The 70,000-nt window shown below is 36.2% G+C and overlaps 5 protein-coding genes across 8 annotated transcripts in view; 3 read left to right on the top strand and 2 right to left on the bottom strand.

Annotated features, from left to right (window-relative positions):
• Syn1 (Syntrophin-like 1) overlaps nucleotides 1-5,364 on the top strand; it is a 22,453-nt gene extending 17,089 nt beyond the window's left edge. Inside the window, exons 6-9 of one of the 2 annotated variants that reach the window (XM_027377949.2) lie at nucleotides 850-977; nucleotides 1,459-1,652; nucleotides 1,967-2,157; nucleotides 3,015-5,364. In XM_027377949.2, the coding sequence (XP_027233750.1) occupies nucleotides 850-977; nucleotides 1,459-1,652; nucleotides 1,967-2,157; nucleotides 3,015-3,104 (603 nt within the window). In that variant the 3' untranslated portion in view covers nucleotides 3,105-5,364. The remainder of the gene's footprint in view (nucleotides 1-849; nucleotides 978-1,458; nucleotides 1,653-1,966; nucleotides 2,158-3,014) is intronic. The other variant, XM_027377950.2, reaches the window with a different exon arrangement.
• Nucleotides 5,365-19,279: 13,915 nt separating this feature from the next.
• On the bottom strand, nucleotides 19,280-28,536 carry Sms (spermine synthase). The gene is made up of 10 exons (XM_027377948.2): nucleotides 28,398-28,536; nucleotides 27,777-27,852; nucleotides 27,573-27,640; nucleotides 26,974-27,126; nucleotides 24,891-25,002; nucleotides 24,600-24,722; nucleotides 23,597-23,751; nucleotides 21,335-21,424; nucleotides 20,070-20,264; nucleotides 19,280-19,944 (listed from the first exon to the last, which is right to left on the bottom strand). Exons 2-10 carry the CDS (start codon nucleotides 27,835-27,837, stop codon nucleotides 19,792-19,794), a joined length of 1,110 nt encoding a protein of 369 aa, XP_027233749.2. The 5' UTR covers nucleotides 27,838-27,852; nucleotides 28,398-28,536; the 3' UTR covers nucleotides 19,280-19,791.
• Nucleotides 28,537-31,814: 3,278 nt separating this feature from the next.
• LOC113825153 (protein POLR1D) lies at nucleotides 31,815-42,330 on the top strand. The gene is made up of 5 exons (XM_027377951.2): nucleotides 31,815-31,936; nucleotides 38,491-38,621; nucleotides 38,866-39,621; nucleotides 40,016-40,197; nucleotides 40,728-42,330. Exons 1-3 carry the CDS (start codon nucleotides 31,815-31,817, stop codon nucleotides 39,267-39,269), a joined length of 657 nt encoding a protein of 218 aa, XP_027233752.2. The 3' UTR covers nucleotides 39,270-39,621; nucleotides 40,016-40,197; nucleotides 40,728-42,330.
• LOC113825172 (uncharacterized) lies at nucleotides 33,101-34,641 on the top strand. Its single transcript, XM_027377981.2, has one exon. The coding sequence runs from the start codon at nucleotides 33,169-33,171 to the stop codon at nucleotides 34,567-34,569; it is 1,401 nt and encodes a 466-aa protein (XP_027233782.2). The 5' UTR covers nucleotides 33,101-33,168; the 3' UTR covers nucleotides 34,570-34,641.
• A 4,802-nt stretch (nucleotides 42,331-47,132) lies between the features above and the next one.
• Nucleotides 47,133-70,000, bottom strand: part of Art4 (arginine methyltransferase 4) — a 24,532-nt gene continuing 1,664 nt past the window's right edge. Inside the window, exons 2-13 of one of the 3 annotated variants that reach the window (XM_070116054.1) lie at nucleotides 67,152-67,274; nucleotides 66,849-66,952; nucleotides 66,619-66,657; nucleotides 66,297-66,473; nucleotides 65,747-66,015; nucleotides 65,447-65,619; nucleotides 65,088-65,227; nucleotides 64,809-64,891; nucleotides 63,613-63,800; nucleotides 55,816-55,896; nucleotides 50,187-50,317; nucleotides 47,133-49,936 (exon numbers count right to left, since the gene is read on the bottom strand). In XM_070116054.1, coding sequence (XP_069972155.1) covers nucleotides 49,757-49,936; nucleotides 50,187-50,317; nucleotides 55,816-55,896; nucleotides 63,613-63,800; nucleotides 64,809-64,891; nucleotides 65,088-65,227; nucleotides 65,447-65,619; nucleotides 65,747-66,015; nucleotides 66,297-66,473; nucleotides 66,619-66,657; nucleotides 66,849-66,952; nucleotides 67,152-67,274 — 1,688 coding nt within the window. In that variant the 3' untranslated portion in view covers nucleotides 47,133-49,756. Of the gene's footprint in view, nucleotides 49,937-50,186; nucleotides 50,318-53,562; nucleotides 54,132-55,815; nucleotides 55,897-63,612; nucleotides 63,801-64,808; nucleotides 64,892-65,087; nucleotides 65,228-65,446; nucleotides 65,620-65,746; nucleotides 66,016-66,296; nucleotides 66,474-66,618; nucleotides 66,658-66,848; nucleotides 66,953-67,151; nucleotides 67,275-70,000 lie in introns of those variants that run through there. The other 2 variants (XM_070116055.1, XM_070116056.1) reach the window with 2 other exon arrangements.

Below are 70,000 nucleotides of genomic sequence, written 5' to 3'. Positions count from 1 at the left end.
ATGGTAGAAGAGTGATACTCTCTGGTTCCAGATTGTCTTTATCCTATAGTAAGCCATGTTTGCTTGGAGTTGTCTTTTGTTATTAACAATATTGTGATCAAACAATTTATTTTGTTTTGTCTGTGTCCTTGCCTTTTAGTCCCTGTCTCTCAGCACCCCCCCCCTTCTCTCTCTCTCTCTCTCTCTCTCTCTCTCTCTCTCTCTCTCTCTCTCTCTCTCTCTCTCTCTCTCTCTCTCTCTCTCTCTCTCTCTCTCTCTCTCTCTCTCTCTCTCTCTCTCTCTCTCTCTCTCCCTCTCTCCCTCTCTCCCTCTCTCCCTCTCTCCCTCTCTCCCTCTCTCCCTCTCTCCCTCTCTCTCCTCCCTCTCTCTCTCTCTCTCTCTCTCTCTCTCTCTCTCTCTCTCTCTCTCTCTCTCTCTCTCTCTCTCTCTCTCTCTCTCTCTCTCTCTCTCTCTCTCTCTCTCTCTCTCTCTCTCTCTCACCTCTCCCTCCTCTCCCTCCTCTCCTCTCCCTCCCCTCCCCCCCCCTTTCTCTCTCCCTTTCTCTCTCTCCCTTTCTCCCTCTCCCTTTCTCTCTCCCTTTCTCTCTCCCTTTCTCCCTCTCCCTTTCTCTCTCCCTTTCTCCCTCTCCCTTTCTCTCTCCCTTTCTCTCTCTCTTTCTCCCTCTCCCTTTCTCTCTCTCTTTCTCTTACCTCTCTCTCTCTCTCTCCCTCTCTCTCTCTCTCTCTCTCTCTCTCTCTCTCTCTCTCTCTCTCTCTCTCTCTCTCTCTCTCTCTCTCTCTCTCTTTTCTCTTCTCTTCTCTTCTCTCTCTCTCTCGCAAAGCTTCTCTGACATGAAATTCTCATTTCCAGGGCAAAGAGGAGTGGGAACCTCAGTTCTGTGCTGTCACAGACCACGATATGATCCTCTTTCAGGAAGTTCCCTGGACAAAAGAAGCTTGGGCAAACCCCCTTGTTTTTTACCCGCTTCTCGCAACTAGGTGATATGTCGTTTCTTTTTCTACCTTTTTTTTATAATGTATTATTGTTTGTTCTTTTAAAATAATGTTCCTTATATGAAAAGGATAGAAGAGAAATTTGATTATGGGATATGTTAGCACTGTCTGTTATTATTTTTCATCCTCTTGATTTTACTCTTGGTGTGAATTGTACAAGCTTTTGTTCAGTTCATGTAATTGGAAAAACATTCAGAAATTAATTATGCATATATTTCCTGCTCAATCTGCTTATAAATGATTTATAAACAACCTTATGGAGATGATAGAACTAATAATTAGAAATAATGAAGCAAGCAGTTGTTTTAAGATAAAGGCCAGAAGTAACAGAAATAAAGAATATAGAAATTGATTATAGAATACTTTTGTTGCTATGGTTTGTGTTCTGTCTTATATGAAACCTTTTGATCAGTGATGTTTAAACAAGGCTTGAACTTGTTCCTCATTGCATTGCACACCAATCCAGAATTGTCAACTCGACACATAAAGGATCTCTGGGAGGCAGTGAGCCCATCACGATGACTATGCGGTGTGGCACCCAGGAGGGCGTGTGCACAAGTGTCTTTCGGCATGATACGCAGCGCGACCTGGCCACTTGGGTTAAGGTGCTAGTCCAGGGAGCACACAATGCTGTGCAAAGACAGAAGGAAGTTGCTTGCTGTAAGTAGCCTTAGTCAGTATTTCATAGTCTCTCTTTATTAAGGGTATATAAAAGGACATGCTGTTGCTTTGATTTTCGAGAAGTTCAGTATTTTAAAGATATTTTCTTGTTTGCGAAAAATCATCCTGATCTTGATAATCCTAACAGAGGAAACATTAGACCTTCGACTTAATCTGGAGGCATAGCATAACATTACCATTATTGAATGAAGTACCAGCACTTAATATGGCTTAAGATCATACTCCTTCCATTGTACTTCACCTTTCAATTATCACCTTAGTATAACAAAATTGAGGGCTACACATCTGCTCAGATTGTGAGTGGAGGGGAGTCGAAGCCAAGCTAGTCCTACATCATGAGGACGGCTTCACGCTGCTCTCAACCCATGATGCAGCAGGTGGGCGAGGACGTGTTCTATGGACGCAGCCCTTCCACAAACTAGTCATGAGCTCAGACGATGGAGCGAGACTCATCTGGTTGCGCTTTGACGGGGACATGGAAGTTGTAAGTATCTTGGAGTATACAGAAAAGAAAGAATGTGACATCTTCAGTGCTAGTAGCTCTTTATGAATGCCTTACAGTATTGCTAATTTCAAAGATGAATATTGTGATTTAGTAATGAGGTTGAAGTCATTTCACACATTTTTATACATTACCCTCCTGTGAAGGATTATGATTGCAGGAATTCTATTTTTTGTCCTAATATATGAGTAGATATGGATACCGGTTTCCCACACATGAATTTTTTCAACATTTTTGTTTATGTGAAGTGACAGTAGTAAAAAGTGATGATATGCTATTGATGATGATGATGGCTATTTGTTGAGACATATTGTTAGTATTTTTTTTTCTTTTCTTTTCTTTTCTTTTCTCTTTTCTTAATCCAATAACAGTGGATAGATAAGTTGTGTAAATATGGCCATAGATAGGTGTTCATTAGTGTGCTGCTCCATGTCTGAGCAGTTAGCCAGCTGGCAGTATCATGTGCAAGGTCTCATCCTGGCAATCAGAATATAGACTCATGACATGAGGAGGCATCAACTATTGTTTGTGGTTATTCACCAAGACATGATATGACAACATCTGTCACCCCTGGGTTAATCAAAATCATAGACATCAGGGAAGATTTATTTGTTTATATTCTGAGAAAACATAACAAGTTAGCAAGTAAAGAAGCCTAGACTAAACTTTTTCTGCGATCTCGCTTTTAAGCACGAATCCTTCATTAGTGTACATGTGATGTAGTTAAGACACCAAGTATGTTACAGGAGGCTTGAGATCAGTATATTTGAAAAGTGTAGACAGTGTGAACTGAACTACTTTATTGTTCAAAGAATTTGATGGTATTTTACCACTTCCAGGAGCTGGACCTAAAAACCAACCCCAAGCCATTCGTGTTCATCCTGCACACCTTCCTGTCAGCCAAGGTTCACCAACAGTCCCTCTCCTGACGTAAGCTGGACCAAAAGACCTGGACACGACCATCAGTCACAGGGCCATCTGATGCTAGTAGCAAAGCTGAAGCCCTTGACCAATCCAATCCTCCCCAACCAAACACGAGAAGCTTGTCAAGCCAAGCTGGGGCAACCCAAGCCAGCACAAGTCAAGCAAGTGCAAGCAAAGGAGGGAAAGCCCCCCCTTCCTCTTCACCAGGAAGACCATCCGCCCAGATTGAGCCCGGAGCAGCTGCCGCCCTCCAGCCCGAGCCACGGTCACAGCTGAAAACTTCCAAGGGCCAGGCTGACCTCAAGAGTGTTGCCGCAGCCAAAGGAACTAAAATCAACTGGTGCGCAAGTTAAGAATGGTCAATGCCTAGTAATCCAATTTTATTTTAAGGTTGGCCATTTATTCAAAGGTAAAAGAGGTAAAAGTTTAGTAAAAGTGATTTTATTAATGAGAGTGCTAAGACCAAGAATATTACATTATCCCCAAGACGAAAGATGCCGTGAAGGGGCGAACCTTCTACTCCTTTCCTCGTTTCTCATTCTTTGATCAAAGTGAATACTGAAAATAAGAAACTAAGTCATGAGTCTTGGAATAGGAAATGAGAGATTAAACAGCCTCCATGTGGTTTATTTTTTGTTTCATAGTATAAGGATTAGTGAACTAGTTTCTTTTCTTTCCCTTCTTTCTTTCTTTCTTTTTTATATGTAAATGTTATGCACTGTTCTGTATATACACACTTGTAATATAGAGACATGTTCACATTTAGTTACATCAGACTCACACATATAAATGAATTATTATTTACATAGTTGTTAGATGAAAAGTATATAGGATTATTTTTGTGTGTTAAGGGCTGGTTAGCACAATGGGGTTCATATGTCACGTTGATTCTAGTGGACCGCAGACGTCGAAGACGCAGCGATACAGACCTTCCTCTCACCCGTTCAGTCCCTTCTTCTTGTTATTGATAGCTCAACTCAGGATCATGAACCTGTTGGGGAAGTTGTTGGTCCCTAATCCTCCTCCTTCCTCTTCCCTCCCCCTTTACCAATCTTTTTTTTACATTTCTCTTGACTCTCAATACTGCTTGTGGTTTTTGCCATTCCTTCCTCCCACCCACCAACCCAAATTGTTCCCTAGCAGAAGTTTATTTCGAGCACAAAGAGATATTCCTAGCATGAGTTAGCTATTGCAGCAAGTCTAGGGGTCACATATCCCGGAGGAGCGAAGGTACAAAATATTTCTTGGTGCCTGGAAGAAAAAGACTTTTTTTTTTTTTTTTTTTTTTTTTTTTTTTTCCATGCATGTGGCATTTACAGCTGTGTTATGGTATATATGAGCTGCATGTGGCATGCTTTTGTTTATGCTTTAGATGGGAAGCATATTTATAGACAATTGTTGACTATGCTTCTGTTGTTATTGGAATATGTATATTGCTGTGCATTAATGTTTATTAATATTGGGATTTCCCCCCCCCCCTTTTTTTTCATTTTGTCTTTTTAATTTATTTCTATAGTGCTGGAAATCTGGTTAAAAAGTCTACAGCAGCAATGTTGTGGAAGTTTACTGGTAAAAATCTTTGTAGATAAGGAAAGGGGACTGTAGACATCACCACAAACACAATGCTGCCTAACCCCTCCGGCACATTAACTTTTCTTTTTCATGTACACACTTGCTCGAGACCCACATACAGTCATTCCCTCTCTCTCTCTCCCTCTTTTTTTGTTTTTTCTCTCTTTCTTTTTCTTTCTTTCTTTATTTGTTATTGTCTTCCTCTCTTCTTTGTTGTCTCTTCTTCTTTCTTCTTTGTTGTCTCTTCCTCTTTCTTTGTTTTTCTCTTCCACTTTTTTTTAACCTTCCTCATTCTCTTTTCCTCTCTTTCTCTTATTCATTCACTCTTTGTTTTCCTCTTTTCTTTTTTTCTGCCTCAGTCAAGTTCATACACAGACACAAATTATTATTCTAGCTGTTTTTTTATTTTTAGATTTTTATCAAAATAATGAAAAAGAAAAAGAAAAAGAGGAAGACACTTCAATCTTACTTCTTAAAAAAAAAAAAAAAAAAAATGCTTTTTCAAAAGGGAGATTCATATTGTTTTCTAATACAATCAAAATGCTGTTGTTGAGAGCCTTGCCTATTTGTTTTCTGCAATGGAAACTGTATGCATACATAGTTGTTATTTGTATTTTGGGATCAAGCGATGTTTTCAGTATTGTACTTTGCATTATAAACTGAAGATGATTTCCGAATTGTGATGTTGGAAAAGATGGGGAGTTATTTTTGTGTGCGTGTGTGGAATTTATTTCTTGGTTGAACTGATATATATGAAGTATATGGCGTCATATCAAGTAAACCAAACTAAAAGCTGTATTTTGAGGTGGTAAAAAGCAAACAAAACTAAGCAAAAAAATAGGGCTACTGTTTTTACCTGTTCTCATAATAGCCCTTTTTTATAATGTTATATGGAATGTTCTCTAATAACTGTGTGAGTCTGCTCTGTGTTTGTTTCTTATCTCCAGTGTATTATGTTGTAAAAATTATCTTTTTTTTTTATCTCCTTTTTTTCCTAGCGTGATTATTTTTAGCTTTTGAGTTAACTTTACTAACATTGTCTTCACATTGGGTAAGCTGTTAATGTTAGAATTGTAAAGGAGGACACAGGACGTCCTTGCATTGTATGGGCATTGTACTTGAGCCCATGTCAAAAGTTCACAGTCTAAGCTTCAGGATGTTCCACGTAGAGCTAGACTTTTTCGTCCAAGTATACCACTTGTTGATCAGACAGAATTCTTGTTGCTTATGGTGTGTTTGGAAATCCTTTTCAGCTCAGAATGATAAAGTTGATAAGCAGGTCTAATTAACTTGTGCTTTTGGGCCATTCCTTTGTCAGAATCAACTGGCAAGGTGTCATAATGCAATAGGATTTTCAGGTTATGTAAGCTTTTTGTGGGTCATTGTAACTAAATTTATTTTTATCATATTTTATTATGATTTTTTTCAGCTCTTTTGTTTCATAACTGCTGAAATATATTATATATTAATTGAAGAAATTTTTGATATCAATATGCAGTATTATACTATTATTTCATTATGTTTATAAGATCATACAATGGCTGAGGACCTGTTGTAGCCATAATGTATCAGATATACATCTGTTTCCACTGTCATAGGTGTTTACAGTTAATTGTTCTTGCCCTTTCAAGCTTTAAAGCATAATGCAGCCACACCCAAATTTAATGTCGAGTTGAGTCCTGGATGGCAGTAGGAAAGGAACAGGCACTTGCTTTGGGAGAGCTGGGCTGCTTGTGAGAATTCTTCTTTGTTTTGTTTGTTATTGTTTTCTGGTTTGAATTTTTGAAAAGTTGTACTGATGTAATTCTAGGGTATGGTTATATTTCTGTTATATTTTGGTAATTGTTGTTGGTTTGTGGGTGCTATAGCTAGCTCCATAACCAGAGTTAATTGTAGTCTTTTTTTTCTTTCTTTCTTCTCATCTTATTTTTAGAATAATCATTTCTGGGTATTGCAGCTTCGAAAGGAATCCTCCAAATTATTTTTTTAATCTGGTCAGGAGTGATTGGAAATGCACTTTGCTCAATGTGATAACAAAGGTATTAGTAAGAACTTGTCAGCATAATTTATGGTAGGAAGTTAATGTTAGAAAAAATATATATTTAGCATGTGCTGGAAGGGTCATTCTTTTTTCCCTCTTTTCTTTTTTTTCATTTCTTTATTCTCTCTTTTTTTTTACTTCTTCACAGTGGCAGAGAAAGCAAAGATTTTGCAATGGGAGTTCTTAACTCATAAGCTTTGATGTGATTTTAATGTGAATTGTTTTGATTCATAAGTAATAGCATGTTGGCTTCTCATCATGCTTATCTAAATGACAAGAGAGCATTTTTCACTCATAAGAGCAACAGTTAAAGAGCTTAGACTATTTCTCTCAAAAGGCTTAAAGCTTGCCAGTTTAGTCTGCTGTGTACGGTTGGCTTATACATTTGCATACCTTAATGACAGCCTCTCCAAGACTTCCAAAATGTTGCATATCATATGGCAGGGTTGTGAATTATCCCAGTCTCCCAAAAGTGTCTCAAAAATTGGCGAAAATGTTTGGGATTTGCAATTTTTACTTTTGTTTAAATTTGGCATTTAACGGATTACCTGTGTGCATTTCCCTTTTGTAAAGGGAACAAAAACTATTTGGGAGGAAGAATTTAGTCATTGACTTTAAAAGAGCAAAAATTTATGTAATGTAATACAGAAAGTTCAGCTTTTATAGAATCAGTAAGAATCAAATTTTACAACTAAATACTCTTAGCTGTTACAGGAAAGCAACAGATGACAAACAAGAAACAAGATATAAAGATCCCAAAATCTTTCTGTTTTAAGCATTGAGCAGTTGTCAGTTTTATATTCATTGATCAATCAGTAATTGAATTTTTCAAGAACTGGCAAGTACATGTCACTTCTTCACCCTTTATTTCTCTCTTTTTTTTCTCTCTACTCTTTTTGTATCTCTTTCATCTTGCTACTATTATTGCAGAAAAAAACTACTTTTCCTTCAGCAGGCCTCCTTATTGTGTTAATATTAGCGTATGTATTTGTGTCCTAAAAAGGATATCTGAATGTGTATTTCATGAAATAATGCAATCTTTTTTTTTTAGCCAATTTTGATGAAGGTCTTTTGTCCATTATAAAGAAAAGGAAAAATTATCTGTCCTAGATGGGTGCTATATAGGGAGGGTATCGGTTCCTTAACTTAACAACTAACCACTAACTTCCTTTAAAATGATTTTTGTTAGTGCCCATTTCTTCTTTTGAACACTTAGCTATGGTGTCTCCTTACATATTCTTTTCTTTTTGTTTGTCTCCTTGTTCCTGGAAGTAGAAGGGCACTGTAGTCAGTCTGTGTGATTATAGATCTGGGGAACATACCTGGTGGACTGAATGAATCAAAAGGCCATGTTCAGGTAGTATTTATTTATTTTTTCTTGTTGAAATTTATTTATATGAATACCTACAACTTTGTCCCACCACTGCTTGAGTTTAGAACATGTGAATAATCATGGGCATTTGAACTTTTGTTTTTCTCCTTGATTTTGAATCTATTCATTGAGAATGTATCAATACTAGAGATCTGATTGTTTGAAATGCAGCATAATGATTGAAGAATGATCATGTTGGACTTTTCCACATTCGCAGTAATGTATGCTCGAGAAAGCTGTAGAATCTCGGAGAATAACACTAGGGTTCAGGCTCTCTGTCACTGTTATACTGCATGGTAACTTGGGTCGCTAGGAGGAACTGCTTTGATTGATCTTGCATCCTGCAGGATACAGCATGTCATTTGTTACAGATTTCAGCTTTCTTGGAAAGTGTTGCAATAACAGCATCTTCTAATGTCTCTGGAGGTGTTTATAAAGCATGATAATTTACATAATAATGAGAACTGTATGGGAGGTATGTGTAATCTTGGCATCTTTTTGAGTTATGTCAGGCATTCATATGCTCCATATGTCTATCTTTATTGACTCAATCAAGATTTCTAAAAGTCAAGACTCCTTTTTTATCAAGATGTCAGGTTACTGAAGGTATTAACATAATAAGAAAAGACAAAATTTTCAGTAAAGTCTGGTGAGGATGGATGTAGATTAGTTGGCGCCACTCTATGCTTGGACGATTGTCCAGCTCTCTGTCAGGCTTGCGAGATGTCCTGGCAATCAGGACATGGACTTGTAGCAAGATGAGGCCTTACCCAGCATCTGGTAATATTTGCAACTTATCACCAATGGATTATCTTCAGAATAAACTATGCCTAGATAATAAGCATTCCAAATTTTAATGGTACGACTAGCTGTCCAGACCCCTAATTAACCAGATGCCGTTAAGGCTAATTGCTACTCTCTAAGCTGGCTGTCAAGACTTTGGATATCAGGACTGGTCGCTAGCATCCAAGGGAGCTGGTTTCATTTCGTACCTCAGATTTCCCTAAGCCTTAACTATCATCTTACCTAATGATCATGTGGAACCTTACTTCTAATCCTCATGGTAACTTTCCAGCCTAATCTCTTTTCACATTAGGCTATTTATAACACTGCCAATATTCACCTTTCTGCGTATATTCACACACAAAAGTCTATAATTTTGTACCGGTAAGCCAGTTACGAGATGTCATGATTTTTTAGTCTATGTCTTCTATTCACAGACATTCGTAGGGCAATTTAGATTCATATGAACTTTTACAATAATCTAATGGTTGATTTGATGTTTTGTCAGTTTCTGTAAATTTGACATATCACAGTAAAATAGAACTTTGAGTCTTGTTTAGAATTGTATGGTTAAAAATTTTATCTTTCAGTAGACTGCAAGAGAAAATAAGGAATAGATTTGCAAGCTTGCAAATTTCAAACATCCATCATCGGTGAAATTATAACAATGATTGCAGATTTTTCCTATGATGATTATCTAGTTAAAAAAAAAAAAAAGTCATTCACTCTCAAGCTAACAAACAAAATTCTATCTTGGATCCCCATACATCAATTCCTGACAAATTCTCCTTCAGGCCAATTTCTTGGGCTAAAGTGCCTGTACATTCCACTTCCTATTAAAGAGTTTTACTTGATGTGGAGTTAGTCCTTGGTCCCTCGGAGACTTAGCATAGGGTGAAGGATAAGATGCCTTGGATTGATGCCAGCTCTGAGAATGCATCAATAATTGGGGTCATTTGTAAGATTAGATTGCCTCTACTTCCACATAGCTTTACTACAGGTGTGTACCTTTTTGCGCAGGATCCCTGTTGTTAGCTTTAAAGAAAGTATGGAACTCTCCTTCTAACCCCTTCCCCCCTTGTATCCATTTTTTAATTGTAGTGAGTAATAGTGTAAATATTTTATTCTCGTGACAGTGACAAGCACAATCCCGACCTGAGAGGGAAATGTTGCTCTACAAATTTTGAGAGAGAAACCAAAAGGAATGAATTATGTGAATGATGTTGAAGCTTTTCATAGATCTAGGAGTATCTGTTGTGTATATTTCATTGTAAATGCTAAGACTTGAAGCATCAGACTGGCATACTTTACATTAGTGCACTGAACCAGTGCAAATCTGTAAACATTGTAATGCCTGCGTTTTACAGATATATTGTAAATCATTAATCAGCTGACTATATAGGCTTTCATTGTAATTTAAAGACATTCAGAGAAGTTATCTAGTCTTTTTCATTTTCTTTCTTTCTTTATTCATATTTTCCCCAGTCATGAAGTAAGAGTTTTCTGTACTTCAATCATCCAGTGAAACTGGGAGAAATATCTTCCTAAGCATATATTATTGTACTGGCATAGGCTTCTCTTTTTTATTTTTATTATTCTTGTTCTTGTTCACATCTTTCCTGTAAATACAAAGTGGCTAGTATTATAACATTGCACATAATTTGCTTTCACTAGCACCCAAAAAATGATTTGTATTTTTTATTAATGTTGAGATTTCCAGCAGCTGGAATTGTTTTGGCTTTAACAAGCACCTTAGTAAGATGTATAGTGTTACATGTCTAATGTGAAGACCAAGATACTAGCATGGATGGTGTGGATGCTGTCGTGTATTGTTGTGTATGTGTTGATTCACAATTTTTGCGGGCACTTGCTCGTACATTGGGGGGGAATTGTTTGAGCACTGCAGTGTAGTTTTGAGCACCTCTGTGTTGGTTGTGTGCACTAGCTGGCAGTCTAGGGGGTTAGCTTTAAGGAGAAAAAGAAAAAAGAAAAAGTAATAGAAGAAAGAAAGAAAGAAAAAAAAGGAGAGTTTGATTTCATTTTCATTACGTGTCAGTTGTCATAGCTCACTTGTCCTGGAGGATCAGTGCCTTTCTATTGTATGTAGATGCATGTCTTCTGCATTAACCAGGCGGTGCTGGGTTGCAGACTGGCAGAGCTTATGATGTCGGCATTGTCAACACTGATGCTTTAGGCCTTTTGAGGGACAAGGAGCTGAGGCAGTATTGGCACGATGAACTCTCTTTCTTTCTTTCTTTCTTTGTCTTTCTCTTTTTTCCTCCTCCTTCCTCTAAGCCTCCTAGGTGTTCTTTGTATTGTCTGCACCTTTGCTGTTATGAGATGTAACTTTACTGCTTTTTCATTTAATTATTCTTCAATGTCTTTTAAGAATGCAGTTGAGAGTCATCATCATGATGCAGTTGAATAGTTTCTGTAGTGTTAACAGAATTGGAATCCAGTCATGAGGCTTTCCTTTTGGTTCAGAGCTCAGCATTATGGATCAAAAGGTTTGTACGTAAATTAAGGCGGCAGGTCCGAGTTTGTGGGAATCTAGAAGAGGATATTTTTGTTGATGATAGCATGCTAGGCAGATGCATTGAAGATTTGCTAAAAAGACAATCATGTGATGTCAAGGAATCCTGTTTTTTTTTTCTTCTTCATTGAAAAGCATATTGCTGGCAAAAAAGATAAAAATAAAAAAAGAAACAGGTCCATTATTTCCTTGAGACAAAAGTTATAACAGATGCCAGAGATCAGTGTCTGTTAAACATCTTGCATTGAATATCAAAATGATTACTCAGTTGTTGAACTGCAGAAAATATTAAACTAGACTATGCTTGTTATCAAGGATTAGAATTTTATATTTTGCTTACCCAAGTTATAAAAGATTGTGATACAAGTTATACTGCAATTAGCTTGGTATTGAAGATATAGCAAGGAGTAGTAGTGTGACGGGAGCTTCCATGAGCATTTTCCACTTACAAACATGTTAAGATTTTTTTTTCCTGTCCTTCTTTGAAGTGAAATGGATAATGCAGGACCACAGTTGTTACGATAAGATTTATTGACTTTGGATTAATCTTAGTCTAACTTTAGTGGTTCTCTTGTGAAATTCATAGCTTGTCCCCACAACAGTAAATCTTGTAGGTGACCAAACTTATTATTGTGAGGGACATAGAAATAACCGGTTTTCATTCAGTAGTGGATTAGATGAAAGATTTGGGATACTGAGAGACAGAGTAAGAGGATTTACTATGTACTATTAAGAGAGTGGGAGGCATATTGTCATGCTCTTTTCAACATATGTTTTATTGCTCCTGCTTCAGGTTGCTTTCATGGAGGACCGTAAAAGTTGACTGAAAGGCTGATTTCATTTCACTCGTATGAATCTTGCTGTTTCCTCTTTGACTGTAAAGGGATGTGTGCTTGCATGTAAGTCAGTTTGCACTACACTTCTCATCACTAAAGAGATTTACTTCATGTCGAGCCTATATAATCTTGGCTGAGAAGTTTGATGCATCACAGAGGCAGAGAGAAGTAATATTCTATGCACTTTTGAACATCCAGGTTATCAAAGTTGGTAAATACCATCTGGATTTTGAGACATTGAAATTATCCTTCACGTATGAGTACATATGCTGAAAATTACCAATTACCTCAATTACTTGGGAAGAGGTCTTAGAACTATTTTCAGTGTCTAGTGGCACTCGCCCCGAAATATAATGGCAAAAGCATGGGGAACACCGAAAAGGATTTTTTTATATGGGCTTGTAAGTGGAAGGCAGTTTTATAGCCTCAAAGAACCAGAGGTACTTCCCAAATCTTCAGGTATTAATCCTTTTCTTCATTTTCTTTATATTATGTATGTAAATTTTCTTGCAGTTTCATTGTTTTTTTCAGAGAATTGTCCATTTTATGTGCCCCTGGGTCTTTGTGATTGCTTAACATCTGTGATGAATTACATTTTGAAAAACTCAAATCTGTCTTAACATGTAGAGAGAAATTTGACAAGAAGTTGATTGAAATGAAGTGAATGATATGTCACATCATAAATACATAATGTGTATTTATACCAGTATATGCTGTTAATTTATTGCTCTGCAAAATGGATAAATAAGTGTGTGTGTGTGTGTATATATATATATGTTTTTATATATATGTATATATATATATTATATATATATATACATATATACACATATTTATATATGTGTTTTTATATATATGTATATATATATATATATATATATATATATATATATATATATATATATATATATATATATATATATATACATATATATATACATATATATATATACATATATATATATATATATATATATATATATACATATATATATATATATATATATATATATATATATATATATATATATATATATATATATATAAATATATATATACATATATATATATATATATATATATACATATATATACACATATATATACATATATATATATACATATATATATACATATATATATATATATACATATATAAATATATATATATGTATAAATACATATATATTTATACATATATATATATAGACACACATAATGCAAAAATATACATATACGTGTGTGTGTGGGGGGGGGGGGGTGCAAGCATGCGTTCATATACATACATATGTGTTTATATATATATATATATATATATATATATATATATATATATATATATATATATATATATATATATATATATATATTATATACATACATATATATATATGTATTATATATACTTATTTATATATGTATATGTATATGTATATTCATAAATATATACATATACATATATACATGTACATATATACATATATACATATACATATATACATATATATATATATATATATATATATATATATATATATATATATATATATATGTGTGTGTGTGTGTGTGTGTGTGTATGTATATGTATGTAGAAAAGCGATGAATGAGAATGGATATCTTCACAATATAATAGATGTATCTGACCGGTTTCTGTTACTTCTTCATCAGAAATACATATATTTCTGATGAAGACGTAATCGAAACCGGTCAAATACATCTCTTGTATTGTGAAGATATCCATTCTCATTCATACCTTTTCTATATTTGTCAACATGGATACCTTTCATATATATATATATATATATATATATATATATATATATATATATATATATATATATATATATATATATATATATATATATATATAAATAATGTATGTATGTATATATATGTGTGTGTGTCTGTGTCTGTGTCTGTGTGAAGATTATCATAATGAATTGAGACCAACACTTGGAACTTAGAGGAATTTGAGTTTGAGCAATATTTCTTTACATCATTGTGGATGAAAATTTTCAGCACTAAAGAAGATGACATTTGTAAGATAAGTAGGAAATTTCCATCTGTAAGCATAATAAGAGTGAGGCTGTGTAACCAGGTTAATACCATTTTCATTATATTTTAATACAATTACTTTACATCAGACTAAGTGTACTGATACATGTTATCTTAAATGCAGTATAGTGACAGATTTAACAATATTAACAATTCCTGAGATTAACAAGGTAGTTATGATATAGATAATTGTAACACAGTAACAATTAATGTCAGACAATGGGCATAAAAAAAAACTTTTTTGTAAATAACTTGTCCAGTTATGATGAACTTGTAGGTGGCATTATAGAATCATAGCTTAATAATTTGAAATTTTTATGCCACTCTCCCATTCTAGCAACGTGATGATAGACGGAAGAATATTTGAAGAGTCTTCATCAGCAACAGCAAGACACAGGTCCTTTTTATCATGCCTAGTCTTAGTTGTCACTTTCACATCACTGGCTCGTTTTCCTCAATGATGATACCGCATCGCAGCTCCCGCTGGGCTAAATAACTTCCCTGGGGTTGTGTGTGTATGTTTGTCAGGAGAAGGTTTTCTTTGCGTATGCCCTCCAGTGAATGTAGTTTTAAGTGATGTGTTGTTAAGGAAGACTTCATCTCACCTCACTAACAGAACTTGGAGGCAGGGCTGTTTTTATATTCCCTTTTTTTTCGTGTGTGTGTTTGTTTCCGATTCCTTTATCTTTGTTGTGATGCCACTTGCTGAGTGAACAGTGAAGGGGTATCTGCCACAGATGTGACTGTTCCTTCTTTAGCATTACTATCTTATGTGCATATTGCAACAACTGTAAACTGCATAAGAGTCATATTGTTCTCTTCTCAATTTGGTAATCACACTCTTTTCTTTGCATCTCCATTCTGTCTATTGGTTTTCTTTTTTTTTTACTCAAGAAGTATTTCAGAATTGCTTAGAACACTTTTTTTTCCTTTAATAAATATTCATTAAGTATATCTTTGCTTTTTCCCTCTCTCTTCTCTTATTTAACTAACTGCATTCTGTACTCAGATGAAAAATTGTGTTTCTTCCATTCAGTTTTCCCTAAGATACCTTAAAAGTATCCATTTTGTATTTTGCAAAAGTAGTCATTTCTTCTCTTTGATTTATTGATAAATATAAGATTATTTAAATTTTTCACATTTTTTAAATATTATTAAATTATTGTTACGATTGCTACTTTATTTGTTATTTCATTTGCGCTAACTGGATAGGTAGTTGCTTCGACGCATTCATCCTGCCTAGCTAGTCATCTTTGTTTAATGCTTTTTCCTCTCTTTATCTGTTACCGTGTTCTCTCACTCTCTCCGCCTCTCAGTGTTAGGGTTTTTGTCCCCCTCTGCCTCAGCGGGAATGAGAAAGTCCTCACATTCTGTCCTAGGGATCTCTGCTGGGATCTCAGATCATATTGGTTAAGCAAAGGATCAGGAAAGAGAATTCAGAGTCTTGCTTTATTATTATTGTTATATATTTTGATTGAGATAAATGTAATTTTTTTTTTCCTTTTATCATGTATTGCTTATTCACCTTTCTCTGTGTTGGTGTATGTAACAGCTTTGGAAGGACATTACACTTTTGAACTGTAGTGTGCTTGTGGGTGGGTGCTGTTCGTGATTGTTATTTTGAGAGAGACGACTACAAACGTGTTTATTCTAGGTTTTGAACTCTTCTGGAAGAAATTTTATTACCACCAGGATTATCATTATTATTATTATTAATATTGTTATCATTATGTTTCATATGTATGATATCAGTATAAGGGAATGTGTAATGTGGAATTATGAAGATATACTAATTTCTTAATATTTTGTGACATATCATTGGGTCTTTGGTTACATTAACCTTTGCTAGGATTAAGAAGGCTCCTGTGTGTGGTTTGAAAATGCAGCTTTTGGTAAAAACTACAAACTGCAGCTAAAAAAAACTTCAGCTTATGGTCAAAACCTGCTTGCAGTAAATCTGCAGATCTCTGCTTTTGTTAAAAGGATTGTAAACATTTGAAATAATATATCAGTAACAGTGCAGCTTCATGTTCAAAATTGCTAAAAGATATATATATGCCTGAATCTGAATTATATTGTAAAAACAAACAAAAAATAAAGCTTTGTCAAGATTTAATATCATAAAGGTGATGTACAGAATAAAGAAATATTATATATCTAAAACTGAGAGAATCTATTAGGACAGCAATGTCTGGACCTTGTATGTAAGACTGATTTAAAGGTCAATATTTGAGATAAAGGACACTATTTTCTCTTAAAGCAATGTTTTATTTATACTCCTAAGAAATGAAAATTGATTGAATTGATTGAATGAATATTTAAACTTTAAGGAAAATGAGTTGACTAATAATAAAACAAGGAAGATAAACAAAATATATATATATATTTTTTTTACTAGTTTCCAGAATCAATGTTAAGGATCCTAAAAGTTCCATGAAAAATTACCCAGCACATCATTTCACACTGAACAAACAGTTCTGGTGAGAAATTCTGCCTTGTCACACATATTTGAACATATGCTCACAAAAGAGACATGAAAAAGGATGTAGACAAAGTATGTAGATGCTACAATACAAGCAGCACCTTATATGCAAAGACGGAATGAAACTACCACAGTAAGAAAGGAAGATACTGTGATGGTTAGAGTTCACCTTCATTTCACTTCTAACACTGGATGATAAACATGAAATGGGTGTTTCTTACTGCTGTTGTGTTTTATTTCCTACAAAGAAGTCTACATTTTAATTTATGATTTTATTTTACTTTGTGTTAGCTTGTATATATGATGCAACTGTTTCTTCTTTTATACATACATACACACTTGCCTGTGTATCTGTATTAATGGTGATATTACAGGCACCAGTAATGGTATACTCTAATACACATTGGTGAGCATGTGATTGATATTATGTTTGAAGTTGCCGGAGATGGAGAAAGAATAGATAGACAGACAGAGAGACTAAAGCGTATATGGTAAATTCTAATATGGTAATCATGATGTTTGATTTCAAATGTTGATTTTACAGCATTATTTAAGTATGATACCTGGCAATTCTTCACAGTGCATACAAATTATGTAAATATATTTTCACCTTTCATAAAAAAGTTAACTAGTTCTGTTTGAAAATTAAAACAATTATTTGAATTGAAATTTACTCAAACACTTTAAAATAGGACAAGAACTGAAAGGTTTGTGTGTGGGCATGCATTATCAAGAGCAAAAAACACGGATTAGAGTAAAATACCTGCAAATCTAATCATGCTTTTGAATTAAACCGAACTTTAGTTCAGATAAATAACAAACAAAAATATTATCTCCTGAGAAGTTAGATTTTGTTTTCTATTTTTTCAATATAATAATTATTGCTGACTTTCTCTTGTAATGTGTTCTGCATTATCTCATCCCTTAGGTGCTACTATCATGTACATAAACCTATGGTGTAACAACATGCGAGTTGGTTCTAGATTCAGAATGTTCACGTAAGTACTTTCTAGTATTCAGAATCATATTGCTGTCTATGATGTTTTAAGCTATTTTGAGTACTTTAAGTAATCCAAATTATATAAAAATTGGCTGGCAGTGGTTAATAGTCTGGAGCTCATTCTGGCCAGCTGTGTGCTGTGTGGCGTAGCGGTAACGTGCTGGTCTAGCAATCTTGCAGACCTGTTTTCTATCCTGTGCGCTACCAGTGAATGGTAACCCCGACTATTCCTTGCATACAGGGGAAGATTTGGAAGCAAAATAAAACAGACAGTATGTCACAGCAAAGAATATCCATTGTAACAAATGGAATTAAAAATAAAAATCTTTAAAAATCAGATAAGTCTGGAAGAATACAAGATACATTACAGTAGGGAAGATAAGAAGCTGTGATACTTTTCAATATAGTCTACTGATGATACAACAAACTGCACCTAAAGCATTACTTACTTGCAAGGCAATATACACTTCTTTCGTATTTTAGATGTGTATTTTTAAATGTTGAGATTTATACACGACTCACTCTTGTTCCTCTGCATACTCTCTCACTAGCAATGTACACACCAGGGCAGTGGGGATTTCTCTGCTTATGATTTTTACTACTACTTTAGGCTACTTCTTTTTTTAATGAATTATATCATCATTTACTCCTCTAGGATGCCAGTCTCTCGGCTCTGATTTAGGAATTGTGTCCTGCTGTCACAAAGGTCACAGTCTGTTCAATTTGCCTGTGGCCCTAACTAGTGGCACTCTTGGGTTGCGAGTTACATGTCATAAGTATTCTGGCTTGTAGAGTGAATGGTTTCCCTTCTGTATTGATGCACAGGTAATGTGTCCCTGTAAGTTTCCTTTAGTTACTTCTACCTCATCTAGTATGGCAATATACCATGTTCAGTGTAGAGATTTCCTAATACTGTATAATGAGGAGATATCAGCCCTATCTAGAAACAGGTTAGTAGGCCTTGTGTCTCATTATCTACTGGAGATTTTGTGCATAGTGTTGACCTTGCTTAACTTAGGGCAGGCCTCATCTCTTTAGCCAGTTTCTCTGAGCTGGTCTTTTATATTTCATATTTCCTAATCATTACTTTGTAATGAGCTACTTGTTTTGAGGAGATACTTACTGTACATTGTTTTAAATGACTTTTCCTTGTACCATTTCCTCTTAACCTGAGCTCTGCCAACTTTTATCACCTTTAGAATTGATATTTTGCCCTGCTTAATGTCAGAAGAGTGGAAATGAAAGGGGAAGGAGTGCCTGGTGACTGAGTGGTGCCAGGATTTCCTTTACTTTATGTCTTCCATGGTTCTTCACTGCAAGTACAACTGTTATGACTTGTCAACTCAATTGAGATTCCCAGTTATATTCATAGATTTTACCTCATGACCATAATTTCCATAAGTCTCATGAACAGAAACATTGGAAATGCTTAATTCTAACCCATTAATAAAAAAACTTGCATCTTCAAAGCAAGCCTTTTGAAGGAGATCAAATAGATAACAAAAGTCCTGATTTCCGTTTTTATTAGGAAAATCATATTCTAGGCTAGATCAAATACAACAAAAAGGTAGACTCATGTAATTGTATTACTCGAGATGTAAAACAACCATCCAGTGTCTTTGGAATACTACTGATGAATATCAATGGGTGATCAGTTTCAATAGTTAATCTAGTAATGATAATTATGGTTTAAAAAGACTAATCACATTGCTTTGCAATAAACTGGCCTTGTAACAACTGTTTTACGAATATCATTGTACACAAAAAGTAATAAAATGCGGTTTCTAAAAATATCTAATGCATAAATTGAATAGCATTTGGTGAAAAAACAGGTCTAAAAAATATTAGGTAAAAATCTATTTAGTTGTACTGAATTCAGATGTTCAACAATATATAAGCAGCTTATAATATATAGACAGATTTAGTTATGTATATACTTCATCTTGGGAGAGCTGCAACACGATACTTCATTTTGTAAAGCCGTAACAAAATCAAGCCTAAGGAATGTGTGTCCTGCCCTACGCTGCCTTGCGGGTGGCTTGGTAGAAGCACCAGTACTCCATGAAGGATGGCACGTAATGGCTTGTACGTGTCAGAGTCACTGGGATGTCTTGGGCTTCGAACTGCTCCTCGAACATTTTCAGAGCACTTGAACACTGGATTCCAATAGCCTGAAAATTGTTGGTAAATGTGATGATCACAAGGCTGATGTTCTATTATAATACATCTAAATAAAATCATAATTCATAAATAAAAACAAAATGAAGAAACAACAATAAAGGAAGAGCACACTAACATGTGTCATATATTTCCCAGTGCCTGGCCTGACACACTGAATCCCCAGACCAAGAATGGTGCGCAGGAAGTCCCATAGCTGCCCTCGGGGGGTGGGAGAGATGGGCACATCTGTGAGGTCTCCAAACACATAGTCAAACTGTTTCCCTTCCTTTATGTAGTCCTTCATGTATTTAATGGCATCTCCAACAATAATCTGGAAAGGATGAAGAGGTGTGCATTATTCTAGTATGATGTAAAAAGTATGCTTTAAAAATAGACATCAATTATTCAAATTTTTACTGGTCATCAAATGTACCTTGGAAACACTAGACTATACTGTTCTGGTTCCATGTACTTATAAAGCAAAGGCATTATCAGGAAACACTGGATAAAAACAGTCTAATTTTCAAATGTTCTGAATGGAAACACTGTATATAATGTATAAAAGAATTTTTGTTTCATCTTGATCTATTGAAAACAAACTTTTTCTTGTTCTCTACATAAGCACCAGCACCTTAACCCACTCACGCCGAGTACATTTTGTAGCCAATATAAAAAACTCCGGGCGGCTACAAAAATCGGCGGGCAGAGCTTCCCCGGAGTCTGTCCACCCGCCTGGCCGCGCGCTGCTGCTGCATCGGAGCGCAGCCCTGATACAGCGTCACACTGGCGGGACGCCCGGCAATGTTTATTTTTTCCGGTGTCTCATATATGTGACACCCAGCACGATTGGGTTAATTTTCATTTAAATTTCATGGACCGTATTTTCTTTCAGTTTTTAATTCACAGCAACATATTCTTTTGCCATACCCAGACATGAGAGAGGTACATTAAACTTTCATTTTGTCCTGAACTGCATAAAATTATGCACTATGCATGATTACAGTCTTGATACAGTACACATTACACCCTGCTCCTGGCTTCATGGCTTCTGGCAAGTGAAATTTCAAAATAGATGTGTGTGGTGGTACAAAAAGCATGATTCACATGGCATAACAAATTGCATAATAATGATCCAGGGTAAATCGATATTACAATGTTGTGTGTATAAAAATGGCTTACACTTCAAGTGTAAGATATATTGACTAAACAGTACTTAACAATGATACATGAAAAAAGAAAATAAAGAAAAGAAACGGAAAGTAGAAGGAAAAAAAGGAAGACTTGATAACTCAAAACCAGTCAACCTAAAAGGGAGGGTAGTTTTATAGTATAATAATACTACAAAAATCAAAAATAATAATAATAATGATAGAAAAAAAAAAAAAAAAAACATGCTCTCACCTTATAGTTCTCTCCATCATAGTTGTCCATGCAGGTGCCACATACTGACTTCATGTGCTTGCGACAAGCTTTCATCACAACGTCATCAATCTGCAATCAGGAAGAATATCATCATAAAAAGCATCAAAAGCAACCAAAAACACACCAAACTCACACACACTCACACACTCAGACACACACACACACACTCTCTCACACACACACACACACACACACACACACACACACACACACACACACACACACACACACACACACACACACACATACACACACACACACACACACTCACACACACACACACACACACACACACACACACACACACACACACACACACACACACACACACACACACACACACACACACACACACACACACACACACACACACACACACACACACACACTCTCTCTCTCTCTCTCTTACACATACACAAACATACACACACACACTCACACACACACACACACACACACACACGCACACGCACACGCACACGCACACGCACACACACACACTCTCTCTCTCTCTCTCTCTTACACAAACACACACGCACTCCACACACACACACACACACGCACACGCACACGCACACGCACACGCACACGCACACACACACGCACACACACTCTCTCTCTCTCTCACACATACACACACACACACACACACACGCACACACACACACACACACACTCTCTCTCTTACACACACACACACACACACAGACAGACACACACACACACACACACACACACACACACACACACACACTCTCTCTCTCTCTCTTACACATACACAAACATACACACACACACTCACACACACACACACACACACACACACACACACACACACACACACACACACACACACACACACACACACACACACACACACACACTCTCTCTCTCTCTCTCTCTCTTACACATAAACATACACACACACACACACACACACACACACACACACACACACACACACACACACACACACACACACGCACACACACACACACACACACGCACACACACACACACTCACTCACTCACTCACTCACACTCACACTCACACTCACACTCACACTCACACTCACACTCACACTCACACTCACACTCACACTCACACTCACACTCACACTCACACTCACACTCACACTCACACTCTCTCGCTCACACACACTCACACTCGCTCACACACACACTCACACTCTCTCGCACACACAGACTCACACTCTCTCGCACACACACACTCACACTCTCTCGCACACACACACTCACACTCTCTCGCACACACACACTCACACTCTCTCGCACACACACACTCACACTCTCTCGCACACACACACTCACACTCTCTCGCACACACACTCACACTCTCTCGCACACACACACTCACACTCTCTCGCACACACACACTCACACTCTCTCGCACACACACACTCACACTCTCTTGCACACACACACTCACACTCTCTCGCACACACACACTCACACTCTCTCGCACACACACACTCACACACTGACACACACACTCACACTCTCTCGCACACACACACTCACACACTGACACACACACTCACTCACTCTCACTCTCTCTCTCACCCCTGCTATTACCATAAGTTCAGTGTCATCACCTCACTCATATTTTCTATCCATACCTATTCCCAAAACCCTTCCCTCATTGGCATGGTAATCAGGACAACATACCCAGCCAAAAGAACCACCATGTATGCTTTCAAACTTACTAAGCTCTACGACTGTGCCATGATCACTATATTCTGGGAATACTGAGTAGCAAATCAAATTGTATTATAGTACCATATCAACTTTAATCCTCATTGCACATAAAAATATTTGTCAATCTGTATTCAGCCAGTGTTCTATTGCCACTAATGGTCCAAAATTTCATTGTATTTGGGCAAGTCCACAAATATTTACTGTGTATTACTCCATTTTATATTTACAGTATGTACTATCTCTGGATTAACTTCTCATAAAAGTATAAATTTATGAATCATCAAGTTCTGTTGATTTTCACCTTAATAATTCCTTTCCTTTTATCTCCCTTGCCCTTCCCATCCCTCTCTTCCTTCTTTGCTCCCGTATCAATCTCCTCCGTGAAAAATCAATAAGACTTTCTTCCTCAATCTCCCCTCTCACTCTCTCTTCCTCTCCTTCACTGTTTATTTCCCAAAATCCATTCCTCCATCCTCTTAACCTCATCCTTCTCCACACCAAGCAAAACTTTGAAGTTCTCACGTCAATCATGGTGACGAATTTGGGCTTCTCCTTCAGCAGCTCCCACAGAAGGGCCCCGTCACCACCTCCAAGGATCAGTATTTCCTTCCCTGCAAAGTCCTCCTTGTCCTTGTTCATGAGACCATGGGTGTATGGTAAGTCCTGTTCTGCAAGGTCTGTTTGAATGATAAAAGTTTTGATCACAAATAAGTACATGTGGTATTTTCAAAAGGGGTTATTTCTTTTATCCAAAGAGCCTGATGGGATGAGATAGTGGAAAATATTTTAAGTGTTAGTGTTTTAGCCCACTTGTGAGCATGCCATAACGAACCCCAAAATGGGGCACATGCGGAGTCATCTACTCTAAGGAAAATTAGAAGCTTAAGAAACATAAAATTATCCGGCTCTCATTGCTCTTGGCGGCAGCATAAAGAACTGTTCAGATGATGAAGCTAAAAACACATTGTAAGGCTACTTTTTGAGGAGCTGTTCCACCTTAATGACCGTAGCTAGAGCCTAACAAATGCACCACAGTTTACTGTACATAACTTGGAGTGGCTCATCTGCACATGTGAAGACATCACCTCAGTACAAGGGATAGTCTGCCAAGACATGTTAGGACATCATCCTGTCATGAATGACTAAGGTTGCAAAAGATCAATGCCTACTCAACAAAAATACATCTTGGGGAATATTAGGAATGGCAAATCATAATTAGCTAGGTTTGTTGAGATGGCATGACAAGACAGTGTTGGCAAGGCTTTCGAGTAAACAAGCTCATCCAACCTTTGACCACGACACAGAAAACATGATTGAGTAAAGAAACAATTAATACTTCATACCACACATTACCCTACAAATAACCAAAATTATAGTACCACTCACATAATATACAATAGTAACAAAAATAAATATAACATGATAAAACAAAATTAGTCTACAATAAAATAAAATATATATCTAACAACTACTGATATCTCAAAATATTCCAAAACAGTCATCTTCTCTTTCAAATTCTCCTTACTTTGGAGGTCGTCTAGGACCAAGAGGTTTCCGAAACTTTTTGTGCTGTATATCTGCACCTTCTGGAATTCCGACTGCTCCTCGAAGACAATACCATCAGTGTCATATTCAAGCAGCCTGTCATCTAAGAGGTAAAAATATCATTAAATCGCATTCAGTTACCTGGAAACATACATAGTTCCCCCCCATACACACACATAGTCAATTGTATGATCTAGCAACTCTCCTATCCTCTTTAGCAAAGGAATTTCATACTAAATGTATGTCAGAAGGCATAAGCACATATCCCAACCTGAAGATGTAAAGTATGGGTTGACAGGGGGAGCTCTCTTGATTGCCGGTAAGACCTTGGCCACACTGCAGTCAAACTTTGCCATGAGCTGCTTTTCCAAAGCCCTCCCATGCTGCGGAATTAGTGTAGCATATTACAAAACAGTGACAAAAACATTATATATGTCAGTCTAGGATTATATGTATTACTATAACACCTCTCTTAATCTTGAACATTCTACTGACAAAGCTGCACTAATCAAAATGCATCAGTCATGACAAAATCAAAGTCTCCTCTTACAAGGAGGTAAAAGTATCAAACCTGACAGCATTAAAAAGAAATTGCAATGTAAATAAACAGCTCCTACTGTTTTACAAATAACACTTCAAACAATAAAACGTGATTCTGTGTCTGACAGTGATAAGATAGGAACTACTCCTGCTGCTATTAATATGGAATAAGAAGAGGGACCAAGCAGAACAGAGAGAAAATAGAAGCAAGGAAAGATGCATGTGAGAACAAAGGGAGAGTAATATTACAGAATATGAATGTGGGAACAGAGTGAAAAAGAAAGAGAAAGAGGGAGAGGGAGGGAGGGAGGGAGGGAGGGGGGGAGGGAGGGAGGGAGGGAGGGAGGGAGGGAGGGAGAGACGGAGGGAGGGAGGGAGAGGGAGGGAGAGGGAGGGAGAGAGAGGGAGAGAGAGGGAGACGGAGAGAGAGAGAGAGAGAAAGAGAGAGAGAAAGAGAGAAAGAGAGAGAGAAAGAGAGAAAGAGAGAAAGAGAGAAAGAGAGAGAAAGAGAGAGAAAGAGAGAGAAAGAGAAAGAGAGAGAACGAGAGATGGAGAGTAGGATGGTGGTGGCAAAAGAAAGTATAGAGCAGTGTATGAAATGCTCAAGCAAATAGGATCCTACCTATTTGGAAAAGTAACATTCAAAAATAATAAAACAAAGGTGAGGATTGTTGTGTTGTTCCTTTTCAGGTATTCAGACATGCTGGTAGTGAATAGTGTGATGTCATTTCATATTCTTTATATAAAAAGAAAATTTTAAAAAGGAAAAAATACATATACAAGAAAATTTTGCTTCCTCATTTTTATATCATATCTTATCTTATCTTTTTAAAATTCTTCGTAAATATTATATGGTGCTTTAAGAAATTCCAAAAAGGTACTGAATAATTTTCTGAACAATATCAGTGATAAAAGATGTTTTTTAACAAGAACTCTAACTTCCATTTTACAGTAAAATGTATTTTAAAATGCAGTTCTAACATCTATATCATTTCAAACACATATTTCATTATATAAAAATTTTAATTCATACTTTATTGAAAAAAGAAAAAAAATTGAGGTACTACAACAAAAAAAGAAAAAAGAAAGGGATAACATACTATTAAAATTTACCTGTATTAAGTGACACCATCTCTGGGAAAAAATGCTTAACAATATGCATGTGATAACTCACGATTTACTGGTGCAGATTAAATCAACACAAAAATTTTATGTGAAATGCAAAAGGCAAAATGATCTGATTGCTAATGAAATTAAATCTAAAAGTCAAGCAAAAATCCATGCATTTGGTCTGGCACTTACAGTCTGTTGGATGACCGGTGGTAGTAATAGAGATATTGCATTAATAACCACAACACTTGTTATCATCACCCCAGTAATAAAGCTATCAGTCTAAGTAAAGAGAAAACCTGAAAACCATTATAACATACCCACAACTTACTACATCTTACACTGAAACTGACTACAACAATCAAAAGACATTTCTAAAGTACAGACATGCTTTATGTTATTTTGACTTCAGTATACTGACTTTGGCATCTCTTCAAATAAGTCTAATATGATTTATTAGTCTTAAAGCTCTACTTCTCTTTTACAAGACCTTTATTCAGTATTCAACAAGTCTAATTTCATAAGTGGAATATATTACACAAGTCACTCTCAAACCTAACATAACTTACTAAATTGTTATAGAAACACTGTTCAATTCTAGAATAACTAGCTGCAAAAAAATCCCCTCCATTGCATCCTATCTATAAACCTACTCCCATGGCATGTGATAAACTCAAATTAAAACACCGCAACAGCAAACTTACATCATTAGCAATCTTGTGCTCGTTGACCTGGTCAGTGTAATATTCAACAGTTGCCGTGACGAGACCATTGGAGTAAAGCTTGACCGAGAGTGTCATGGTGTCGGAGGCAAATAGAGCAACAAAATTTCCACCAGGCACCTCACACACAGATATCTGGAAGAATGTAGTGTACATCATTAACCTTCTGAGTAAAATGATAAGTACATGTTCTTACTGTGGTGAACTGGAATTTCCCACAGCCAGACTATGTCAGTCCAGTAGACACCAGACTGGTTTTAGGTGACTTCTCACCTTAAGCAGGAGCACTGGTTTGGTAGCTTTGTAAAGTGAGGAAGGTTTCTACTTAATTTTGCAAATTTTGTCTCCAGTCTTATGAATAATAGGCCATCGAAAAATACCTATAATGCTTTGAAAGAAAGAAGGACCTACACACTTATTGTATGAAGATCATATCTTAATGCTTTAATTAATATATTGCCAATTCTTTAGAATACATAGGAAAATGTACTCATACATATGTGCATATAGACATTCATGAAAGCACATTTTTAAAAAATCCAATCACTATTCTAACAATAGATCTATTCCATAGTGCTTACCTCTGTGAGTGAGCCAGTGAAGGGCTCAATTAGTGGCAGCATATCCTGGAGAAGTGTTTTTCTCTCAACTGAAAAACAAGGCTAGGATAAGGGCATGCATTTGGCTAATAGTTAAAAAATGTTTGTGTAAAAAATATTGCCTTTTGGTAAAAAGTAAATAACAAATAACAGATAAATACAAAACCTACAATTCAACTTTCTTACCAGGGTTGGAGATCTTTGCAGGATTGACCCTGAAGTCCACAGGAACAGAGTGACCAGCCATATTTCCTCAGTAAATCTGGAAGAAATAAGCATATCTAATTTCCTGAATCACCATCAGCTGAAAACCGAAGAAGTAAAACAGACAACATTTCCTCAGAGAGAAAACTTGGAATTCTGTCACCCGTTTTCGAAAACTAAACAATATCGTTTACAACAGACAACGTCAACAGATATAATCTTCCACATGGCGACTTTTGGGTCGGCTGACAAACAAGCACTAACAAATAACCCTTTCCTGCCAAATGACCTTGAGATAATCTAACACAATTGGACACGACAGAAACTGATCACCGCCACTTAATTCTGGGTGTGTTCAATCAAACCCTTCCGTTGTGTGACTGACAATATCAATATACATCAACTGCTGCCATTGATCAGACTTTAAAACATTTGAAAACACAACCATGCACATTAACATTAATAACTCGGGGCATCACACCACGATCTTCACGCATGGTGTCTAAACAAGTCAAATAAATCCTGAAAAAACACATAATTGGATTATAACAACACATAAAAACTACACCAATGAAACCGGAATATCATGGTTTACCAACTTACTTTATCCTAAAAGAATGTCTTTAAAGGAAGAGATGATAAAGAGAGAATGGTTAGCGGAGCCGTTAGTAGCATGCACCTTCCTCGACGTCCCGTTTGTGACTGTAAACAAACCACTTGATTCTTAAGAACATTCGAGTCTCAACGTCTTGCATTTGCGATTGAATCTTGCTTAGTAAGATTGTTTTGTTAAAATAGCATTTACGGTTTTAGGGATATCAAGCAGATAAGACAGATATCTTAGCAATTAAAATACTTGACTTTAGTTCGAGTCTGAGAGTTTCGCCGTTTGCCTTGCACATGTAATAAAATTCACCCGGTTTTGTCGACTATACTTTTTGAATATATGAAATACAAATGGAATAACAATATCTAAGAAGTGAATGACCGTACACAGTGTTTTGATTTGTGTGATTTGTAGAATATAAATTTTTGAATGCGTCACACCGTGCCCAACGCCAAACAGATAAAGAACATTTTACCGGTATCAAAATGTCCATGCTTGTCGTGGCATAGTAACAAGGGTCTGTGTTGCTTTGAACAGTGGATTCTCTCTCTCTCTCTCTCTCTCTCTCTCTCTCTCTCTCTCTCTCTCTCTCTCTCTCTCTCTCTCTCTCTCTCTCTCTCTCTCTCTCTCTCTCTCTCTCTCTCTCTCACGGTCTTTGTCTCTCTCTGTCTGTCTATCTGTCTGTCTCTGTCTGTCTGTCTGTCTGTCTGTCTGTCTGTCTGTCTGTCTGTCTGTCTGTCTGTCTGTCTGTCTCTCTCTCTCTCTCTCTCGCTCTCTCTCTCTCTCTTTCTTTCTCTCTCACACACACCCCCACACACACACACACTCATTCTCTGTCTCACTGTCTTTGTCTCTGTCTGTCTGTCTGTCTGTCTGTCTGTCTCTCTCTCTCTGTCTGTCTGTCTGTCTGTCTCTCTCTCTCTCTCTCTCTCTCTCTCTCTCTCTCTCTCTCTCTCTCTCTCTCTCTCTCACTGTCTTTGTCTCTATGTGTGTCTGTCTGTCTGTCTATCTGTCTGTATCTCTGTCTTTCTCTCTCTTTCTCTCTCCCTCTCTCTCTCTCTCTCTCTCTCTCTCTCTCTCTCTCTCTCTCTCTCTCTCTCTCTCTCTCTCTCTCTCTCTCTCTCTCTCTCTCTCTCTTGCTATTTATTTGTATCTATATCTATGTGTGTGTGTAATAATAAATTATAATAATAATGAAGAGTTTATTAAGTAAAGTTTTAGTTACAAGTGTAAAATTGTTACTTTACAAAGTTATCATTTGTGTCTAATACAATAGGGAATAGTAGACATATAATATCTGGATGTATGACACTTTGGTTCACATAATTTATTGTTAACATCCTCACGAAGACTGGTGCTGCATATTCACAGACTGGTCGAAGGAAAGTCGTCCATATGCGGAGGAGGTCTTCTTGGGATGCACCGAAAGATTTTAATTTGGTTAGCATAAAGAACTTTCTTCCACACTTTGAAATCAGTTTCTGGGTGTTGGCGAACCACTTTAAATCGCCACTGATAACTGTTCCCAATAGATTCACCTCTTTGGCCCGAGTTAAGAGTTCCTCGCCTATTTTTAGAGTACTACCTCTGTCGGCAAATCTGTTAAATTTAGATTTTGTTTCTGTGCATTTCCTGGTGTTGACAGACATTTTGTTAGATGAAGTCCACTCTAACACTTGTTTAAGGGCGTCTTGTAATAAGGCGTTTCCTTGCCCTGGTTGGTGTGCTAGTTCAAGTGTCATGTCGTCCACATATTTGTAGATCACGTGCGGAATTTTGTCCTCATTTACCATTATCAGAAACAATAATGGGCCGAGGACCGTTCCTTGAGGGATACCGCCGTGAAGATCAATTTCATCGGATATTTGGTTGTTTGCACGAGTCCTCTGGGAGCGAAGGTTGGTGATGGAAGATATCCACTTCACCCAGCCCTCGTGGAAACCCAGAGAAATCATTTTCTTAATTAATGTGGTGTGGTCGATGAGATCAAATGCTTTCCTCAGGTCGATGGTGACGGTAGTGACCTCGAGTCTTTTGTCTACATTTGAAGTGATATAATTGATCAGGTCAACTAGGTAGTGGACTGTGGAGCTACCCTTGGTATTTTCAAATTGGCGATGATCTAATTTGGGGGCGAATACTTTCCACAATTCTTTAGCAATTATTCTCTCGAGTATTTTGCAAGGAATAGGTGTTAATGATATAGGCCTAAGGTCATCGAGAGAATTAAGTGGATTTGTTTTGGGAATTGGGACTGTGATAACACGCTTCCATAGGTCAGGCACCACGCCCTCAGTGATGGAGCAGTTAAAGAAGTCGCAGAGGGGGGTGGCGAGCTCGGGAGCGAATTCACGTAGTAACCTCGGCGGGATGTCATCAGGGCCAGATTTGCTTTTTGCTACCCTTCTAAAGTGTTGGTACACGTCGTATTCGCTGACAATTGCTTGCAGAGGGCGCGAGGGTAAGTAAGTTGGCAGTTCTGCTGATTGTAGTGGTGGGAGTAGCTTGTTGATAAGGTTTTCGATCCTGTTGGTGACCCATGGTCACCTATATGGCGAGGCAGCCATGTAGGTCTAACAACGAGCCATAATGTTTCAAGTTCGTCACTTGGTGGACAGATGGATTTTATAGTGTTGTAGGGGATAGTATCTTTGATGTAGATACCAACGCCACCACCTTTTCTGCCCTGACGAATTTTGTTAAATAAGTGGTACCCCTGTATGGCTCCGATGTTTAATGTATCGTCTTTGAAGCACGTTATGTGATTACTGCAATATCGATATTTTATTTAATTATGACGTCAAGTTCGTCCACTTTGTTTGTAAGTGAGCATGCATTTGCAAGGTAAATGCTGGGAAGCGTTCTGCGGGGTCTTGCGAGGTTTCGTAATTGTTTCTACTTAAAAAGACTCTCACGGGGCTGGGGAAGGAATCTGGCTTCAGAAATTCATCAGCTACAAGTGCTTTGCCTTTAAGAGAAACAGTGAAGCTGGTATGAATGACTCATTTTTGTTTTGAATGCATTTACATCGTCCACCTCAGGGAAGTTAACGAGTAGGTGATTCTCGATATCTGCTTCCTCAGTGTCTGTGTGGCAGTTTGTTATGTAAAGGTACAACACCTGTGGTTTAGCGGTAGATCTTTGTTCTATTTTGTCTTTTTTTCTTCTTCTTTTTTTCTTTTTTTCCACGAGAGTAAACCCATCAACATCCGCGCGCGCGCGCGCGCGTGTGTGTGTGTGTGTGTGTGTGTGTGTGCGTGTGTGTGTGCGTGCGTGTGCGTGTGTGTGTGTGCACATTGCCCTCTTCATTAAACCGAAGACTGCCGTTAATTTATCTCCAAAAATGAATGTTATCTTTGTGCTTTCGCTTCCCTTTATTCCTTTGGGAGGAGATAAGAAAGCCCTCGTTGTGAATGCTGTCTCGGGTATTTTCCGTTCAAGTACATCTGTCTCGTGGTGGCAGTGTGTCTAGGTGGCTTCTAAGGGTGGAAATCGTGTATAGTCTGTGGGAATATAAGGCTCTACGAGTTTTCAGGTGAGGATGAAAAAATATATTTTTTATCAATTCTTTTATAATGCTTAGGGTTTAAATCGTGGTAATGTTTAAAACGGCTATGGTTCCATGGTAGATATATTGTCATGTATGAAACATAACGATGGCAATGTAGCTGTGATAATGATATTAATGATGATGATGATGATAGTAATAATAACAACATTACAAATAACGATGATGATGATACAAGCAACAGCAATAATAATAATAGTAGTAGTAGTGATAATAATAATAATAATAATAATAATAATAATAATAGTAATAACACCAAAATACTAATAACAATAATAGTATTGATAATAAGAATAATGATAGCAATACTACTAATACTACTACTAATACTACTAATAGTACTAATAATAACAACACAACAAACTATATGATAACAATAATATTAATGATAATAACAATAATGATACTAATAATACTAATAATTGTAATGGTAATACTAATAATGATAATGATAATAATAATAATAACAACAGTAATGATGATAGTAATAATAATAATAATAAGATAATAATAATAATAATAATAATAATAATAATAATAATAATAATAATAACAATAATAATAACAACAACGATAACAACAGTAAAGTAATATTGATACTGATAATAGTAATAATAACAAGTCTTTAGATAAATTTGAGACAACTACTTGTTATAGTAATTTTCCCTTATATCATATATTCTATGTATTGTTCTGGTAGGATTCTATTGACAGTCACACAATATGCGATTATATAATTCAAGATTAACAAAAATTAACAGACATAAGATCGATGGGCAAGGTGTGAGAAGCGCATAGTTGCCAGAAATGTACATAATTTTATTTCTTATGTCACTTATGAATAATTTCTTTTATATATAAATGAATAATGCAATATAAAAGGATACTCGAATTTATTATACATAATTATATGCAATAAAATCCATCAAAAACAAGAGACCAACAGAATATTCGAATAAAATGCAAAGAACCCGCATTTGACAAGTCAGAAACACTCAGGGAGCGTTCAGGCGCCAAAACTTGCAGCACTTAAGGTTCGCGGTCACACTTTGGTCCATGGTTGAGACGTCTTTACCATTATAACTTCAAAAGTTGTGTAAACATTTTCAGAGCCTTAGGTAATTACATCACTTTAATAACTTCAACCAAAGCAAATTTCGAAAGATCGTCATTAATAAACATTTCGAAATTGGCGCCAGATGCAAGCCCCGCCCACCTCCTCCCCTGTCGAACGCAGTCGGTCTGCTGAAGCAATGGCGTCCTCCACACACCCGGTCAAGCGTCTTGGTGCTTCTGCGCTCGTCGGCCAATCCAAGGAACTTGTCTTGAACGTATTTGAGTATTTTAATAAGGATGCATGTGAGTCCGTCCAAGATGCGGCTAAGAAAACCTCCGAGGCAACGCAGGTTTCGGAGACGGTGATTCTGAAGTTAAGAGCTCAAGCCAAGAGGAGACTCCGTGGCAGAATCCAGCCCCGGTCTTGCCCCCAGAGACGTGCTCCCAAACGCACGACGATCGGCGACGTGGACAAGGATGCTTTGCGAAGGGCAATCCTTGCCATATATGAAAGGGGAGACATGCCAACGCTCACTTCGCTTATGGAAACGGTGAAGGAACCGCCCCTGAACTTCAAAGGAAGTAGATCGAGTCTGTGGCGATTGATGCAACACATGGGGTTTAGGTATAAGAAATTTTACAAGAACTGTGCTATGCTGGTGGAACGGCCAACCGTCGTAGCTGCCAGAAGCAAATTCATAAGGGAGCTGAGGACCAACCGAAGCAGCGAAAGCCCCAGGCCAGAAATTTACCTTGATGAGACCTGGATTAATCAGAATATGAACGCTGACCAGGACTGGACCAACAAGGAAGGAATAGTGGGAGCTCGCACGAGATGCTTGAGGGGTGGGACGTACATAATTATCCACGCAGGGAGTTCTGAAGGCTTTGTAAAGGGTGCTATGTTCGTGTTCAAATCCAAGATGGGAAGGAGGGGGGATTACAGCGATACGATGGACAGTCAAGCATTCAAGAGATGGTTTCAGTGGCAGCTGCTGCCGAACATCCCACCCAGATCACTCATCATTATGGACAACGCTCCGTATCACAACATGGAGCACAATAAAACCCCTTCAGTCAAATCGGGAAAAGAGGAAATCGTTAAGTGGCTAACTGATAACTCCATTCCCCACGATTCGTCTCACACCAAAGCTGAACTTTTCCAGCTGGTAAAGCTGCACAAGGAAGATAAGCATCGCTATGTGGCTGACGAACTCGCTGCTGCTGCTGGACACAAGGTTCTCCGAATCCCCCAGTATCATAGCGAGTTTAATCCCATTGAATCGGTTTGGGTTCAGATCAAAGACGAAGTCAAGAAGGATTCGGAGAAGTGGCAATATTTCAACAAACTTGGACTCCTTATATTGCAGGCCATTACTCATGTAACTCCTGAAGACTGGAAGAAATACGTACAACAAACGCAGGAGCTTCAAGACGAATACAGCAAAAAAGACCATGCCTTTGAACACATGTACGAGACATTTTCTAATGAGGTGACTGATTCGGACTCCAGTAGCGATGAAACCGATGATGCCGAATCTTGAAATAAAGATCCCCAGTTCCTTAAAAAATAATAGTAAATAAGAATTAGATAAATAATTAAAATAAATGGAGGGACATAAAAGGGGTGTAGATGTGATCCGCCTCCTCGTGGTACACCCTGGGAACGTCAGTAATGGCGGCTAAATGGATCACACAATTACTGATTGCTGTAATTTTATTATTCTTAGAAAAAACAAACCACTTTTCTTTAACTTCTTAACTATCCATCCAGCCTTCTATCCATCAGCCCATCCACTTACCCTCCTTGTCCATCGCATACACTCCAAGGTTAAAAAACTACCGGTTTCCATCTAATTTAAGGAGCTGAAGTATGTGTAGCTTGGCGCTGAGTACAAATTTTGTGCTCCGTTTTAAGGAAAGGCAGGTACTTATAAGCTTAACTCGCCCATCGTAGAATGATTGTGCTGATAGCCCCTCCCCCTCATTACTAAATAAGAATACCTCTGTCTCTTACCTCCAACCTAGTCCGGATATGGACTTGGGTGTCCCTTGTAAAATGAAAAAGATCCAATAGAACTTAGAAATGTGAAGATCTTTAATTTAACTGCTCAGATTAATAACGCATAAATGCAATACACAGTGATTTTCAAAAGATCGTCAAAGTATGGGGTCCTTTGAAATTTGAGGCCCTAAATTATAACTTCATATTTAGTTTATATGTAAATCTGGCTGTCTTCGCCTCTTCCCGTGACTCCCGACCAATATGTAATAGTCTCCATGGACCTGTTCTGCGTCTGTTATCTTTTCAAATTCAACTATTACTTGTGGATAGTGTAAGTGTGTGGATAGTGTAAGCGTGTCAATATCTATAGGACAAGAACACTTCAAATTCAATAAGATTCGGTTGAATTCATAATTTTCATATTGTTCCAGAAAGTAGCCCGTGGCCCACTTGCCATGGCCCCAAGGTTAGGAACCCTTTCCCTTACGTATACTTCCTAACCTGACAGTCGTGGCATACATTGGCAGCAAGCGCACTGGTGAACAGTTGGTACAATAAATTATTATGAAGTTCCATAGGAAAAGTATTTCTCCCCTGGGTTGCCAAGGTACAGATATTGTTTGGACAAAAGGATGATTCTACATCTGACCCTGATAGTGTAAAAAAATTCGGTACCTTATCCTATTTCATGTGAAGGTAGTTGAAGTGTCATGCTTTATCAGTCTTAAATAATTTACATGAGAGAGGACAGTCCTATCAATTACTTCTGCAGTGTAGTAAATATAAGGCATTGTTTCATATATGCTCCGAGTATACAATATGCTGTCGTAGATTTGAGTTCTTTTGAGTATTCGTTGTAATCTCTCACTCAGGACACTGGTCGAAGCAAGGTTTAAATAAGTACTTTTATGGACCTTGGATCGAAGGACATGTGGACGACATCAATGAAACTAGTAAATGGCACGGCAAGAATGTACTAAGTAAAAGTTTGCTTTTACAAGGACAACCAACCCAGCCATTTAAACTGGCTGAGTGATTCTCAAGTGTTGCAATTTTCTTATTGATATAATTGCTTTATACGATATTTTTTTATCTGTTCGTTACTTGAATCTGGGTTGACTATCTGTATGCTCAGTATACCTCGAATAATGTAGTCATTCAACGATTTATCTTCAAATATCCATGTATTTTCTGATTTTACCAGTCATATGGATTTAGACGCAAGAGTGAAACTTGGATCCCAGAATAAATAACCACTATACAATGAGACAATTATTCATTACCTGAGTGTTCGTTAATGTTTTTCCATGAGGTCTGATATACAAATTGTTTTAATGTTAATGACTTAATTGATATATTCTGCTCCTCTGTCGTGTATTGTTTCCCAAAATCTCAGCTAGTAAGCCCACGTGGACAATGCCTGCCTCAATATCCATTCGCTCCGTAGCAGTCATTGCTAGACGAACTCGCTAGCATAGCGAAAATATGCTCAGCATTAGCGGTTTTCGCTATTTATCGATGTAAACAAACCGAGAGAGGAGAGAGAGCTGGGCGCAGGGGATATAGACTACACAAAAGTCTAAAATCCTATAAAAGGAGAAAGAAGAGCTGGTTGCAGTTTTACTCACACGGTCGACAATATTTCTGTGTTTTTTATTCACAAGTTAAATCAACACGGGAGAGGAACGATGCCGACAGACGACGAGTTATCTAAGTGAGTCAATGGGGATATTTTTAAAATTGATAATGAGGTTATTTTGGTATCAATGGATTCCTCTCGTATTCTATTATAGAAGTATATCAATATTATGCTTTAGATACCCCCGTACTAGTGACAATCTTGGCCCTGATAGTAGGGGAGGGCATGGAAGGTACCAGGGTCCTGCCTGGAATGCATGGAAGATTCTTTGTCTTCCTAGACGGGAGATAGAGGGTAAAACTCCCAGCTATCAGGACCAAGAATGTGGGGGTTTGGGGGTTCCCTAGTTACATGTGTAGGTACTATAGGGTGAGAGGAATCCACCAATATCAAAATTGTCATGATCGGTTATGTGAAGGTATTCAGTAAAATTACCAAATACTTTGGTATGCATTTACAGGAAAATCTAATGACACTATCATGAATAAATGGAAAATCTACATTCATTGATATATGAAATAATCTGGTAAGGTAAATTATAATGCCAGTAATAAAGAAAATAGGTCATGGTAAATGTGGGGAATGATAGATGCACAGTGGGTGTAGCTTTGATAATGATTGTGGGCTTACCTTCATCTTCTGAAGATTGCTTAATATTGTCATTATTGTTGTCTCTTGTATTCTTTAACCTGTTTGATCCAGATGCTTCACTTCCATCATGTCGCCTAAAATGTGGGCATTAGGCTTTAGTGAGTGGACACTCTTCCAGATGTGCGGCTTGTAGGCCAGGATCAAACAAACACTCGTGTCTAGTGAAAAGTTCCATGCCTCCCCTTTGCAAAGTTTTTTTTTTCATTTTCAAATGTCTATATTTGTCATTTGATTTACTTTATCCAGATGGTGATAGACTGTTTTCCTTGCACTGACTCCATATTATCTCTCTTAGGTAGTCTATAACTCAGTGCAATAATGATAACAATAAGTAACATTTTGTTTTATGTGTCAGTTTTTCATTTTTTTCATAATAGTCAATTTTCTGTAATACACCAGTCATGGCAGGCAGGAATAGGTTCCAGAACATGGAAATAGTGGCCTCCCTGGAGCTGGTCATGTTCATGGTCATCCCTGGTCCAGTCACGGCTAACAGACTTTACATTCCACACTTGTTTATTGATGGAAATAATGCAAAACCCCCTTTCAAAATGCCAAATAAATCTGATCACTCTTCAAGAAGTTTGTGCATATTAAATGGGTCTTTCCTATCACCATGGTCTTCAGCTAAAATGCTAACGGCAGCAAATTCGAGTCACCCAAGCCCATAGCCAAATTTTGCTGTAACTTTTTTGCAGCCTCTGTAGAAATAAAAATAAAGTAGAAAATACAATATTCAAGAAGGTATATGCCCTAAATTCAGTGGATAGATATGATCATATGTCAGTAATTTAGCATTACTGAGAAAAAACATATGTTTGCCTGCTATTTCTTTATTATCATTTTTTTAAATGTATATAGCATTCTTCCTAGCAGTTATTCCTTAATTTTGTTTCAGGGCAGGGGAGGGCTGGGTTAGGCAAGACCAAGCTAGGCTTAGCTAAACTGGATTAAATGGCACAAGACTAGGATCACCCTGAAAAATGAACATGAACAATAGTAATATCATATTTGTAATTTGCCAAGTTAGAATTACTTCTAATTTTCCTATATGCAGTGTTATATAGAAGATAAAATATTTTCTTATTATTAGCTCTATATTTAGAAATTTCATGGTCATGTAAATTAAAGGTATAGTTAAAGTTATAGCTTTTGCTTTCTTCCCAACAGGCTGGCAGAGGAGGCCTTGCTGCGAGAAGCGAAGAGAGGAGCACAAAGGGCTGAAACCTGTGGGCCATCGGGATGGTTGAAAAACAGACTTCCTTCAACAAATAAAACTTTCCTTCATAACACAATTTTAGGTTGGTCTTATCTCAGCAGATGAAAGTATTTTCATGATTAATAATAGTAATGATGATGACTATATACTGTAGAAAGTGAAATCAATATGGTAGTTTGGCAGAATAAGTTATATTATTTGTAGTAGGCATTAATTTCTCCCACATGGTATTAAATCATAGATGATGAGGATAACAGTGATAATTAAGAAGTATGTGACAATAGCAGGAACAGGGATTGTGATAATTTCCTTTCCTTTCCTTACAGGGGCACTGGCAGCCAACAAAGCTCAGGAAAGGAAAGAAAAAAATCAGAGTGAGCGAGGAAAGAGAAAGAGGGAGCAAGAAGAAAAGGAGAGAAATACATATAAAAGACTGTACATACATGCAAGCACCAAGACAAAAGCTTCACTTACAAACACAGGTAGAAAACCCTCACAACATGAAGAAGGCAGTAGAGAACCAAGAGAGAAAGGTAAAAATGAAAAGTTGATGATATGGAGTGAAAATGGCTTGGAAATTTCATCGAGCAACAGAGGTACGGAAAAGAAGAAATCAAAAGACAGTAAGAGTGCTTTAAACGATGTCTCATCAAGGAAGGACAGATCAAAAATTTTATCAAGAAATATAAATTTTGTTTCAAGTACTTTGGAGGATGAGACAGAAACTTAGCGGACATGAAACCTCGTGAATTCCCATCCTCATATACAGAATATTTTTAATATATGAATACATACATACATTTTCTACCATTATCCATTAGTGAATAGAAATGTTTTTTCAAAGTGTAACAGGGAATAAAGCCAAGTAAGCAGTCTGAAATATATTTTTGAAATTAGTGCACATACATTATATTTCTTTTGGACAATATTCTCCACATGAGAACTGATTTTTTTGGGGTGGAGAATTTTATTTGTAAAGAAACAAGATTAAGGAGGTACATGAGTAAAAACAGGCTCAGAGATAACTCCAGTCTTCAGACCTTCATATCTGGAGTTCATGTAAAACTGCAATGCCCAGAAAGGTAAGATTTGTAGAGACATAGACAAGCAGATGTAATAATTCCTTTACCTTCTTTTCTTCAAACAGATTTATTCTACATTAACATAATATCTTCTCTTTGGTGCTTTGGTACATATATTATGTTTATGGGATAAGTTTCATTGATACTTTGTAATGCGACCAAATAAATGGGTTACATATATTGAACTAGAATGTGCTTTATGTAACAGAGAATAATGTAGACTGATACTATTTTACCTTGAACAAAATTTGGACAGATTTTCTATCAGTTATTCTACTTGAATAACTTTGCAGTTTATATGAAACCAGAACATTTATTTAGTTACCCTCTTTTGCATGATTCATGAAATAAATATTACTATAATACTTATTAGCTCCCGCATTCACCATTTCAGCTCGTGTTCTACTGCATCTTGAAAATCTCAAGCAGCACAAAAAGAATTGCAGCAGGCCAAACAACCTTGCTGCAAATTGCCAGAAGAGGATTTATTCATTCAGCAAGAGCTGAATAAAGTGTGCACAAAGACCTTTATTGCACTTGTCCAAGATGATCTTCCTTAGGTATACAATGACAAAGGTAATCTAGTATTTTGCACTTTAAACCATTGTTGGCAGGATGTGATGTCCACTGTGATTTTAGTTTATTAATTTTGCATACCCATTACTGGCTCCATGAGCTTGGTCACTAAAGGATCTATTATGTACTAATTCTAACTGAATTAACCTGTTTATCCTTTTCTGTGATTTTCAGAGATTTTTATTTTATGTTTTTATCATTTTTTTATTGCTATTAATGGTGACTGTAGCGTAATAATAACAATGTCAATAACGATGATGATAAAGGTATTGATAGCATCAAAAGAACTAAAACTTTTCCATAAATCAAGAAATATGGATATCAGGTGAGCTCAGGTAGGCCTACTAATTGACTCCTTGGTGACAAAGTCCTGGTGGAGTTATGTGTAAAATTTTAGAGGACAATGCAATTATGTGGTACCAGTGGGTAAATTATCATGACAGTCTCTCTAAAATTCAGTTTATTTGGATATACAATTCTTTAGTGATAATTTGGTTAACTGTTCATAGAATTTTTTTTTTCCTAAACAGGTAGTCCAGTTACCAAAGCTACAAGTGCTTATTATTACCTTTGGACATCTAGCTATGGAAGCTATTCAGGGTACATACAATGCAAGAGTACCTAGATTAATTAATAACAGATATCAGGAGCCAGTAAAGTTACCATTAGGCAGTGCTTTGACCTTTGAAATCAAAGATTGCTTTTGTGAAATGCATGGTCTGCATGAATGTTTCTGTCATTCAAGCCTTTAGGGACCTGTGAATTGTACAAGCATAGGAAGGGATATTATTCAGTGGGCCACATTGTATGAGGACCTCAATGAAAAACACCCATGCCAAGTAATAGAAGGGAAGAGAATATAAGTAAGACATTCCCCCAGACAGAAGAACCTGCTATTTTCAGTAAAATGCATTATTAACCCTTTATTCACAGGCATGAATATAGTCTATCCTTCATGATGGGGAAATGTGTATACATTTCATGACTCACTTTAGTGAGTAAACAGTGAATGCCCAGCTAGAAAGGCTAGATGGTGTCCGAAACTGTTGTCTCACTTTCCTCAATAATCTAGTTTGTGCATTGTGGATTTTTCTACCATAGTATCAACATGTTAGTGTTTTTCCATTCATTACTTCACATATAAATCTGGCCCCATCATTGTAGGGCGAATTTTAAGTAATTAATGGTGGACCAAAGCTGATTAACAGTATGCTGAAGAAGGCAAGACCACTGTATGCACTATGTGGGAGATTCAAGGATGATTAAATGAATAGTTAAATTTGTTGTCAGGGAGCCACTAACAATGAACAAGGGCTGAGACTAATGGGTGTTCAGACTAGAATGTACACCAAGTATTCAGACCCACAAAACCACCAAAAGAGGTTTGTCACCTTACTCAAAGAGGTGCCTTGCATTCCTGGTGAAAAGGATATGGATGGGACTCTGCAACACTAAAGAGATCATTTTCCCCAATTCTGTCCTTCACAGCACAGCCATTCAGCAGATTGCTCCCACTGGTTGAGGGAATAAATGGCAAACATTCAGGTGGAAAGTAAATAACAATATCTCAAAGTTGACATACTAACTGTGGATGGCATGACATGCATGCCATGTTCACTGTAATTTTAGCTTATTTTTTGTATTTACACACAGACTGTTCCACAAGTGCTTAGTCACCAAGGAGTCTGTTGATAATCATATCTCACGTGTTTACCCTTTCCATTTTTATTATTATTTAAAGCACATTATAATAATTATGACAAGAATAACAATAAGAGCAACGATATTAAAAAGCATGAGAAAAAGAATGAGGCTTGCTCACAAGAGCCTACTAATTGAGTCCTTGTGGAGCCATCTGTGCACAATAAAATTTACAAAAATCTACTGTGGACAATACATGTACCTGTGGGTGATGGGTTAAGTTCAGGTAAAGAACCCTTATGTGGCAAGAGAGGAATGCTGAGAGAGGGTATTAGCAAATTTTTCTAGATTCACGTCCAGGTATAGTATGTTTCTTCATGGGGCACTGTTCTGTGCTGCTAATTATTTTGAATTCTTGATCAAGTGTTATTTTGTACTGAGTTTGAATACTGAAAATTTTAAGAATTTGAATAAAAGGATTGTTATCTAGTACTCAAGTGTCTTTCATACATTTATAAAATCCCCTAATTTAGTTTCATTACTATTACAACTTATTAAAATGTTAAGAAACAAAAATTCTGATGGCACAGCATTCTGCTTGTATTCAGCTGCACGTTTGATCTAAGAAAGAACTGGCAGTTGTTCCTTTCATTCATTTCTTTAGTGTTAACAGAAATTGGGATTAGGTGACTGCATCTTCAAATAGTTATGTCTTTTGAGCTAATTAAATTTTTCTAGTTGCTTCATCTTAGCTATGTAAAGTTTTCAGTTCCACCTAAACATGATCTATTTGGAATGCACTGGGTATATAGTAGATTCATTTTTGTGATTTCCTGTAGTAAGAAAAGAAAAGAAAAAAAAGACCTTATTTTTCAGCAACATTTACTTCAATATGAAAGCTTCCCTTGGTTTCAGGCCCTGCAAGAATTTCATCAAATGTATCAGTGGGGAAAAAGGATGAAACCATACCAGAATTCGTAAGGTCTGCAGTTCAGCTGTATACAATTTTAAAGCCCTTAGATTCTGCTTTGCTCTGTTCCGGACTACATGAGCTAACCGGTATTTCACTACTAACTACACATCTGATCATGGTTGTACCTTTTTCTTTCACTGCCATTCTCAATTTATGTTGCAAATTGTAAACAATGGATAGCAGGAATTCCCATTCAGATAAAATTTCTCATTTGATGAGACTAACAGTCGTTAAAAAAAAGACTTTAAATAAATATTATAGATAAAGGATTAAGGATTACAACTAAAACTTTGCATCAAGCATAAAAAAGGGAGATTAATTCTTTGTTAATGGAATATTTTACAGTTCATCACATGTGCAGGTATGAACAAAAGAGTAAACAAATGCTAACACACATTTCAATACAAGATCTTTAACAAAATGTGAGAAATTCAGATTACATTACATTTCCTGCACTGTAGAGTTAATATTTTCATTCACATCTTTTCAACACGTGTTATAATGAAATGTTTACGTACATCAATCTCAAGGTATGACTGGACATTAAGGATACTGAAAACACTTGTCTAGCAGATGCTTTATTCACACGCACCTCCAATATCACTGCTAAGGCTACAAATGCTTACACCTAACCTTTAGCGCAAGGATCCATGACCCTCACCACTAAACATGGAATATATCCATATGTTCCTAAGAGGCCTCCAAAGTTTTATGATCACCAATGCTGGAACTCCATAGCACCTTCACTAATGAAGAATATTTTCATACTACAAGAATTATATTTCCATAAAAAGGGGGGGGGGGAGACAAAAGGATAATTACATAAAAGAAATGTGCCTCCAAACAAAGAACTGTTTTGCACATAAGAACACGACTGCAATGGTATCTGGCTTTGTGAAATACTCAAAAGTAAAAGGCATACATATATAAAAATGAAAATAAAACAAAGCTTTATAAATGGTGTAAAATTCAAAACTTACAATAATAATAAAATAAACAAAACAATAATAATAATAATTAAGAGGTAAAAAATGATCAGAAAACACACAAAAAATGTGGGAGAGGAAGATTATACCTTGCTTTTTTTCTTCTTTTCCTTTTTCTTTTGTTTTCATTTGATCATATGAGACAACTATACCAATTATGAAAAATTATTTAAACTTTCTTTTTAAAAGGAAAGAAATAGAAAAAGAGAAGTTGATAATTGCCAAGGTTTAATCTGTACACCTGAGAACACAGTATTTGGAGGCTAAAAAAGTTTTCCATAATTGTCGCCCAAGGAATCCTTCACCCAAGTCCAGCTGCGAACTTTGATTCTTGCCACAAAAGGGAAGGGAAAGGAGAGAAAGGAAAAGCAAAAGGAAAAGAAAGGGAGCAATCTAAGAATTTAACTAGACACACCATTAGCAGAAGACTATGCGCTAAGCTGTAGAAACTATTCATTCCAAATCCTAAAGACTTCAGTTACACTTAGTGCTTCCCCTGGATCTCTCTACCTCCCACTCTCCCTTCCATTCTTTGAAGTGCTTTCATCTGTATGTTGATCTTACAAAGGTCTGTATGAAATATCTGTAGTCTGCCTCAGTGTTAAGGGCAGATTGTGCTGCACACAACACTTGAAATTTATTCATAGATTGTTCTAGGAAGTAAAAGGAAAACAATTTTTACACCAAATTCATAAATGTATATCTAATTTACACCAATCTTTCAGACACCCACGCACACACGCGCGCACACACACACACAGATGGAAAATTAAAATCAAATTATGCGGCTATGTTATAAAACTACCTTTGTAAGAAATAAACTTTTCTGAGACCAAATGTCCCACACACCAGACTAACCCTAAAGATGTTGGGCTCATACTTGGAGAGACATTTTGTTTGATATTTGTACTCAAATACATTTAAGGATCACGGAAGAATATCTTTTATATAATACAACACTTCTGTGCCTTCCCAAACTTTCATTTTTCACTTGTTCTTTTAGCTGCACTAAATATATTTAACAAGGACTTTTAACAACCTTTCAGAAAAAAGAATGGGTTACACAGTTGTCTTAAAAATAGCAATGGCCAGCAACCCTGATTATAAGAAGGAAGTCCTAGAGATTCCTGCTACACACAAAAGGCAACACTCACAGGGAAAACTGTCAGGCAAGCAAGATTTTATTTGTATTCTGCCATTTGTAGGAAAGGGATAAGAAGACAGCAAGAAGCATATAAATTTAAAAAATAAATTACTATATCTATTTATGTATATGAAGACACAGAATGACTTTCTTAATCATTCATTATCAAATCCCCAAAATAATATAATAAAATCCTGATTAGATGATCTTTGAAAAGGAGAAAAAATTACCCCTAGTTATTTATCACAACTGACTTGTAGAATAAAAATACAAAAAAATAAAATGTTAACAAAATAATGTCACTTCCTTAATGATAAGCAAATAAAAATGACAATCACTCTCTTTTTCACAGAAATCTTGAAAACAAAAGTTCTCTCTTATCCTTCATAACCACACATACATGTAAAGAGAAATAAGATCTAACCATGAATCTTTTACACAGATAAAAAAAAAGTTACAAGCTCCTTGCACGCCACATAAAAATTTGCATGCAGCCCATTGTTCATGGCTGGGAAAAAAAAACTACGAATTGACGTATAATAAGAATGCAAACTGTGTAAAGCTGATTAATCATAGATTATTATTAGAAGTACAAATAAGAAAAACAAATTGGAAAAAAAAATGACTTCCAGTTTGTGTAACTACAGTATATCATCACATACCAGGGAGTAAAAAATATTTGAGGAGAATTGTATATAAAATGTTTTAATACATTTTATATTAGTTCCCTTCATTCAAAACGCTGGGAACCAGAACACTACATTTCCCAATTTCTAAACCTATGAAAAAATATAGAGGTTAGCCTTATAAAAACAATCATATAGGCTATGCTTTTCAAAAAAATATATTTAGTTTTTGAGAATGATGGATTTTGTGAAAAGTGTTTTATAAATTACATTATCTTCAAGATACCTGCAGCTATGGAGGCAAGTGTCATGTACTAGGTCACATTAGGCAACTACTGAATAGGGAGAAAAAAGAAAGGAATACTGTTACCCTATAAATGAGCTCTTTTATAACAAAAATAAATAAAACCACTATCCCTCATTCTTTCAACTGTTTAATTCAACTCTTTGAACATGCAACTAAAAAGTATAAATATATATATAGAAAGGCATTCAAAAATCCATTTTTAACTGATCTAAAAGAAAAAGAAAAGAAAGAAGGGTAAATGCATAAAACTATGCAAGAGCAGAGCATCCCCTTGGCTAGCTACAGACTCAAGCCAGAAGGACTCCTTTAAAAATGGTGAATAGCACATTAGACTAACGCCATATTTATGTAGCCTCTTAAAAAAGAAGCAAAAAGATAAACAGTTAATTTAAGGGACTATCATTCTTTTCTTTCTTTTGAGGAGGTAAAAGTCTGATTATAAAGTTTATGAGCACGGCTTGAGATTCTCAAAATAATCTATCCAGTCAAAACTCACGGCCAATTCTCTTTTTTCTTCTTTGCACTTATCAGATAACATCTCACTCATATTCCAATGTTAGTTGGTGCTCCTAGTGCCTGTAAGTCTCTGTAAGTACATGATTATAATTTTTCAATTAAATGACTGGGCACAAGTTGCTGTAACATCACCTACAGATAAGAAAAATAAAAAGGCCTGGATATTAACAAATAATGTGAAAGAAAAAGGTTAAGCAAGTAAGTATAAGGACTTTCTTTTCTCTTTCCCTTTACAGCTACTTGCCAACATTCTGCAATATTACAACTGAGTCAGGCTCTGTACAGTGAACATATCTCATATAAAGGTTTCATATAAAAAGTATTTATCTGTGAATGGATTTATGCTTATGTATGTGTGTGCTCTTTTGCATTTATGTCTTGTAAATTTTTTTTGCCATCAAGAAAATTTCTGCAAACTAAACTGATTTGGGGAATAAGACAAAAGAGGTCCATATCTACTGTAAACATTTCTTTTTCTGTACTCGGAAAACCTTCAAAGTCCTAAGTACAACAGTCAGTATTTAAGATTTGTGCATTATAGAAGGAATATCCAGGCTTTTCTTACATTCATACATAGCAAACCTCACAGAACTAGCTATCTTATCTTATAACTATCTTATTAACTTGGTTATTTGATCTGTGACATACATACTTTCAATGCCCTGATTACAATGAAATAAAGTAAAAAATAACCAAAATGTGAAATTCTTATAAAGAAAGTCAAATTAATAAAACTAAAATAAAAATATAGAAGAATATAATTAGTCATATACAAGCAGAGTACATGGTCATTTTAAAACCTTCAGGGAATCTGTAAATTACAACCTAAGATGTTTTTAAGTATCAAAATAAACATGGTAAGCCTATCATTTGAAAAATACAAATTCATTTTTAAAAAATATGCAACTGACCAGTTCCATCATTACATCTGGTAACAAGACATTGCTATAAATTGCTAGGAAGAGTAACTGCAGAATTCAAAGGAATAACAGAAATGTCATTTTTAATTGCTTGCTATTTCACATCTGAGACACTAGGCCTACGAAATGTATCCACATCTATGTGCCCAATTACAGGGCAATCTCTCTGCTTTATATGATCAGTAAATCTTAGAAGACCCTCACCAACAGATCACATACACAAGACATCAAATTCTTCACAATACATGATTGTGTCTCTAAAACTCCCTGCCTTCAAGAGGGCTTCCATTACCTTCCAGCTATCCATAATTAGATAATAACTGCATTTGACACACACCAAATTCAAATGAAGAAGTCTACACTCCTGCCTGCCCCCTTTCTCCTGCTGCTCCAGCATGGCATGGCTTGACCTGAGTATCCCTTGACCCTGCATGCAAAGCTGGCAGAGCCCCTGGTAACTTTAGGAGAAGTCTTTCTTGCAGTTTCACGCACCAACATGGTTTACTGTAAGCACACAAGCTTGTTCAATAAATGAAACACCTGTGAAGAAGACAGCTATGACAATTCCATAGGAATTTATTACATAAGAACATCATCTAAACCAAGTGTCTATGAGACACAGTATGGTATTCTGGACAATTGAAACTCCTGAGACACAGGACCTTGGCAGCTTCAAGGGAGAAGCTTAACATTTATTGCTTAACATTGGCCCACCATGTGCTCCAGGTCATGTCACCTGCAAAACAATGCAAAGCCATACTTCCATTCAGTCCTTTGGGCCCCAAAAGGTGTTACCACTGACCAATGTGCCGCAATGGCAGACACCACCAGCCATCATGTTAATATAGCTGCCCTGGCCATCTCCCTTAGGAGGGCAAGGCTGACCTTAACTATCCTAACAACCAGTAATTATTATTATACTGTCATGGAATGGTTCAACATGATCCTCCTTCCACCACCAAAGAGCACCACCTATAGACAAGAAGTACAGACAACACACACCGACAAGAAACGTGAGAGTAAACGGTTTAAACCTGATGAGGAAAAGAGGAAGAATGAGAACAAGAAAATTTGGAAAGTCAAATCTGGGACAAAAATTCTGAGGCAAGTGAACAAAGACTGAAAACAAACAAAATTCAAACACATATGTCTTTGTATTCATATTCATTCTCTCTCTTTCTCTCTCTCATCTAATATTTTTTGTATGTGAGTACGTATGTATGTGTAGGCGTATGTGTGTATGAGTATATGTGTGCATATGTGTGTGAGGGTATATATGAATATATTTATGTATATCTAAGTATATATGTTTTTACATCTGTGTGTATGGTTATGTAGAGCTATAGACGTAGATGTTTGTGTTGAGAGAGTTCATGTGTATATGCATTTGTGCATGGTACTGTACTGCAGCATCTAACAAGCTTTTATTCTTGAAAAGCTTATATGAGAGAAACATTGAACAATTATACACTCTAAACCAAAAAATCCCAATACTTTCATTCTTAAATATATAATGAAACATCAGTATCATCTGATGCCTGAAATTTTGGGATATTTAACCAACAGTTTCTAAAAATGACAATCACACATGAAATTATGCAAAGTTGTTTGTTTTCAAGAAAATAATAAGAAATAAAAAAAAGAGTACAGTCTAAGCCAAAAGTTTTAAACAATCTTTCCTTACAAGAGCATAAACAGCTCAATCAATCCATCTAATATATTCCATACAAGTGCATTACAAATACAACAGGCTTTTTTGACACGAGTGATGAGCCAGGTCCAAATTTTCCTCAATGTTATACAAAAATCCAGGTAACTGTACAATACCAAAAATTCTTTCTCCAAGACGCTGCAGGGTAAATGCTTGGTCAAAGACAAAAGCATAAAAAAGTTACTTTCATTTGCAAATTATTTTCTCGATACACTCTTTCAACTTGTTAATTTGAGACAACAGAGAAGTGGAAGATGGAAAGAAAACCCTGAGCTATGTGCACATATATATATATCTTGTCAGGTTTCAAGAGCTTACCAAGCATCCACACCTTCTTACATAACAGAGAAAGAAGGAATCTCTAAAATAATAATATTGATGATGATAATAGAAAAAAAAGTTTATGGAGACAACCATGATTAAAAAATAGCCACTGAGTTTTTTTTCTTCTTCTCTTTCAAATGTCTCACCTCTTGTTTCATTTCCTAATTTTCCTCCTCTCAAAGATTGCCAAAGTCCCTCACTTCTTTCATAGTAGTCATACGAGGAACAGTTGGCGGAACACCACCCCCTTCTGCTATGTCATCTCCATAAGGGCAGCCACACATGCAGGCAAACTCTCCACCTTCATCTGGCAGCATGGAGGCCGAGCAGGACGGCCTCAAGGGTCAGTGAAGAGAGCTGCTCGGGATCGACTTCCTGCGCCAGAAGGGAGGAGGTCTGCAACAGTCCCGGTCAATGGGTCGGGGAACGTACCCCCCCTCCTCCGCTGCTGCTCAGGGAGGAGTGGCCACCCAATTGGATACCCTGTGTGGGCAGCACAATGGATCCTGGGGTCACATAGTCACCAATCATCAGGGCACTGTTAACGGGGAAGTTCCCTCCCCCCATGGCTGTGCTGCTGCCAACAGTTGACTGAAACATGGGGGAACAATGTTGCATTCTGAACTTGGAAGTATAATAAGCTTAATACTATAATAACAAAAACAAGGGTATTCAACTTATAAACACAAAATCTAGTAAAGTCTTCAACACATCTAATTTACATTTCATCTGGCCCACTTACCTTACAATATAAACAAAGAGAAAGGAAAAAGACAAAAATTTGTCGACAACCTAAACAAATCTCCACCAGTTAAAGAACCAGAGAACATTGTCCCCATACCTGGCGTGATGCCTGAGTGCTTGGGGAGAAGTTGCCTTGTGTGGAAGAGAGGGTTCGTCCGTAATTCCCCACTTGCATTGGTACATTCAGGTGCGACCCCAAGCTAATGCTGCCAAGCTGGACCTGTTGGCCTGAGGGGGAGAGCAGAAGTGTATTAGCAATGCCAATATAGCACCTAAATGTTAAGTTTGTTGAAAGACAATGAAACAAGAGCAGGATAGAAGATAATGAAAAAGACAGGTAAAAAGACAGACAGAAAGAAAGAAAAAAATAAAAGAGGAGAATATAGGATTACAGACAAGAGACTACCAGACTTTAGAAAAATCAGAACATGATGTCCTTTTTTAGACATCTTAAAATTTTAATTCTAAATCTTTTGCATTATCAAAAGAAAAAATTATCTGAGTTCAAACAACAGAAAACTGATCAACATGCTATTTAAAGAAAGACAAATAAAAGAATATCTATTTTAATCATAATAATAATAATCTATTTAACAAGCTCATAGTTAGATGTTATAATCTTGAAATTCCATGTTACTTAAGTGCTCTCTTTACACATTATATCTTACTTACTTTCTCCAATCATATTTCTTTCCTTTATGTCACACTACTGCATACCTACCCTACCCAGCTTGAAATCAGTGCAAATCATTGACTGGAGTCTTGGTGACCACTTCCAAAATATCCTCTTTTCACAAACTTATACTTGTAGGCAACACATTTCTGGTTTTGATATTCTACCTTGTGTACACTTTACATCTGCTATGAAATTTACAGATTCACCATGGTAAAGAACATAAGCAGAAGTCTGTTTCTGTGATTGACCCAGATCTTCAAATATATCTAATGGGCTTCGTATGGCGTGAAATCACCAACCGGCTTTTACTTTACAATTTTGTACAATTTTATCAGTTCATTTCCATAGAAGTACTTTCTCCTCAAAAGTACTACAAAACTCATTTTCAACACTGCATTCACAATTTGCCTTAATGTGTAAAACTTCATACAAAGACAATCTTGTCATCTCAATCTTTAAAATTATTATATAATCATCTACAAATGTGTATAACAACATTAATACAATTTCAAATATAAGTCACAAATACTTACCTGACTTTTCTTTCTTATCAGATTTATTTGTATAGCACCATGTCATGAAATATTAAGACAAGGAAATGTGTACAATATCTTTTTTCTTTTCCAGCAAAGAAACACACTTTTGTGGGTGAGTAGGGGGAAGGGAGAGGGGAGGGAGGAGAGGGGAGTGAGTGAGTGAGTGAGAGTGTGAGTGAGTGAGTGAGAGTGTGAGAGAGAGAGAGAGAGAAATACCTCTCTACCATCACTGAACACATGTTGAAATGAAAGACCTTCATACAAAACAAAGAAAGGAAGATAGGACCCACTTCATATTTCAAATTTTAACAGAGAAACAAATCTTAACTTAAACTTGCAGTCACACACAAAAAAATTTCCACCAAGTTGGCAGTAATATCCAAATTCCCTATTTTCCCTAACCTCTCAATTAGCATAGTCCTCTTTTTGCAGAAACTTTGCTGGAGGATGGGTGAAACAGTATGGATCCTTTGGAATTGGGAATGGGGCATGGGAAGACTCTAGTCTGTTAATATGTACTTACTCAATTGCACATGTTTTTTTCAAACAAATATATTTTACTTCATATGATCTTAAAATAAAAATTGTATTTTCTGTCCATGGATTTTAATTTCATTGCAGTTGTGATGTCATTATCGTTTACAGGAGGGGTCTGAATGTGGAACCTGCCAAGATTAAAGACATCACTGCCATTTTTGTTGAATAAAATTGGGCACATCAAGTAATAACCTTGTTTGCCCCCCTGTGAGTATTACATATTTATTGGGGGCAGCTTTGAAGAAATTGCTCATATGACTGTGGATTAAGGCAAGATAATCGTGCTACAAGGGCTGATCACCAAGCAATATTACTCCAAATTTATACAAGATAAATTGACCACCATCAGCTTCATCTTCCTTTCCTCTGTAACTCACAATATTTCTACTCTTATTACTTCTTCAAACTAGTTATTAGTAGTGGCAAGTGGTTATTACAAACTGTTTTAATACTTATTCAATAGCTACATGCAAATCTACCTTATGCTATACATAAGATCAACACTAATTTTCTTTTCCTTTAGCATACATGTCAAAATCTGTATTAATGTTACCTCATATTTGAATATTTCAAGGAACAGATAATACCTTTTCCGTTATCTTTTCATGTATCTCAATGTTGCTTGTACTCCTCTATCCACACTCCTCCAAATCAGGTAAGTTATGTTACACAGATTTTATATTAGATAAATCAATCAAATACATAGGAACAACCATTTTCCAAGAATATTAGACATTAAATCTCTTAACCACTGAAATGGTATCTGTAGTAATATCTGCACAAAAAGAATTAAATACCTTTTCAATACTAAAAAAATTGATGGACTAATTTTGTGCTTAAGTCCTGTATTCACACGTTTTTCTTATCCTCTGTTTTAACAAATGACAAAGGTAATTAAATACAAGAAGTGAGGACAACCTCACACAAATAAAGGAAATGGCTACTGTACAATTAAAAACTGCATGTACAAAAAATTCTGTGGTCTACCAAACTGTTTGGTATTATTCTCTTTGACTGTCATTCTTGTAATTAAATAGAGTAAGAGGAGGAGAAAACAAAGGAAGAAAAGGGAGAGGAAACAGGAAAAAAGTGCAAGCATGGAAAAAAGAAAATAGGAAAAAAAAGTACTGGTGATCAAATAAATTATCTCCTTTGAGTATAGTTCTTGCATACAATTAAAAACTACAAATCACAACATGCACATAAATTTATCTCTTTTCCAGACATTGCAGGTAGTTTCTTTCCAAATACCTTAAGAACATTTCACAAAGACTAACTGATAATTGTTTCAATGAACAATATTTGTATGCAGTATGCTGACGTGTCATTAAAAAAAAAAAAAAAAAAATATATATATATATATATATATATATATATATATATATATATATATATATATATACATATAAATAAATAAATTCCATGTTGAATTGAACAACTGCTTTTAATAGATCAAAGCAGCTGCAAAATAATGTGTATTAAATTTACTCAGGTCTTTGTCAGATTGTATCTTACACACATACACAAAGGCAATACTTGTGAATAAATATATATGCATACATTTCCACACATCCACACACAAACATACCCACACCCCCCCCCACACATCTATATACCTCATGAGAATCAAATAAATACACATCTGCAAGAAAACATTCTCTCACATTCACACACTTTTCTCAAGCAAACCCTCAGACCGAGTCATATGGTGAGAAAAATTCAAGTTTGGTGCTCCAAAAGTTTATTATTCTCTACTGGTCTACACAACAGGGCTCATGAAACTGATTAAAAGCCTCATCATCATCTCAGCAAATAAGACTTCTCCAGCTAGACACAATTGGCTTCAGTTTTTTTTTTCTTTTTTTTTTTTTAATCTTTTTTAATAGTAGTACCAACAACCCTAACACCTTGATATCAATCATAACCTAGCATTACTGCATCTTAAAAGGAATACTTGTTATGCATTGTCATCAGCACTGAAACCACACAAGAAATTATCAGCAGCGATAAAAGTGAGACGTGAGAAAATTGTAAAGCACAGCAACATGGCTCTCGTGGAGAATACTAATTGAAAACAAAATGCATCCCCCCAAAACCACGCAAGCATGCTAGGAATGGCTAGGATCATGTCGCTGCGCCCCCCTCATTGCAAGAATGAGCCTCGTGCAGCGGCCCCATTTCTCAGGAGCGCATGCGACACACACATACACATACAGCCTACAATGCTTTGTGGTTTTGGGGCAAAGTGCACATCCATTTTTTTCGGAGATTTAACGCCAAGTTCCGCATGAGTCTGAAAGAGAGAGAGAGAGAGCGGCCATAATCTTACATCAGTCCTGTTGCGCAAGCAGGAATGCAATATAAGAGCACCAACCTTGTGTACTGCCAGTTATATCTCCTAATTACTAAAAACAATAATATGAATATTTCTGATGGCTCTACATACTTTAGAAGTTTAAATTCATAAATTTTCAATAAATTTTTGAGTATCTTTTTATAATATATATATATGTATATATATATATATATATATATATATATATATATATATATATATATATATATCATAAATAAAGCTTTTAACCATATGATGACTTCTAATACGTTTTACAAAACCATCATTGTACATTGTTATGATCTTCCACTTCATTTCCATCCAAACTTTTCTTCTGATTATTATTAATACAGCTAACAATAACATGAATATCATGCATTACTGAAAACATTACTTTTAAAATTGACAATACATGCAAACTATCTCCTCCTAATCTTTAATAGGTAAAACTTGTAAAGATCACTTAAAAAACAACACATGAGAAAGATTGTGAAAGATGTGTGTAATCTAATACATAAAAACTCAAGACTCAATGAAAGCATCAAGACTCAAAATAAAGTTGCAGAGTGAACAAAAGGAGACAGAAAAAAGCCAATGCCAAGTCTGACAACCAACCCTAATGCCCGAGGAAACGGAAAAAACTTTTCCCCATGTCTTCTATTCCTCCAAAACACATTAGCTAAACATGTCCCAGACATGTTTTCGCAGAAAAAAGGAAGATCAGTCCAAAGAGGAAAAAAAATACCAAGGTGTGGATGAACTGGACAATGCCTTTATTGGATGCAGAGTTTTGCAAGATGCACCAATGCAAAACTACAGGAAATTAAAGAGCCTTGTTTAAATAAAGAGTGGAATTGAAAAACTGCACATGACAGGGAAAAGGATGCATCCAGCCCAGTTGGAGAGTCCTGTGGATACTGCCTCTCTGCTGAGGAGGGGGATTGGTGGGAAGCTTTGCATGGAATTAAAGCTGTGATACTTGGTGACAGTGGTGGTTTTGTGTTCAAAAACTCTTTGATATCATGTGCATAAGTATATAAATGTATGTTCTAAACCTTAATCTAACTGTGTGCATGTGTGTGTTTTGAACAGTTATGTCTACCAATAGGTATAAATGTATGGAGTAGTTAAACTGAGAGCAATTTCCAATGCCACACTACATAGCTTTTCATGAGTTAATAGAGAAGCACTATTTTGGCTAGGTTATGAGCAAGTACTCAGCAGCAATTACTGCCTTAATCCCATTGAAAAAAAAAAAAAATAATATTAAGCAAACATTCCCTTGTCACCTTATATGATTAGGAAGACTACCCTATGTAGATACAAAATTAGTAACCTTGCTAAAATGTCAGTGGATATAGAGGCTAAAATGGTAGGGACAGAAATTCAAAGCACTGCCGTACATACACTACTTTTTAGGTAACCAGGATTACTATCTAAGAGTAAAAAATAGACTAAAAATAAGAAAGAAGTACAATACTATTTTTTTTTATTTTTTATCAAAAGATCAAGTCAGGCAAACTACACTTCATCTCCATGCCTTGAACAAGGGAACTGGCAGGGAGGGGGTGGAAGGGGAGGGCAGGGGAGGGGTATTACAAACAAATAATGTGCAAAATACAGAGTAAAGAACTTTAATTACCAAGGGTGATGAGAGAAGGTCCTTGTTCTAGTGCCACTTCTCCAAGCCCGTTCACCGTGATGCCATTCACCATATTTAGCGCTGTAGGGAGTAAGACCTGTAGTTACAATGTGTGTAGCTTGTAGGTGCACACCTATGTGGGCCTCAAGCAACAGCTACTGTTCAGTCCTAACAGCTCCTTAAACTTACACTTACACATATGCATCATTTGCAACCTATATGCTCATCTAATGCTACCTCTAAAATGCCCTAGACCTTTCACTAATTTTCACTATCTATTTATGAACCCTATTTTGGGAGAATGGTTGGTTTTGCTTTTAACAGAGCTTTATCCTAAGTAAAACTAAATGAAAATAAATCAACATCTGACCTTTTATGTATTTTCAGCTTCCTTCATAGCTTTGGCTTACAAATACTTCACATCAAAGATGCAGTCTCATACTCTTGCACATGCCTTACACCCACCCACCAACCCACACCCACCCACACAAAGTTAAATAACATTTTAGTGCACAAGACCTCTAGTCAGTAAATCATAGGGGTCATACAAAACTTCATCAGTATACAGTAATATATGATGTTTTGCTTATGAATATCTGCAAAACACTATAAGCAATTGTCTGTAACATCTCTCTCCTGTTAGATTTTCTACTGCTAACAGATTTCATTAATAGAGAGCCTTCATTCTGAATACAAGACTTCAGATTTTCTGTATTTCAGGGACTACCTGGTCCTAGCTACATAGACTTTGTTCTTTCCCTAATGGGTGTAGTCTTGAAGATTCTAATACTTCAGCTATCAAAACAACATACCAAAGGAAATAAAGGTAAAAATCTACAATCTATCCATCCATTTCTTTACAATGAAGCCTGAATTGGTTCCAAACCCAAGTGTACAGCTGAGGGTACATATGTACCAAGAGTAGTTTTTTTTTAGCTGAGGGATAACATAGTAGAGTAGCCAGCTCCTTTCCACCCCAAGTCTGCCTCCTAGCTAATGCCAAAACTCACTGACAACCACGTCAACTAGGAGGGGTCTGACTAGGTGCAAACCAGAGACTACCAAATGAAAAACTAGTGCTTTACCACAGAATTTCTAAAACCTTCTTTCCCTATATCCTTTACTTGATCTGATAAGAGAAATGGACAGTGATAGTGCTCTATCCCTATAATTGCCAGCATAGTTTCGGGTAGTCTGGTCTCCTTTTGCAGAGTAAGAGCATTTGTAAAATCAGAGCCTATACAATAAATACCTGTGCCCCTACCTCCACAAAATGCTTCCCCAAAAATAAAAAATTTGGGACCCAAATTTACTTCTTATAAGCACAAGTTGCTCCTACATCCATAGAAGTTGTATCCAGGCAAGGATTCAAAAGATCAGCCAAAAAGTCTGCATCTACAAAGCCGAAATAGACACATTTCTCGTTTCTTGATTTTCCGCCAACAAAATTGAATACAAAGGGAAATAAATGGTGAAAGAAAGAAAGAAATGACAATTATCACAGCATCAGGAAACCAAGTACATCTCCTGGCCAGCATGAGCATTCCAGCTCTGTGCAAGCAGTCCCTTAGCAATGCAAAGGTTCTAGTAATAATCGGTATCACTAGGAGGACAATTTGCCAAATACATACAAATATAGACCTCTCTCTTTCTTACTGACCTATAGAGAGAAAATCGTAAAAAAATTTGCTAGGTAGGTTGGTTCCAACAAAGCATGCTTAATGTAATGGTAAACAGCAAAAATAGAGGTAACATATTCCCTTGAATGGTGTTTAATCAATGTTTAAGAAGCATTATGTCATTCACCTCTTCAATCTTGTTCTGTGACAAGTAAACATTTTAAATATCGTATAACAATTTTAGAATATTGCTAAACAGTATGACAAAAAGATACATAAATCATTTTCTGGTTTAAATAATGTTATAAGTTTTACAGGTTTGAGGATAAAATTCAACACTAAAAAAAAATTAATCTGAAATGTAATTTTCACACTCCAGATAATAGGGGGAAAGTAAAGCAAATAAACACATCACTGACATCTACTATTGATGGTGTGCATATTATCCATTGTTGTTCTATTTTAATAAATTTGCTTAAACACAGAGGACCTCACATACTCTTAGTCACCAAGAAGTCAATCATTTGCCTGCCTGATCAAAGAATGGCATGAGCAATTAAGCTCATGCTTGTGTTTGATTTTTTTGTTACTATTATTACCATTGTTAACATTACCTAGTATCATCATTAATTTTTTTTAATGATCATAACATTATTAACTTTCTTCTGAATATTCAAGAAACAAAGGAAATAGGCAAGGAAAGGGTAGGTAGGCTAGTAATAGCCTCCTTATGGACTCCTTAGTAACTAAGGACTTCTATGAAGGATCTGCATAAATAAAGTAATTAAAACCAAACCACCATGGACAATGCATGTATACATTAGCTCCTATCCTCAAAAGGTTAATAAAAGTATTATGCAGGTATGTAATAATCTGTACATAGTAGAAAAATGTTTTGGAATGGGGTTCTCAGGGATTATGGAGGAAGACTACAGGATGCAACACAATGCAATACCGCAAAATGAAAGCTATATGAGAAACAAATAGCAGCTAACATTACAATGTGGTCCCCTAGTCCCCCATTCACTTGTTATTTTCATACTTGCAGCACAAGCACATGCATGTGAATGTTGTACATGAATGAATCTAATCTTTTGTTTGTTAATCTATATTTCAAATCTCGCATATCTGATAACCTCATTTTTTTCCCCATAGAAAACAATCTTGTAAATGATCTAATATGCATAAACATTTAAAAAATGACTTATTTTGCTTTTCCATGAAACTATCCCACAAGGTATTGAAACTGCAATCATAAATTATATAAACATTCGGATACAGAAATAAACACATACAACTGGAACACCTAAATTTTAACACACATTCACTCCCTCATACTTATATAGTAATGCAGATACAGAACTCATACCACTTTCCTTTCTTTGAATTAACTGAAAAGAACTCGACCATATTATTGGCCCGACGGTTGTTGTCTAGTAAAACTAGCTGTGGGCTTGTAAAATGCACTACTTAGCCAGCCCAATGAACTAGTAAAAAGTAGACAGCAGCATGCTCTCATTTAACAAACACAGCAAGGTTTGCTGAAGTGAGAGTATGAAATGACAAACTTTCTTCTTCAGTTTTGCAAGAAATACTTTCACTCTAGTCAAAAAATTGAAAAAGCCTTTACACAACCTTGAAAGTCACTTACAATACCTCCTGTACAAGAACAGAAAAAGTACTACAATAAATAAAAGTACACCCAAACAAGTTTTCTGAAAAGGTACCATCCTAGACTTGATGGATTTATGATGCAAAACAGATTACCGGCAAAGGAAGGACCGAAGCTACTTTGTAACAATTAGGGGATAGTAAACTGTTGGGAAAATTGACATACTACCCATAACTTTAATTCCTCTTTAATCAATTCACTTGGGAACTGATGCACAACAAGCTAGGCCTGTCAGTGCAAACAACACAATTTATATGCTTTAATCAGAAGACAAACTACAGAAACTGCCAATAAATCCATAGTGTTCTTGAGCAGTTACATACAGTACAGAATTCACTGTTAAAATAATTTGTATTTAATACTTCTCTGTTAACCCCTTGTGCTTGGATGGCATACCATACATGCTCTCATCACTGAGATTTTAGTTTAGTGATTGTTTGCACACAGATGGCTCCAGAAGTACACAATCAATGAGTCAATTAAAAGTCCTACATACTCCTTTTCCTCGCTTTTCAGAGAGATTTCTATTTTCTATTGCTATTAGTATTTCAGTAATATCATAATAATCATACAGTCAATAATAATAATAATGACCTGATTCTAATAGCATGAGAGAGATATACATAGACTGTGATAGATAGATAGATAAAGCAAATGAATTCAAGGAATAGGGATATCAAGTGAAGTCATACTGGGCTATGAATGGACTCTCAAGGTGGCTGAGCACTTATGGAGCTCTCTCTGCAAAAAAATTACAATTTTCAATACATGTAACTGTGTACATAGGGTCAACATTTGTTTTAAGTCGCAAATTTCTAGAGATGCTTTCAAATCACATACATAAAACTTTGTTTCTTACTGCTTCAAACACACCCTTAAACCAGTTTCAATTCACAAGTACTAAACAAGACATGTGGGTTATTCTCTTAAATGCATGTCACATAGTTACTTAATCATACACTGACATATCAGTGACCCAACTGAAATAGCCAACTGCAATCTTTTCAACCCATGCACATCTCTCACAAAATGATGTTTTTCTCTTTTGAATGGACTTACTAAAAATCCACATTGAAATAACCATTGGTATATATCCCCTTTTCATGTACTGTTTAGTACTATCACATTTCTCTGAAGCTTTACTTTAGGTATATATGACTTTGTTCCCTTGTCACTGCTGTCCAATTATACCAGTAGCACCTTGGGAGGCCTAAATCAACATGTAGTCTGAAGTATAGACTCACTATGCTAAAGCAGCTGTATGTACGGTTACACAGTGGTAGTTTGCCATTTCACTCTTAATTGATTCTTGAAGAACAGTCAGAAACACACTAACTGCCAAGATATTTTACAAACCCAGGCATAGGCATTAAACTTGGCCGTCACGTATGTCTTGACATCTGGGAATATATGGTTGATATTTGCATTATTTAACATTTTATACCACCTTTGAGTTTTTCTCCTCCAGGAAACATCTCCAACTAGCATTATTAATGAAAATAACCCTTCAAATGCCACATCTGTCACATAAGAATGAGCCACACTTCTTCTACATCACCTTCCCATGTCAAAATTAACCTTCACATCATCAACTGCTTACCAATAAAACATCTAAATGATGTAATAGAGTAAGCTTTAAACTTTAAAAGGTTTTCTTTATACTCTATGCAGGATGAAACAAGCATCATACAAAATATTTACAAAAAAATTAATACACCAGAAGGCTAAAAAGTATTTGAATAAGTAAGGAAAAATAAAACATTAACAAAGATTTATTTCAGCCACATGTGGAAAACGTCTAACTGCCATACCCGAACCAGATTGTAATTCTGCAAAGCTGTAAACCCCAGGATTTTACACCACTTTTCACATTTTTGTCAGCTTCCAATGCTTAATAATTTAACAATGAAATCAGCCACTTAATTTTATCAACATTATATATCAATCCACAGCAACTTATTGATCCAGATTCTTAAAATGTTAATGACAGATTCCAATATATTACAGCCTTTGCAATAAACAAAAATAACCCAATACTAAAAGAAAAAAACAAATAAGCAAATTTTAAAATCACACTGAATGACTGACATGCCATAGCACGTAATTTGCTTCTTAAAGTTATTCTCACCATATGGACACCTACTGTACCACATCAGACACAATGACAAACATTTCTATCCTCAACAACCACATAAATCAAGACTTCACTTTGAAATGACATGAGTTTACTTACTGTGCTGCAAGTTCAGTGCATTTTTTAATCTTGATTTGCAAACCTAAGCAAGTGTTAACTTTGCATCAAATCCTGGAGTCTAAATGTTTTACATGATATATAGATAATTTCTTGATTTGAGCTCTGCCTGGTCATATATTCTACATCATATAATAAATGCTACAGGACAGACTCAAACTCAGACAGATGTCTCTAGACTGCCATCTCATAAAGATCTCTCTAAATGATCAATGATAACTGCAAAATTTTTGAATTGTGGGATTCCCAAAATGACTGACCATGTCCACTTTTCACGCTATGGAATCATTGTTAATTTATGTGGTGATTGAAAACAACTACTTTGACAATGATGCATTGCTTTGTGCTGAAAATGGATACTTTGGGTATCTGGTACCTAATCAAACAAGATCCAATTTAAGAATTAGTTTCTTTTTATCTTATATATGTACTTTTGTCACACATCAACAGTATCACTTTCAGTGGTATCCTGCCAACTCAAGATCAACTAAAGGAGGGCTTACTATAAACTGGATTTCTGGTTTTACCCGCATGACTCTTTGAATTAGTAAACTGGAATAAATTCTAAGTCTTATACTTGGGCAGCAGAGCTCCAAAAAGTGTTCCAGCTGATGGAATGATTTATTTATTTTTCCTTTGGGTGTCAACTTTGCTTGTCTCAAATATGACATTGTTTTCTCAACTCTTTAACTAGAAAATTAAACCCTCAAATATCATTTTCTGTTTGTTTTACAAACAACCTTTACAAAAAGCTATAAGTTGTCACTAAAATTTGTCTCAGGTACAATTATTTATAAATGTATATTTGGAAGAACAAATCATGGTGTGTAGTTTTAATATTCTAATACAAGGTGCAAAGGTTTCACTATGTAAAGATCAGAAGGATCATGATCTTAATGCTCTAGCATTTCTTTTTAAAGCACCTGAGAAGGGCCTATATAATGGTACAAGTGGTTTACTGAAATTTTTACTGACATAAGCTAGTCTTCAGGAAGTAACTGCCAACTTCTGATATGTCTGATTGGTCATGTAAAGCTTTGAGTGCATCAACTGCTAATGTAGGTAACAATAAAAATATAGTTAAACTGTAAATAAGTTGCACCTGAGTACAATACTTCATGAACAGTCAAATTTTGGGCAAAGCCGGAGTTTCATGGTTATCTTGATATTTTGTACTTTCTTCAAGCTCTACTATACAATGTGGAAAAAATGTACATGTTCCCTCATGTAGAGATAGCGCCTTCCAAAACTATATGAGAACTCTCATTTTATCATACTTTTGTAAATAAAACCATAAAAGATTGGACTCGTTCATAGTGTGCTTGTACTCTAACCAACTCTGTGGTTTAGGTGGGTTGCCTAAAACAGCAAAGTACAGAGAGTTAATGAACAAAGCAGTAGAACAAGTTGAGACTTGGTAAAATCCATGTTATATTATGTCAGAAAGTGAAATAAAATTAAAAGAATTTCTTCCACCCATGATAAAAACATATTTGCAATACAACTAAACCTTTCTGAAATTGTCATGGCTTTCTACTATTTATGAAAATGGACGCTGGGTTCCTTTTTAAGATAAAACCTGTTTTATCTAAGCATGATTAACCCTCAGAAGTAGAACTTGAGCTACGAGGACATCTCATTTTTTTCTTGTCATAAAAATTCTACATCTATGAGGCTACTGAATCAAAAATGGAAAGATATAGACAATTGTGACTATACATAACATTTGTCAAATTTCAGCACCAAACAAATTCATTGAGAAAAATATTTTCATTGAAAAAACTGTACCTTAACATCACAAACCCAAGAAGTAGGTGTGGCCTCTGATTTTTGGTGGCCTATATTCCAGAAACTCTTAAAAATTGAAGCTTAAAATTTGCATATCTTCAATATCTACATAAAGGTACTTCATCTGTAATATTCAGCAAAATCTGAGATGGTGACCTGGGAAGATTTCTGCAGTTTGATTCTAGTGAAGTTTGATGGCTCAATTTAATATTCTATTCAGTTTCCTTCTTATACATTATCTTTTATTTTCACAGATATTGTTCCTTAATTATCTAAAATAGGATGTACCAACCAAAAGAAACAACCAAAATCATCCTTAAGAATAATTATACCCACAAAAACTCCTCTCCCAACAAAAAACAATACCAATGTCCCACACATTACATAAAAAGAAACTTGTAACACATAACTACAACCTGCAATCTATATCTGTAAAGACTAACTCAAATCAGGGGCCATAGACTTACCTTCTTTAGCACCGAGGGCATCCATCTGCTGCCAGTAGGATTCTGAGGGTGACACTGTGTTGTTTCCTGGGGGTGGCTGTGGTGCAACACCTGTGTACCGGAAATAGGGGTTCTTCAGGTCTAGTGTGTTGGAGGACACAGTAGTGGTGCCCTCCACTCGGACCACGATCTTCACATTGTAGGACTGTCTGTAATGACATCAAAAAGCATCTAAAGTCTATTCAAACACCAATCTATAGCTGCAGTCTGTAAGAGATAATACATATTGATTTTAAGTCTCACAGATGGTCTTAATATAATGCTCCTCCTGTCTATCTGCTGCCACATTCCCTGTTGAACACTGGCTGAAGTAAGTAAAACCTCTTAAACCTATATTCACAAATGTTTGACCATTCCCCAATAACAATACAAGTTTGCAGGAACTTGTAGACCTCTACTTTATGTATCATATAACATATATACATACATGCAAACATCCCCATATCTCAAAAGGCAGCCTGTGTTAGTATAGCTCAACGAAAAAATTAATGATTATCCTTCGTGTATGAAGAAAAATCAGGAGGTAACTGGTGATATTATGGTGTGTGGAGGGGAATGTGAGAGAAGGAAAAGATCTAGAGTTTAACTGTATGAAATAACAGTGATTAGGCAAATGAAGACTTTAGGTTTTTACATGTCAAACTGAGCTAATCAAGAGTCAAATATGAAGAGCTTAAGAGCCTGTAACATATTAGTAAAAAATATGATCAAAATATATTTAAAGTTATTTGCCCTCAAGTGTTAAACAAGAAAAGCAAAATGTCCAATAGTCACCCCTCCTTTGTTCTTTCATTTTGATTGATCTAATGGGTTAACATAGCTTTAAATATCACTTTAAAAATCAGACAAAGGAATGCAGGATTTTTCTAAAATCCCTCAAAATAGAATATAGGTATAATTCTACACACTAGACAGCCCCACAACACAACAAACCATAAACCCTTTTGTAGAATAATAGCAAACTATTCAACATAATCATGGTAGTACACATGCAATTTGAAAAAGGAAAACAATATATTAGCAACAACAAGGTTTTGTCAAAATAGAAACAAATCTATGTCTAAAAACATTTCTGTAAGTTAGAACATATAAGTTGTCTGCTGACAAAAAATGGAACATTCAATCTTATCAAACAAATCCATTGTAACTATACTTACCTCCTGTTTGCAATCAGTTCCACTGTCCCTGTAACCAGCTGCCCTTCTTTAACGAATATTGGTTTCTCTAGCAGACATCGCACCTGAAATTTTAAAAAATACAACCTACTTGTATAACTTAATATAGTGATGTACAACTAACATCCACATCCATACACATTCTGCTGAAATGTAAGCCTTCTTCCATTAAGAATAAGAGAGGGAAGGGGAGGCTCTACTTTCACCCACTCAGAACACTTTTCCTACAGCATTAGCAAAAACTGGACCAGAGGGATTTACCTGATACCAATGAGTAAGAGGTTCTGTTGGTGCAGTGGATAGCCACACTGTCTGCGTGGACCCTAGGAAGGCTACGTCGAACCAGAAGGCCAGGCCGTGCATCGTGCAGGATTTCAGGATGTGGAACTCTAACGGGATTACTGGAAAAGGGATAATTTGGTTGAGGCAAGATTCCCTTACCAATGTATATGATGATAATAACAATACTAATAATATCACAAAAAAAGATTCTCATAAAAAACACCAATCTCTGGAATATTCCTGAATAGAATCACTATCTACATTCATATAACTACGTTTTTCATATCTTGCTTTTATCCTGCCACAACTTACTCCATTTAAAATTGATCTCCACTTACCTAGATGATGGAGATCTTTCTCTTGTGCTGTCAGGAAGTCGAGGGAGTGACGAATTGATTTGGCCAGGCAGGTACCAATATCAAAGGTATCTACTATGGGCTGGCGCAAATACTCATTTAAAGCTTGCTCTCTAAGCTGGCATAAATCTACACCATGGAAACAATTCTGATACCTGAAAGTTAAATAAAAAAAAATGTCCATGAATTTTTTCTGATATGAACTTGCTCAAGGTATTTCAAATAACATTTAGTGGCAAAAAACAAAAATCCTCTATTGATTAAAAACACTGGAAAACACACCAGAAGTTGGCCTTGTTCAGCTGCTCATAGTACAAGGTCTCATCATTGAAGGGGGCAACATGGAGGTCCCCACGCGATGGAAACATGCGTCCACATGGCTTAAGCCACTTCTTGGCGTGAAGGTAAGTCTCTAACATGCGCTCATTATAGAGCATGTAACCCATGGGCTCAGAGATGATCATGTCAACCATGTCAGGAAGGTCAATCTCTTCAATCTTGCCAGCAATGACTTCGATGGTATCCTGAAGGTTGTTGGCTCTGACCAACATCTGCAAAGGTATGGTTTTCCTTATAATATGTTGTAATACTTTAATAGTATATGGCCAGATAGTTTTTAAAATCTATGCTTTCTCTATTCTTGGTAACTGATGTCTACTGGTAGATATCTTTCTTCCTTTTGTATAAAGAACTGTCCATTTTAGCTTTAATAACTTTACTGAGCCACACATCCTAAGTAATTTATAACAAAAAACACAGTTTGCCATCTTTTTAAATAAACCTGAAAAACTATGAGGAAAATTTTTAAAATTGCTAAAATCTACCAAAATACCTCACAATGTTGCGCCATAGACGAAGCCTCAACAGCATACACCTTCCGTGCACCAGCCTGCGCAGCGAAAAACGAGAGGATACCTGAGCCAGCTCCCACATCCAAGATAATTTTGTCTTTGAAGTCACTCATGTTAGACAGGATAGCACGCTGGTAAGTGCCTGTCCGGATGTAGTCCTGGGAGAAGTAACAGAAAAACAATTTGCATTTAATAGAAGACTTCCATAAGAAATAAGTAATAAGGATTTGCATTCATGAGATTAGTATGTTGAATGTAACTACAAAGCTATAATCTAATTCTAAAAACATTAAAACACTTTACCTGCATCATGTTCTGCTGCTGTGACAGGTAACTGTAGAACTGAAAAAAGAGAAAAAAATTAACTATACAAAGAATTAGTGTAAAAATATTCAAACAATACACTTATATAAATTCCTTATATAGTCCTAAGCCTCACAACATTTTTTCTTCTTTCCTTAAAATGCCCCCAAAATAAAAATTATTCAACTAGAAATGAACAAACCCTAACTATACAAGCTGAGAAAACTCACCTGAAAGTACTGGGTCGCGCTGGAGTCATCTGTTCTCTCGTTAAACACAGATGCTTCCTTCCCCTGCCGCATCTTATAAATTATTCTGTGAAATCTTCTAGAATCTGCAAAAATGTTTCCAATCTAATCAGTGAACAAATACACACTTCCAAATCATCCTACACTGTTTACATAGCTATATTCAAAATCTATTCATATTTGTTTATTATTAACTATGAATAAAGATTAAAACTGACACCCTGTCCTACTAAATCACTAAACATTCCTACACTCCAATTGATTAACTTTGATAAAATAACGCACCTGACTCCGAGGTAAAGGTTACGAGAAGGTCTTCATGAGGGGAGTAAAATAAATATGATTTAGAGCCTAGCCGGCAACATTCCGTTTTGGCGTCAATTGGTATGTCCAGCAGATCTGTATTACCTGAAAAAGAATTTCATCAAGTACATCAAGGGAAGTTATGAAACACTGACATTTTTACAGAACTATACAACATATAAAATGTTACATTTTTTATTTTTATTAATTAAATTTAAAAATTTTCCTTACATGAATAACATTGCTTAGGACTACTCTACAGTAGATATAAACAAATACAAAATCTCTAAAAAAGGTAAAAATGAAGCTGTTTGTAGATCCCCAAGCACACCGTAGTGTCGAACAGTATCAACCTCCTCCTCCTGTCAAAAACCTTTGAGCTTTCACAATCCCTGAACGAGAAACCAATTATCCTGTTGCAGTCTGGGGTCTGTTTGCCAGGGTCACAGTATTTTAGCTTTGGTTTCACAAGCTCAAGACACCACATCAAAGCCCATTCCTAAAATCACTAAGATGTTTATATTACATTTTCATTTTCTCTTTAGAAATGAGACTTGGCTGAATACACAATATTCGGGAAATAAGTTCCCTTTCCTTTTGTGCTTATTTATTCTTGTGTATTTGCATGTGCATGCACATGTCTCACCACATTTGTTTAGCTATTTATTCTGAGAGAGAGAGAGAGAGAGAGAGAGAGAGAGAGAGAGAGAGAGAGAGAGAGAGAGAGAGAGAGAGAGAGAGAGAGAGAGAGAGAGAGAGAGAGAGAGAGAGAGAGAGAGAGAGAGGGGGGGGGGGGAGGATAGGAGAGAGAGGAAAGAGAAAGAGAAAGAGAGAGAAAGAGAGAGGAGGAAAGGGAAGGAGAGGAGGAAAGGGAAGGGGAGAAGGGATGGGAAGAGAGAGAGAGAGAGGGGGGGGGGCAGAGGAAAGGGAAAGGGAGAGAGAGGGAGAGAGGGAGAGATATCAATACTGTCATGATTGGTCAATCAAAGGCATTCGGAATATTTACCCATTTTTCCATTTCCCCCATTTGACGGTACAAATTCAAGGAGGACTGAAGTAATATCTATTAAAGATAAATAAAAAGCATATCCTTTGTCTGACCCTTTGTATAACCAAGGGTTCCTAAGGTTATTGGTACTGGTGAATGGCCAAGGGTAAGGGTGGCTAGATCTTGTACATAAAACAAAGCTTTCTGGGTATGGAATGTCCAATGAAATCAATATCTAGACAAGAAGGCCGTGTACACATTGCTTAAATGAAAAAAGAAAAAGAAAGAAGAAGAAGAAGAAGAAGAAGAAGAAAAAAAAAAGTGATTCGTAATTCAAAATATTTTTGATGTATCGTTTTCTGAACTGTTATTTCTAACGAACAAGAAACAGTTCATCAACCCTCCATAACAAGCACTTCACTCGTGACTAAATGTTTATCGCTTGTTTCAAGAGTCAACTGGAATAAAAATCAAATGAATAAATAAAATAAATCATTACAGATTTAATGGGTATGTGTGCATATATACATGTACCTTTACACCTTTTGGTCTGGATTTGACCCTTTTCATGGGAGGCATTTGCTTGTTTGTTTCTATAACTCGGAGACTGATGGTCATATCTTTTCGTAATTAAGTGTATTTAAAAGAGAAATGATAGTAGTTTTTACTGTAATGAAATGGTAAAGATTCATAAATAAATAAATACAAAAAATGAACTTCAAATATCAAACTTTTGTTTGCAGATTTTCCTATTCTTTTCTTCTTTTTTTTTGAGCTCCGGTTGATCCCTCGTCCCAGAGTTCTTAATCAATTAAATTTCTGGGACAATATGCAGTATGAGCTAATGCCGGAGATGGGTAATAAAACCTATATGAAATGAAAGAACAATACAAACCAAGACAATTTTCTTCTATGAAAATATTTGTGCATATGCTTCCCAAAGGTCTTATACATTAAATTAACAGAGGTGACAGCCCAATTTCAGCCAAGTCAATCTACTTGTTTATATGTCCAGAGTAAACGTTGGACTGACTGTAGAATTCATTACTGTGTTAACCCCCTGGATCCGGTTGCAATGGTTACGTAAGTGGCCAGCATCCCAGGCATTCAGCGTGTAGGCCAGGTGTGCACAAACACCCGTGAGCGGAGACAAGACTTTGTGCCTCCCCTTTGAAAAGTTTTGTGAAAACTTCTTTAGCCTTATCGCCATTTTCCAATGCCCAGATTTGTCTTCTGATTTGCTTTATCCAGATGGTAATTACTTATTTTCCTTGCACAGACTCCATATCATTTCTCTATGTAGTAAATGGCTCATTGCAAGAAAAGAAAAAAGAAGAAGAAGAAGAAGAAGAAGAAGAAAAAAAGAGGAACATTTGATTGTCATAGCTCTTTTTTTTTTTTTTTTTTCTCCAATTTTATGTGATACATCCTGCACCGCAGGTCACAGCGGCCAGGAATAAGGTGCACAGCATGGAAATGGCATTCTCCCTGGAGCCAGCACTCTTCCAGTCACTGCTTACGCATGTAACATTCCTCATTCGTTTATCAATGGGAATAATGCTAAAGCCCCCTTCTAAGCGCCAAATGAGTCAAATCAAACTCCAAGAGGTTTGTGCACTCGTGGCGAGCTTTTTCAGTCACCCTGGCCTTCACTCTTGACGTTTTTTTCACGTCATCCGGATCCAGGGGGTTAATATATTATCAAAATGACATTTTGCTAATCATTAGTGTCTGCTGATCCACGTTTATGCTTTCAACGGCCTTTTTCATGTTGTTATACCTCATTTATGTATTTTAAGATTTATACCGTTTATTTACACAATTTTTTATGAGAATCAGTTAT

This window comes from Penaeus vannamei, chromosome 38, assembly GCF_042767895.1.
Source record: "Penaeus vannamei isolate JL-2024 chromosome 38, ASM4276789v1, whole genome shotgun sequence".
Lineage (NCBI taxonomy): Eukaryota > Metazoa > Arthropoda > Malacostraca > Decapoda > Penaeidae > Penaeus > Penaeus vannamei.
Note: the sequence above shows the minus strand (reverse complement) of the source record. Positions and strands in the feature narration are given on the sequence as shown.

Bases quoted from the DNA above. Each gene is read 5' to 3' on its own strand.
- Sms (XM_027377948.2), bottom strand. From the start codon at position 27,837: ATGGCTGGTCACTCTGTTCCTGTGGACTTCAGGGTCAATCCTGCAAAG. The intron at 27,641-27,776 runs GTAAGAAAGTTG...CTTGTTTTTCAG, and splicing joins TGCAAAGATCTCCAACCCTG to TTGAGAGAAAAACACTTCTC. The intron at 25,003-26,973 runs GTAAGTTTGCTG...CTAATTCCGCAG, and splicing joins AGCACAAGATTGCTAATGAT to CATGGGAGGGCTTTGGAAAA.
- LOC113825153 (XM_027377951.2), top strand. From the start codon at position 31,815: ATGCTGTCTCGGGTATTTTCCGTTCAAGTACATCTGTCTCGTGGTGGC. The intron at 31,937-38,490 runs GTGAGGATGAAA...TCTTCCCAACAG, and splicing joins AAGGCTCTACGAGTTTTCAG to GCTGGCAGAGGAGGCCTTGC. The intron at 38,622-38,865 runs GTTGGTCTTATC...CTTTCCTTACAG, and splicing joins CCTTCATAACACAATTTTAG to GGGCACTGGCAGCCAACAAA.
- LOC113825172 (XM_027377981.2), top strand. From the start codon at position 33,169: ATGCAAGCCCCGCCCACCTCCTCCCCTGTCGAACGCAGTCGGTCTGCT.